Source organism: Vicia villosa, linkage group LG3 (assembly GCF_029867415.1).
Source record: "Vicia villosa cultivar HV-30 ecotype Madison, WI linkage group LG3, Vvil1.0, whole genome shotgun sequence".
In the NCBI taxonomy this organism is placed as follows: domain Eukaryota; kingdom Viridiplantae; phylum Streptophyta; class Magnoliopsida; order Fabales; family Fabaceae; genus Vicia; species Vicia villosa.
This window is the reverse complement of record NC_081182.1, coordinates 119,857,580-119,929,668: the sequence shown is the minus strand read 5'-3', so window position 1 is coordinate 119,929,668 and position 72,089 is coordinate 119,857,580. Positions and strand designations below refer to the sequence as shown.

At 34.2% G+C, this 72,089-nt stretch overlaps 3 protein-coding genes across 3 annotated transcripts; 1 reads left to right on the top strand and 2 right to left on the bottom strand.

The window, feature by feature from the left end:
* Positions 1-33,032: 33,032 nt before the first annotated feature.
* On the bottom strand, positions 33,033-41,450 carry LOC131662399 (uncharacterized). The gene is made up of 9 exons (XM_058932170.1): positions 41,222-41,450; positions 37,767-37,838; positions 37,007-37,096; positions 36,410-36,452; positions 35,124-35,230; positions 34,236-34,331; positions 33,666-33,856; positions 33,485-33,554; positions 33,033-33,342 (listed from the first exon to the last, which is right to left on the bottom strand). Exons 1-9 carry the CDS (start codon positions 41,417-41,419, stop codon positions 33,232-33,234), a joined length of 978 nt encoding a protein of 325 aa, XP_058788153.1. The 5' UTR covers positions 41,420-41,450; the 3' UTR covers positions 33,033-33,231.
* A 9,558-nt stretch (positions 41,451-51,008) lies between these two features.
* Positions 51,009-51,474, top strand: LOC131658880 (uncharacterized). Its single transcript, XM_058928130.1, has 2 exons — positions 51,009-51,158; positions 51,244-51,474. The coding sequence occupies exons 1-2, from the start codon at positions 51,009-51,011 to the stop codon at positions 51,472-51,474; spliced, it is 381 nt and encodes a 126-aa protein (XP_058784113.1).
* A 723-nt stretch (positions 51,475-52,197) lies between these two features.
* LOC131658879 (uncharacterized) lies at positions 52,198-54,456 on the bottom strand. Its single transcript, XM_058928129.1, has 4 exons — positions 53,725-54,456; positions 53,104-53,646; positions 52,976-52,983; positions 52,198-52,621 (listed from the first exon to the last, which is right to left on the bottom strand). The coding sequence occupies exons 1-4, from the start codon at positions 54,454-54,456 to the stop codon at positions 52,198-52,200; spliced, it is 1,707 nt and encodes a 568-aa protein (XP_058784112.1).
* Between the last annotated feature and the right edge of the window lie 17,633 nt (positions 54,457-72,089).

Genomic DNA, 72,089 nt, shown 5'->3' with positions numbered 1-72,089 from the left:
AACCATGGATGCAAAGGGTGATTTAAACCTTCCCTTTGTATAACCTAGCCCCCGAACTCAGAATCTTTTTAAGGTTTTTTCTGTTCTTTTAGCCTTTCTATAAATTGGATAAAATAAAAGTCGGTGGCGATTCTTGCTATCCGCAACATTTCAAAAAAGTCAGTTCTCCCACCGTATTACACTATTTTCCAACTATTTCTTCAATCTAACATGAGAAGATTCAACTCTCCTGGTGGTGTTCCAAGGTATCTAACCTAATCAGTCCAAGCACAAACTATTTTCCCCTTCATATTTTCTAATATTGTATTGTCAACATATTTCAAAAAATAATATGAATATTTTGCATGCATTTCTTAAATACTTGGAAGAATCAACATATGACTCCTCTATAAAATAATTGATTATAATATTCTTATTTTCTTTATGGATTCCAATATTTGTGTAAGTTTGAGCATTTTTCCATCTTCACTTTTGATTTGTTTGTTTTCCAAGATTGACTTAACTTTAAATCTTATGTTTTTGTTATGTGATACCGACACACTAAATTATATAATGTAGGAAATATTTTTTACAGCGGAATTCATCGTTGTAGTATTGCGATTAGTGCCAATCACATGTGGTGTATTTTTTTAGTCTTTCAACAAATTGCGACAAATTTTTAAAATTTGGAGTAACATTATCCTCATTTTCACATTCCAAAAAAATAAGTCATCTCTCTACAATTAACACTGTCGCGGGGAAAAATCGTTATCTTTTTGTGGGATGAGACACCTGATGCCTTCTTTGGGCTCGAGTGCTCAAAAAATGATTTTTCTTTTGTTTCGACCAAACTTTTTATTATTTCCAAAGTAGGAAAAGGAAAAAAGTTGCAATAACCTTAATAGTGGGGGAGAGATCTTGGGTAAGAGGGTTGGTTATACGAAGGGAAGGTATTAGCACCCAACGTATCTATAGTACTCTATAGGTTTCTTTGTTATGTTTTTCATTCCATGTTATTGAGAGGTTCTGTTGAAATAGGTGGGACCTAAGGTGTTTGTTTGATTATGCTCGCAAAGATCATCGCGATCCTCTGCATACATATCCCCTAGAGGGAATCAGAGCATTTGTAGCTCGGGGTCTACGGGTGCTAAGGTTTGAGTGGTTTGAGGGAGAAGTTTTGCTCGCCAAGGATACGACCTTGTGCCTACGTATTCTCAAAGGGATGTTGAGAAAGTCAGAGCAATCGTAGTTCCCACTTATGCTAGTGGAAGCAAAGGAAAAGAGACAAATGTCATCTAAATGTTCGATGTATCTAATCTATATCATCACATACATCTGTTTGATTTTGTTTGAAAATCTTTTCATTATAAGCCCTGGGCCAGAAGTTTTGATTAATAAGCCAGCCTTGTGACAAAAAGTTTTGATTAATAAGCCAGCCTTGTGGCAAAAGTTTCAATGAAGTCAGCCTTGTGACAAAAACTTTGATTAATTAGCCAGTATGGTGGCAAAAAGTTTGATTGATTAGCCAGCCTTGTGGCAAAAAAGGTTTGATTGATTGTTTGATTGATTGTGATGATATAGAAGAGATACTCCTATCATAGAGATGATAAATGTCTAATCTCCTAGGGTATTTGTTTTGGATATTGGGGATGCTTATAAGAAGCCCGTGGGTCCTTGTACGAAGCCCAAGAGGAGGCTATCCGAGGGTCCTTGCATTTTAAGCCCAAGAGGAGGCTATGGGAGGGACTATCGAGGGTCCTTGCATTGTAAGCCCAAGAGGAGGCTATGGGAGGGACAAGTCGTTTGTACGAAGCCCAAGGGGAGGCATGGTATAGTTGGTTTGAGCTCTTAGAGCGATTTCACCGGGAAACCATACTTTATGTCCTAACCTAAACTAGGGGAGATTCTTTGCACGAAGCCCAATAGGAGGCTATGGGGAACCTAGTGTTGTACTAAGTTGAACAGGTATTTACATGAACAAACACATGAACAAGTATGAACAAACATGGACAAACATGAACAAGTATGAACAATTACATATATATGACAAGGTGTGTGTATATAATGGAGTTTTTGAAGGAAATATACCTGTAAGCATGATCCATTTGCATACACGGGGCTCGGGACTTATACTCGGGGAGAGGCCCATTGAGTTTATTCAAAGCTATGTATACAGGTATTTACAAAGGGGCTTGGGACTTATACCTACATGGAGGCCCATGGTATTTTTGGGATGATTTAAAGAAAACCTTCATTTTTTTGATTTGTCGTTCAAAGTTAAAAATCAAACTGATCGAGATATGTACAAAAAAGGTGTGTGTACAATGAAATACCTAATTTCATGTACAGGAATGGGACTTATACCTATGTGGAGGCCCATGTTTTATTTTATAAAACATGGTTGATTGTTTTGTTGTTTAAAAAAACTGTTTGGAAGTTTTGGAAGAAGTTTTCTGTTTAAAGGAAAAAAACTGTACAAAGAAAGAGGAAAGGGACTTATACTCTCTAATATTCGAGAGGCCCATGTTTGAAAATCAATTGATCAATCCAAAAAGATTTAATCAATAGTTTCTTTTGAAAAGAAAACCAAAAAAGAAAAGGTTTATCGTTTTGAAAAACTGTGATCGTTTGTTTTGAAACGGTTTGAAATTTTGAAAGAAATCAAATTAATTAAGATAAACACAAAGATTATACTTAATTAACACCTAAATGATTAGGGTTTGATCACAAAATATTTACAAATGATTAAGTTTGAAAAATCAAATGAAAAACAATATTTAAAGTATTTAAAAACACTTAAAAATATGTCATTTTAAACTTAATTAAAAATGTATTAAATAAATATTTTTTTGTGATTTTTTTTAATATCCATAAAATACATATATAAAATAAGAAGTGTGTAAAAAATGAATAAAAAATGGGTTAATTTGATAGGTTAAAATAATTGATGAAGTTGTGAAGAAAAATAAGAAAAATAGTGTTAAAAAATTAGGTTTTGTCTTCCAAAGGGCTTGAACCCACGCCCTTGTGTTTACCATTCAAAAACATTGCCAACTGGACCACGCACGTGGTCTGTTTAACATTTGCAACGAATCAATTATATTTTTGAATCAATTTCTAATTTCAGTTTCAAAAATCTGGCGCCAAGAACACAACCCTAACTTGAATTTGAAAATTCTGAAAACTGAATTGTTTGGATCAAGTGAATAGCCTATCTTGCTCGATTTTTCACAAGGAACATGATGGTGATCTTTAATTTCATTTATTTTTGTTCTAAGATGGTTAATTTTCGCATGAACATGAAGAACCCTAATATGACAAATCATTGTGAAATCGTGTATGATCATGATATGATGCAATTGATTGAGGGTTATTATTCAGTGATGGTGCAGAAACAAGATGGTAACTCAATTTTTCATTTATGATGCATGTATGATAGAGTTTGAAGTTCATGAGCACTTACCTTAAAAACGGCACAACTGAGAATCGAATTCTGCAAATGAGGGGTTCCAGATGTTGTTTCTTGATCTGAACACCTTTAGTGGACCTTATGGAACATGTTTGGACGCTTGGAGTGGATTGAAAACCTCTTGATCAGTTTGTGGTACTCGATCTGCAGTAGGGCTCAAGTGAGGATCAAACTTGGTTATTTTGGAGTTACAGGTCAGGGATGATGATTGGGATAGTTCATATATGGTACATGGATGGTGTTTGGATGATTAACTTGGACTGAAATGAGCTAGAACGAAAATTAGCATGATAAGGCTCACTTTGTGCAAGTTTGGAGGTTGAAGAGTGATTCTGAGTTTTGGGTGTTTTTGGGGTATGTGGATGGGTCAAACACATCACATATGATGTTTAGAAGTTGTTAGAACCATCACTTTGGCCATAACTTCAAGGATTTGGAGGTTGAGTTTTCTACCTCTTTGAAAACTATGAAACTTGCAATTCAAGAAAGAAGAGAGAAAACCTATAATTGTGAGGTTTTGGTGTGATTTTGGAAGTGATTCGAACCTCTATTTATAGGCCAAGGATTCTGAACTCAAAGCCTTTGCAAGTTGATCCAAGAATGATGATTTGGCTTAAGAGATAAAATGGAATCTTTCACATTAAATGCAAATGGTTAAAAGTGACTAAACCATGGTTAAATCTCAAGCTTCTTATCCTCTTCCATTCTGATCTTCAAATCAGAAAATATCTTTCAATTATTGCTTCTATGCATCATTACTTGGATTATAGGTCATGTAGTGTAAGAACTTTGTGAAAATGGCTTGAAATTTCATGCATAATGACCTCTAATGACAAAATTCAAAACCATGGCTACACTCGATATTTTTTCATGCTCTTGGACATTTTGGAAAGCTCATATTAGACACTTCAAAACCCTAGTTGAAAGTTTCTTCAAGACCTTTAGGGAAATGGGTGAAAAAGATCCATGAACTTTGAAGAAAATGAGATTTTAAGTGAATTTTTCAAAAGATACCAACTTTGAAGCTCCATATCTCTTAAATGGTTGATCTTTTGGAAAATCATTTTATGTGACAAAGTTTTTTATTGGATCAAAATCTACAACTTTCATGTTGTAAGTTTTTTTCAGTTTGTAGGTGAAATTTTGAGTTATTCCCTTCCAAAGTTTGGAAAAAACCATTGAAAAACACTTAGAATTTTTCTAAGTATGGAAAGTCAAACTTTTGACTTTTTGATTCTTGATTGATTTTCTTGATTTTCCTTGATCAAATGACTTCATATATCATATATTGATGATTCAAAACTTCAAAAGTCATGGTTGACCAAAATTCCCCAAAAGTCAATGAGGATCTTGTACAGTTGACTTTTTCAGACGAATCGCGTTTCTGGAGATTTCAAATGAATCAAGCTATCCCCATCAAATGAGTGGTATGAATGGATCATATTGAGGTATTGGAGGACCTTGAGCCATTGTTTAAGTTGTGGCACCATGTTCTGATTAAAAAGTCAATGGTTCAAGTGAATTAGGTCAAAAACCCTAATTGTCGACCTGATGAAATTGATGACTGTGGATCTTGAATTAAGATGTAATTTCCATTGGATATTGCCATAGGGTTTATTTGAAGATGATTGAAACCTTTGATTGACTTCCTGGGGATTTTTAGGGTTTCCCAAATGTGATCCCTGATTTCAGTCCCTGAGAATTCAAAACCCTAATCTGATGATTTGAACTTGCACTGTTGATCAATCCTTGTGTAGGAGATGTTCTGAGCCAATGGATTAAGTCAAAATGATGCACTTGGGGTCTTGAGGTCATGCCCAAGTCATTAGGTCAAATCCTGAACAAAAGTCAGGAGTATGCTATCTTCAGTCAAAACCCTAATCTGGTTGATTCAAAGTCTCTGAGCTTGTTGAAATGGATTTTTGAGGACCAAATGTTGATTGTTAATGAAGATAGTTCCTTTGAGATGAAGTGAGAACAAAACTCTAATTGATTGTTACTTGTACTGATGAGTGATTTCTTGTTTAAATCCTGCTGAGTCACAAATAACAAACACAAGCTATGTAATTTGTTAGTGATGCAAATGATGTATATGCAATGATATGAGGTGGTATCTTAGGTCAAAAATTGGGGTATGACAAACACCAACAATTTTCAACAATTTTAACATGTATTAATTGGTTTTATACGTTGAATCAATTTTCAATATAGTGGAAAAAACTTGATGGATTCTAGATGCGTCTAAAAAACATCTTGAACGGGTTTTCCATTCTCACACCTTATACTTAGGAACATAACGATATTCATCTAATAATTTCAATAATTTTGACATTTCAGATCTTGAACCCCTTATTGGCTTGTTGTTTATGTGTCAAACATTATATACTTGTTTAATATATGAGACACTTGTTGGTGAAGGATAGAAAAACACTTAGAAAGGGGGGTTTGAATAAGTGTGACTTTAAAAACTTATAAGATAAAAATAATGAACACAATTATTTTTATCCTGGTTCGTTGTTAACAAAACTACTCCAGTTCACCCCCTTAGAGTGATTTACCTCAATTGAGGATTTAATCCACTAATCCAACTGATTACAATGGTTATCCACTTAGAAACTTCTAAGTCTTCTAGATTATACAGATCACAACTTGATCACTCTAGGAATTCACCACTTAGAAAACTTCTAAGTCTTCTAGAGTCTACTGATCACAACTTGATCACTTTAGGAACCTTTTACAAACAATGTAAAATTATGTTTACAAGAGTATAGATTTGCTTCTTATAAAGCTATAATCACAACTGTGATATTTCTCTTAAGTTCTAAGCTTAACACTCACTAAATATTACAAGAGTTTGTTATGTTGAAGATGAAGTTCGTGAGCTTTGATTTTGACAGCGTTTTGGTATATTGCGCAAATGTTCTCTATGCTGCTTCTGATCAGAACTTCTTTATATAGGCGTTGAGAGAAGATGACCATTGGGTTGCATTTAATGCTTTTCATGAATAGTACAATGATGCATATAATGTTTCACACTTTTGTCAACTACCTCGAGCCATGCTTTTGTTGCTTTTACTGACTTTGACTTTTGTAGCTTCTAACGTTCCTTTTGTCAGTCACAGATTAGACTTAATAGCCTGTCATCATGTACTTGCTTCTGAACTCAGAATTATAGATAACAACGTTTGAATATCAGAGTCAATCAGCTTGGTGCAGAGCATCTTCTTGTCTTCTGACTTTGAAGAGCTTGAGCGTGATACCATTCAGAACTTCAGTGCTTATGCTTCTGACTTCATGTTTTTCTGATGCTTCATAGTTCATGTTCTGATTCTGCTTGACCATCTTCTGATGTCTTGCCAGAGCATGTTCTGATGTAGCCATCCAGAACCTTCTGAGTCAGTGCTTCTGAGTGTTGAATTGTGCATACTTTTTATGTATTTCCTGAAATGGAAAATGCAAAGGATTAGAGTACCACATTGTCTTATACAAAATTCATATATAATGTTATCATCAAAACATAGAATATTGATCAGAACAAATCTTGTTCTAACAATCTCCCCCTTTTTGATGATGACAAAAACATCTATAATTGATATGAATTTGTAACCAGAATATCAGATGACAAAAGACAATTACACATATATAGCATAAGCATATAATCAGAGTGTGTGAATATGTCTCCCCCTGAGATTAATAATCTCCCCCTGAAATTAATACTAGAAGAATTTATAAATAAAAGACTTCCCTGTGTATTTTTCATTTCAGTCGAGACTTCAGAATATTCAGAGCTTTTGCTTCTTGCTTCCATAGGACAGCTTCAGAGATTTGAATTTATCCTTTGTAATCAATTGAATTTGAGCATGCTTGATTGTATCAGAACATTCTTGAATGTATCAGAGCATTCTTGCATTCTGAAATGTACCAGAGCATGTTTCATAGTATCAGAGCATTCTTAAAAAAATATCAGAGCATGAATGTGTCGGAGCATTCTTCTTGCTTCTGATCTTGAAGCTTCACAGCACTAAGCTTGCTTTAAATGTTTAAGAGCATGCTTCTTTATAGAATTGCTTTTCCCCATGTATTTGCTTCTCATGTTGAGCTTTTTCAGAATATCTTCAATCCTGCAAAAAATCTCAAAGACATAGAACTTGCAAATAATGTTAGGAAATGTTGAGACTTAATCCCAGCAACTGATATAATAAATCAATTCAATTATCATGTTTCTCCCCCTTTTTGTCATAACATCAAAAAGCAAAAAGATTCAGATGAAAAAGACACACAGAGTGAAGAAGATAACATTTTTCATTGATTAATTAGAAGATACAAAAGATAGAAACAGATGCAAGTCAAACAGATGCATAGAAACAAGGAAAACAAACTAAGGCCAAAGACAGACTACGACGGGCCAAGTCTAGAAGCTAAGACGGCCAGAAGGTTCTTAATCTCAGTAGTGTCTTCCTTCTGATTCTTCATGAATGATCTGAACTCATCATGAGTATCCTCGTGCTTGTCCAGACGGGTATCCAAATCAGCTTGATTCTGTTGAAGAGCCTTCATAGTGTTCAAAAGAACAGAGGCAGAAGGTCCAGCAGAAGAAGCATCAAAGCTATTGTCCATGACAGGAGGATTCTTAGCAGCTTCAACCATGAGAACATCTCCTTGATTTTCCTCAATAGGAATTTTCTCAGCAGGATGATTCTCAACATCAGCTTAAAGACAAAAACATCTTCAGAATAAACAGGAGCAGGGATCTCAGCATCTGGATTTTCAAGAGCCAGAAGTATCTCAGCCAGATTCTCTGGAGGTGTTGGAGCAATAGGTTCTGATGGGTATTCAACTTCTGGATATACCATATTTGGTGCTTTAACAGAGGGATTCTCCCTAAGCCAGTTGAATAAGGACTGAAAGTCTCCAGTCAGAACGTTGTATTGAGGCTTCCACACAATCATTTCCAAAGGATGCACTTCTTCAAGCTCATCAGCAGACTCCTTCTCTTCAAGAGATTTCCAGCTGGTGATGGGATAGAAGTAGCTTTCTTCAAAGTCCCTAAGAAATCCAGAAGGACCAGGAGCATAGGCCATACAAGCTTCTTGAAGCTTTAGAAGGTCAGATTGAATCTCTCTTCTGAAAGCTCTCCAGAGATTCCCAGAAGCAACATAATCCATGTTGGCATTATGTGCAACCTTCAGTGCATCTAAACCTGCCTGTACCTTTAGTTTTACAAATTCAAAACTAACACCAACAGAAAGTTCAGAAGGTTTGGTTTGGAATTTGGTGGTTGAAGAGTCTGGGTTCAGAATGAAGTAGGGTTCAGGTTCTCGTGAGAACAAGACAGAGGTAAAAGACGAGGATAAAGAGGATGAAGAATCTGCGGTGGAGGTGGTTAAGGGATCAATTAAGGGTGAGATTGCAGAACGAATGGATGTGGTTGAGAAAATATTTTCAGAAGGGATTCGAGGAAAAAAACATTTAAAGGTTGGGGGTCAAGAGTTGGTAGAGAATGAAGTCTTTTAGAAGAGGTGGAAGAGGATGGAATTTCAGAAGGAGGTGGCCTTTTCTGAGGGGGAAGGGCAGAAGTAGATTGTGAGCTAGAAGAGTCTGCTTTGAAAGCATCTTCTATGAGCTTCTGAAACTGTTTAGAAGTTCTAGGTACTTTGAGAGACTTTGTTGATACACGTTCAGAATTAGTAGCAGGTACAGAGTCAGAGATTACAATACCTGAAGGTTTCTTCTGCTTCTTTGCTGTCTTAGCATCAGGTCCTTCTTCTGTGACCTTTCTCTTCATCTTCTTCTCTTTCTTCTTCTTATCCTTCTTCCTTAACTCATCCAGGGATGGAAGAGTTCTTCCACGAATCCAAGTAGGATCAACAGTAGATTGTGCTTTAAACAAGATTTCAGATAGCGTTTAACAGATTTATCTAGCTCTCTCTTTGAACATATGAGAGAAACCAACAACAGGAGTTCTTCTGGTCAGAATATCTGGAAACACTTTTGGAGGAGTGGTCACCTTTTCAATCAAGTGCATCCTTTTGAGAGACTGAGCATTTAGAATACTTCCACGAATAGCAGTCAAGTTCTGAGAAGAGCCAACTGCTCTCAGAGTATCTATCAGACCACTCTCAGTCAGAATATCTGATATCATTCTTCCAAAAGGAATAGTATTCTTCTTAATCTTGGGAAACTTCAGACGTTCTTCCTCCCTTGATTCTTCAACATTAGTCTTCAGATGTTGAAACAGAATATGAGGTAGATTGGCTCTCATACCTTTTCCAATACAGAATAAAACATACTTCTGATCTTGATTGACGTAGGTAGCAGAGTTTATAGGTCTTCTGTGATAGAAAGATCCCAAAATGATCTTTGCCTATACTCTGTAGGAAGGCTTCAAGTCAGTAGTGTGGGGAAAGGCGACTCCAGAAGTAAACAACTCTAGGTCAACTTTTTCCCAATCAGTTCTACCTGGGAGAGCTCTAGTAATTCCACCTATACCATTAAGACTGTATATTTTCCTTATCAGCTTTTCAGTCACAACAACTTCATGACCTAACACGAAGGAAATGATAGCAGTTGAAGTAACAGTGGCATGTGTCCAGAATTCCTTAACCAACGTAGGGTAAACTGGTCCAATCAACCGTTCAAAGAAGTTTGTCCATCCTTGTACTAGAATTCCAGTTTTGATTTTAAAGTCATGAGCATTAAGATTTTCAAAATCCACCATAGTTTCACAGAGAACCTCCAGTTCGTCATAAGGAATCAAACAAGTCTTCAAAGGAATGTTTGCAAATTTCTTTTGTTGAACTTGTTTTGAGGTTGAGACCTTGTGTTGAGCATTTGTAGAAAAAGCTATGGATTCACACTGATATTTAGGGTTTCGTAACTAGGGTTTATGAAAAGAGAGGGATAGAGACGAAAATGCAGAGACAAGGAATAATGAAGATGAATGGAAAGAGATGAAATGATATAGAGATGTGTTTATATAGGCACGGATTTGAAATGAAATGCAATATGATTCTGAATGAAAGAGATTACAGACTATGAATCAAATAGCATTTAATGTTAGGTGACGTTAGGGTAAAACGTGATATTTGGAATGATTTGCACAGTTACCTAGGGCGGCGTTTCATCAACTGCACGCATGCTTGTCCCTTCAAAGTGAACACGTGCTCATCTTCTGGAATAGCTGGTGACAGCTGTTTTGCTTTAAAAGATTTATGAATCAACTTAGACATATGAAACGTTAGTAATAACAGAATCAGAATATCTAATTGATCAACAATTTCAGAACTTCTGATAAGAAAATAAATAATCATTTCAAATCTAATCCATATATCAGAACTTCTCATCCTTTCACTCTGGGCATAAATCCATACTGATATTCTTCAGAATGAACTTAAACCTATCTTCAGTAAGGGGTTTTGTAAAGATATCAGCCCATTGATGGTCTGTATCAACAAAGTTTAAAGATAGAATACCCTTCTGAACATAGTCCCTAATGAAATGATGTTTAATCTCAATATGTTTAGCTTTGGAATGAAGAATTGGATTCTTAGATAAACAAATAGCAGAAGTATTATCATAGAAGATAGGAATGTTACTCTCATATATCTGATAATCTTCTAGCTGACTCTTCATCCAGAGCATCTGTGTACTACATCCAGCAGCAGTAACATATTCTGCTTCTGTTGTAGAGAGGGCAATTGTAGCTTGCTTCTTGCTATACCAGGAGATCATATGACTTCCTAGAAACTGACAGCTTCCAGAAATACTTTTCCTTTCAACTCTATCTCCAGCGTAATCAGCATCACAATAACCTACTAAGTTGTATTCTTCATATCTTCTGTAGACTAAACCAACATTAGTAGTACCTTTCAGATACCTCAGAATTCTCTTAACAACAGTTAAGTGAGATTCTCTAGGATCTGATTGGAATCTTGCACACAGATAAACACTGAATAAAATATCAGGTCTAGAAGCAGTAAGATATAGAAGAGATCCAATCATACCTCTGTAGAGCTTCTGATCTACCTTCTTACTTACCTCATCCTTACCTAATACACACGTTGGATGCATAGGAGTCTTTGCTTCTTTGCTTTTTGAAAGATTAAACTTCTTCAGAAGTTCTTTCACATACTTGGTCTGATGAACATAAGTTCCTTCAGAAGTTTGATTGATCTGAATCCCAAGGAAATACTTGAGTTCTCCCATCATGCTCATTTCAAATTTTGCCTGCATAGACTTAGCAAACTCCTTTCCAAGTGTAGCATTAGATGTTCCAAAGATAATATCATCAACATATATTTGACAAATTAAAAAAATCCTTTTTAAAGGTTTTACAGAAGAGAGTTGTGTCCACTTTTCCTCTAGTGAAACCATTATTCAGAAGGAAAGAACTTAATCTTTGATACCAAGCTCTAGGAGCTTGCTTCAGTCCATATAATGACTTCTTTAGTTTGAAAACATGTTCTGGAGACTTAGAGTCTTCAAAACCAGGAGGTTGATGGACATAGACTTCTTCATCTATATAACCATTTAAAAAGGCACTCTTAACATCCATCTGATACAGAGTGATGTTGTTCTGAGTGGAAAAAGAAATTAACAAGCGAATAGATTCTAACCTGGCCACTAGTGCAAAGGTTTCTGTATAGTCAATACCTTCTTGCTGACTATAGTCCTGAGCAACCAGTCTGGCTTTGTTTCTTACAACTTCTCCTTTTTCGCTTAGCTTATTTCTGAAGACCCACTTAGTTCCAATGATGTTAAATCCTTTTGGTCTTGGAACCAGATCCCAAACATCATTCCTTGTAAACTGATTTAGTTCTTCTTGCATGGCAATTATCCAGTCAGCATCTTCCAGAGCTTGATCAACAGAAGTTGGCTCAATTAGACATACTAGACCAAATTGACATTCAACATTGTTCTTAAGGAATGCTCTTGTTCTGATGGGATCATCTTTGTTTCCAATGATAACATCTTCTGAGTGAGCAGAGTTGAGTCTAGAAGATCTTCTGATAGTTGGCTCTTCAAAAATTCTGAGATTCTCTAATAAAGCAGCAACTTGATCTTCTGAAACTTTGCTTTTTGGTTCTTCATGATCTGAGATAGAGATATCTATATCTGCAAAATTCTCAAACTGCTTTGGCTTTTCAAGACCAAGCTTATCATCAAATCTGATATTGATTGATTCTTCAACAACCAATGTTTCAGTATTGTATACTCTGTAGCCTTTAGAGCGTTCAGAATATCCAAGAAGGAAACACTTTTGTGCCTTAGAATCAAACTTATGCAGATGATCTTTAGTGTTCAGAATATAACATACACATCCAAATGGATGGAAATAAGAAATGTTGGGCTTTCTGTTCTTCCACAGTTCATAAGGAGTCTTATTAAGAATAGGCCTTATGGAGATTCTATTCTGAATATAACATGCAGTGTTAATTGCTTCTGCCCAGAAATGCTTAGCCATATTGGTTTCATTGATCATGGTTCTGGCCATTTCTTGTAGAGTCCTATTCTTTCGTTCTACAACTCCATTTTGCTGAGGAGTTCTAGGACAAGAGAAATCATGGGCAATACCATTTTCTTTGAAATAAATTTCAAAGAATCTGTTCTCAAATTCACCACCATGATCACTTCTAACCTTTATGATTTTACACTCTTTCTCAGATTGGATCTGAGTGCAGAAATCAAAGAACACTGTATGTGACTCATCTTTGTGTTTTAAGAACTTTACCCATGTCCATCTGCTATAGTCGTCTATGATGACTAATCCATATTTCTTCCCTCTGATTGATGCTATTTTGACTGGGCCAAAAAGATCAATGTGCAGAAGTTCTAGCGGCCTAGAGGAAGAGACAACATTCTTAGATTTGAATGCAGGTTTTGAAAACTTCCCTTTCTGACATGCTTCGCAAAGAGCATCTGATTTGTATTTCAGAGGGAGTCCTCTGACCAGATTAAGTTTGTTAATCTGAGAAATATTTCTCAAACTAGCATGACCTAATCTTCTGTGTCAGACCCACTGCTCCTCACTAACAGAAAGAAGGCAAGTAACCCTTTGATTCTTAAGATCTGTAAGATCAATCTTATTAATGTTGTTCTTTCTCTTGCCTGTAAATAGGATTGAGCCATCCTTCTGACTAATAGCTTTACAAGACTTTTGATTAAAGATTATGTCATAACCATTGTCACTTAATTGACTTATGGACAATAAGTTATGAGCTAATCCATCTACTAGCAGAACATTAGTTATAGAGGGAGAGTTACCAATACATATGATTCCAGAGCCAATGATCTTGCCCTTCTGGTTCCCTCCAAACTTAACTTCTCCAGCAGATTTAAGCATCAGGTCTTGGAACATAGACCATTTTCCCGTCATGTGCCGCGAGCACCCAGAGTCCAGGTACCATGAAATGTTTTCCTTTGTTTTCTTGGCTGCCGAGGATATCTGCAACATGAATTATATTTTCCTTAGGTACCCACATTTTCTTGGGTCCTTTTGGGTTAGTTCTCCTCAAGTTCTTATTGAACTTATGTTTAGCATGAAAATTAACAGGTGGTACAGCATGATATTCCCTATTCTGAGTAACATGATATTTCTAGAATGTGTAACATGCTTCTTGGTGTGTGTTATGTGGAAACTCTTAGCATGTGATGTGTGCCTAATATCATGAGAATGACCATACTTGAATTGATCATACAAAGGTTTGTATGTGATTTTCATCTCATCAACAGATTCAAGTTTATATGGGGTTTCACCCTCATAGCCTATGTCAACTCTTTTGTTTCCACTAACTGCATATATTATAGAGGCTAGCTGACTTCTGCCAATACGTCTAGATAAAAACTTCCTGAAACTCAAGTCATATTCCTTAAGAATATTGTTCATGCTTGGAATAGATTTTTCTGAACTAGAAGATGATTCAACATCTTTAGATAGTTTTAAAACTTTTTCCTTAAGTTCAGAATTTTCTAATTCAAGCTTCTTAGTTTCAGATGAAGGATAGAAAAACACTTAGAAAGGGGGGGTTTGAATAAGTGTAGTCTTAAAAACTTGAACGATAAAAACAAATTGCACAGTTATTTTTATCCTGGTTCGTTGTTAACTAAACTACTCCAGTCCACCCCCACGGAGTGATTTACCTCAACTGAGGATTTAATCCACTAATCGCAACAGATTACAATGGTTTTCCACTTAGACAACTTCTAAGTCTTCTAGAGTCTTCTGATCACAACTTGATCACTCTAGGAACAACTGCTTAGAGACCTTCTAAGACTTCTCTAGAGTATACTGATCACAACCCGATCACTCTAGTCCTTTACAAATTAATGTAAACAAATTCTAAGAGTATTACAATTGCTTCTTAAAAGCGATAATCACAAACTGTGATATTTCTCTTACAGATTTAAGCTTATACTCACTAAAGTATTACCACAGTAATGTAGTGAGGTTGAAGATGAAGTTTCTGAGCTTTGATTTGAACAACGTTTCAGCAAGTTAATATTCACAGAAAATGTTAAGAATTTTTTGTAACCTTGCTTCTCATCAGAACTTCATTTATATAGGCGTTTGAGAAGATGACCGTTGGGAGCATTTAATGCTTTGCGTATTCCGTACAGCATTGCATTTAATGTTTCACTGTTTTGTCAACTACCTCGAGCCTTGCTTTTGTTGTGACTACTGACATTGCCTTTAGTAGCTTCTAACGTTCCTTTTGTCAGTCAGCGTAGCCTGCCATCTAGTACTTGATTCTGATTTGTTCTTTGTAAATACAACGTTGAAAATCATCAGAGTACAAACAGCTTGGTGCAGAGCATCTTCTGATCTTCTGATCTTGATATGCTTCTGAGCGTGATTCCATGACTTCAGTGCTTCTGCTTCTGAACTCAAGTTCTTCTGATGCTTCTAATAGACCATGTTCTGATTCTGCTTGACCATCTTCTGATGTCTTGCCAGACCATGTGCTGAAGTTGCATACTGAACCTTCTGAGTCAAAGCTTCTTAGCGCTGATTTGTGCATACTCTTTATATATTTCCTGAAAAGGAAATTGCAAGGATTAGAGTACCACATTATCTTGAGCAAAATTCATATACATTGTTATCATCAAAACTAAGATTATTGATCAGAACAATTCTTGTTCTAACAATCTCCCCCTTTTTGATGATGACAAAAACATATATAAATGATATGAATTTGCAATCAGAATAACAGACGGCAAAAGACAATTACACAGTTATAGCATAAGCATATAAACATAATGTGAATGTGTCTCCCCCTGAGATTAACAATCTCCCCCTGAAATTAATACTAGAAGAATTTTATAAATAAAAGACTTCCCTGAGTATTTCAGTAGAGACGTTCACATATGCTTGAATTTCAGAACATTCACTGCTTCTGATTTCTGCTTCCATAGGATAGCTTCAGAACATTGAATTTCTTTAGATCCTCAGAACATTCACAGCTTCTGATTCCTGCTTCCATCGGACAGCTTCAGAACTTGAATTTCTTTGATCCTCAGAACATTCACAGCTTCTGATTCCTGCTTCCATCGGACAGCTTCAGAGCTTGAATTTCTTCTTACATCACTCAATGCTAGATTGTATCAGAACATTGTTGAATGTACCAGAGCATCATCAGAGCATCTCTACATCCTGAAATGTTACAGAACAAAACTAAACGACAAAAGTCAGCATGAATGAATTAGAACATAAAATATGTTTCAGAACACACAATATGTATTAGAGCCATATAAGCCAAATAGAATGTATCAGAACCATATTCTATCATCAGAATATCTGAACATTCTTCCTTCTTGCTTCTGATTCTGAAGCTTCATAGCACTCAGCTTGCTTCAAGAATCTAAGAACTTGATTCATCTTGTTGCTTATTTGATCTTGAATCTTCAATTCCTGCAACAACACAACTTAGAACCATATGAAGCTTGCAGCTTCTGTTAGTAATGTGGGGACTTTCTTCTCGGCAACTGCTAATATAAATCAAATCATTTATCACTATTTCTCCCCCTTTTTGTCATAACATCAAAAAGAATGTAAAAGATTCAGATGTAAGCACAGGACGAATGGAAAGAGAAACAAATAGTCATTGATAAAATAAGCAGAAGTACAAACGAAAAGGGGAACGTGGGGAAGGAAACGTTCTAGGGAAGGGAAACGTTTGACGGATATAAAAACGAAAAAGAAAATAAAGAAAATGATGAATGGCATTTAATGTTACGTGACAAGAGGAGAGAGAGACTATGACAAATGAAGTGATAGAACAGTTACCTAGGAAAGGCGCCTCCTCAACTGCACGCACGCTTGTCCAAATAGGGTAGACACGTGTTACCATCTGGAAAGCTAGATACAGCTGTATTTACTCTAAAAGATATTCTGAATCAACTTAGACAATGAAACGTTAGTAATAAACGAGTCACTACTTCTAATTGATTTAAGGATCAGAACTTCTTATAAAACATTAATCCAATCTCATTTCAGAAGATAGCCATACATAAGATTTTCTCATCTTCTCATTCTGGGCATAAATCCATACTGATATTCTTCAGAATGAACTTAAACCTATCTTCAGCAAGGGGTTTTGTAAAGATATCAGCCCATTGATGGTCTGTATCCACAAAGTATAAGGATAGAACACCCTTCTGAACATAGTCCCTTATGAAATGATGTTTAATCTCAATATGTTTAGCTTTTGAATGTAAGATAGGATTCTTAGATAAACATATAGCAGAAGTATTATCACAGAAAATAGGAATGTTACTCTCATATATCTGATAATCTTCTAGCTGACTTCTCATCCAGAGCATTTGTGTGCTACATCCAGCAGCAGCAACATATTATGCTTCTGTTGTTGAGAGGGCAATAGTAGCTTGCTTCTTGTTGTACCATGAGATCAGATGACTTCCAAGAAATTGACAACTTCCAGAAGTGCTCTTTCTTTCTATTCTATCTCCAGCATAGTCAGCATCACAGAATCCTACTAAGTTGTAATCTTTGGATCTTCTGTAAACTAAACCAACATTAGTAGTACCTTTCAGATACCTCAGAATTCTCTTAATCGCAGTTAAATGAGATTCTCTTGGATCTAATTGGAATCTAGCACACAAACAAACACTGAAGAGAATGTCAGGTCTAGAAGCAGTTAGGTATAGAAGAGATCCAATCATACCTCTGTACAACTTCTGATCTACCTTCTTACTTACCTCATCCTTACCTAGGACACTTGTTGGATGCATAGGAGTTTTGGCTTCTTTGCTTTCAGAAAGATTAAACTTCTTCAGAAGTTCTTTCACATACTTCGTTTGATGAACATAGGTTCCGTCGGAAGTTTGGTTGATTTGAATCCCAAGAAAATACTTGAGTTCTCCCATCATGCTCATTTCAAATTCAGCCTGCATAGACTCAGCAAACTCCTTTCCAAGTGTAGCATTAGATGTTCCAAAGATAATATCATCAACATATATTTGACAAATTAAAATATCCTTTTTAAATGTTTTACAGAAGAGAGTAGTGTCCACTTTTCCTCTAGTGAAACCATTTTCCAGAAGGAAGGAACTCAAACGTTCATACCAAGCTCTAGGAGCTTGTTTCAATCCGTATAATGATTTCTTTAATTTAAAAAACATGATTTGGAGACATGGAGTCTTCAAAACCAGGAGGTTGATGGACATAAACTTCTTCATCTATGTAACCATTTAAGAAGGCACTCTTAACATCCATCTGATAAAGAGTGATGTTGTGTTGAGTGGCAAAAGAAATTAATAGACGAATAGATTCTAACCTGGCCACTGGTGCAAAGGTTTCTGTATAGTCAATCCCTTCTTGCTGACTATAGCCCTGAGCCACCAGTCTGGCTTTGTTTCTTACCACTTCACCTTTCTCACTCAGCTTGTTTCTGAATACCCACTTAGTGCCAATGATGTTAAATCCTTTTGGTCTAGGAACCAAGTCCCATACATCATTCCTTGTAAACTGATTGAGTTCTTCTTGCATGGCAATTATCCAGTCTGGATCTCCTAGAGCTTGATCAACAGAAGTTGGCTCGATCAAAGAAACAAGACCTAATTGACATTCTGCATTGTTCTTAAGGAATGCCCTTGTTCTGATGGGATCATCTTTCTTTCCAAGGATGACATCTTCTGAGTGAGCTGAAGCAAGTCTAGGTGATCTTCTGATAGTTGGTTCTTCAGAAATTCTCAGATTTTCCAAGGATGCAGCAACTTGATCTTCTGATTCTTTGCTGCTTTGGTTTTCAGCTTCTGAAACTTTTCTTCTGGGTTCTTCAACTTCTGAGATATCAATATCAATATCTGCAAAATTCTCAAACTGCTTTGGCTTTTCAAGACCAAGCTTATCATCAAACCTGATATTGATTGATTCTTCTACAATCAATGTTTCAGTATTGTATACTCTGTAGCCTTTAGAGCGTTCAGAATATCAAAGAAGGAAACATTTTTGTGCCTCAGAATCAAACTTACCAAGATGATCTTTAGTGTTCAGAATAAAACAAACACATCCAAAAGGATGAAAATATGAAATGTTGGGCTTTCTGTTCTTCCACAATTCATAAGGAGTCTTATTTAGAATAGGTCTTATAGAGATTCTATTCTGAATATAACATGCAGTGTTTATTGCTTCTGCCCAGAAGTGCTTAACCATATTGGTTTCGTTGATCATGGTTCTGGCCATTTCTTGTAGAGTCCTATTCTTTCTTTCTACAACTCCATTTTGTTGTGGAGTTCTAGGACAAGAGAAATCATGGGCAATACCATTTTCTTTGAAGAACTCCTCAAAGAATTTGTTCTCAAATTCACCACCATGATCACTTCTGACCTTTATGATTTTACACTCCTTCTCAGTTTGGATCTGAGTGCAGAATTCAAAGAACACTGAATGAGACTCATCCTTGTGTTTCAAGAACTTTACCCATGTCCAGCGGCTATAATCATCAACGATGACTAATCCATATTTCTTCCCTTTGACAGATGCTATTTTGATTGGGCCAAACAGATCAATGTGCAAAAGTTCTAACGGCTTTGAGGAAGAGACAACATTCTTAGACTTGAATGCAGGTTTGGAGAACTTGCCCTTTTGACATGCTTCACAAAGAGCATCTGATTTATATTTCAGATTAGGGAGTCCTCTGACAAGATTTAGTTTGTTAATCTGAGAAATCTTTCTCAAACTAGCATGTCCTAATCTCCTGTGCCAGACCCATTGCTCTTCAGAAACAGACATAAGACAAGTCACCTTCTGATTCTTAAGATCCTGAAGATCTGTCTTATAAATGTTGTTCTTTCTCTTGCTTGTAAATAGGATTGAGCCATCCTTCTGACTTACAGCCTTGCAAGACTTTTGATTAAAGATTATGTCATAACCATTGTCACTTAATTGACTTATGGACAATAGGTTATGAGCTAATCCATCTACTAGAAGAACATTAGAAATAGAAGGAGAGTTACCAGACTTTATAGTTCCTGAGCCAATAATTTTGCTCTTCTGATCTCCTCCAAACTTCACTTCTCCAGCAGATTTAAGCACCAGGTCTTGGAACATAGACCTTCTTCCTATCATGTGTCGTGAGCATCCAGAGTCCAGGTACCATGACATGTTGTGCTTTTCCTTCTTTGCAGCCAAGGATATCTGCAATAGGAATAATCTTTTCCTTAGGTACCCACAATTTCTTGGGTCCTTTCTTGTTAGTTCTCCTCAAGTTCTGATTGAACTTGGGTTTAGCAGAATATTTAACAGGAGGAACAGCATGATATTCTTTAGGTTTGTCAGCATGATATTTCTTAGGATGTGTCACATGCTTCTTGGTGTGAACAGTGTTAAACTTCTGTGCATGTGAAGTGAGCCTAATATCATGTGCATGGCCATATTTGAACTGATCATACAATGGCTTGTATGTGATCTTCAGATCATCAATAGGTTCAAATTTATGTGAGGTATCACCCTCATAGCCAAAACCAAACCTTTTGTTTCCAGAAACACCATATATCATAGAAGCAAGATGACTTCTGCCAATACTTCTGGATAAGAACTTTCTGAAGCTCGAGTCATATTCTTTCAGAATATGATTCATGCTAGGAATGGATTTTTCTGTTTCAGAAGGAGATCCACTATCTTTGGATAGATTTAAAACTTTTTCCTTCAGTTCAGAATTTTCCACTTCCAGCTTCTTAGTTTCAAATTCAAACTGCTTCTTCAGCTTTTTGTATTTGATACTAAGATGAGCCTTGAGTTCCAGAAGTTTTGTTAAACTGGAAACTAACTCTTCTCTAGATAGTTCAGAAAATACCTCTTCAGAATCTGATTCTGATGTAGATTCTGATCCATCATCCACTGTGGCCATTAGTGCCAGATTTGCCTGCTCATCTTCAGAGTCTGATTCTGATTCTGAATCATCCCATGTTGCCATAAGACCTTTATTCTTATGAAATATCTTCTTGGGATTTTCCTTCTGAAGTTTTGGGCACTCACTTTTGAAGTGTCCTGGCTCATTGCACTCATAGCACACAACCTTTTTCTTGTCATATCTTCTGCCTCCAGAAGATTCTCCTCTTTCAGGCTTCTTTGAGCTTTTGAAGCTCCTGAACTTCCTTTGCTTACTTTTCCAGAGTTGATTGACTCTTCTGGAAATCATGGACAGTTCATCTTCTTCTTCTTCTGATTCTGATTCTTCAGAATCTTCTTCTTCAGCCTGAAAAGCGTTAGTGCATTTTTTAAAATTAGATTTTAATGCAACAGACTTACCTTTCTTCTGAGGTTCGTTTGCATCCAGCTCTATTTCATGGCTTCTCAAGGCACTGATAAGCTCTTCCAACGAAACTTCATTCAGATTCTTCGCGATCTTGAATGCAGTCACCATTGGGCCCCATCTTCTGGGCAAGCTTCTGATGATCTTCTTTACATAATCAGCCTTGGTGTAGCCTTTGTCCAGAACTCTTAATCCAGCAGTCAGAGTTTGAAATCTTGAAAACATCTTCTCAAAGTCTTCATCATCCTCCATCTTGAAGGCTTCGTACTTCTGGATTAGTGCAAGAGCTTTGGTCTCCTTGACTTGAGCATTTCCTTCATGAGTCATTTTCAAGGACTCATATATGTCATGAGCCGTTTCCCTGTTAGATATCTTCTCATACTCAGCATGAGAGATAGCATTCAGCAAAACAGTCCTGCATTTGTGATGATTTTTGAAATCTTTCTTTTGATCATCAGTCATTTCGCTTCTCGTGAGCCGTACACCAGTAGCTTTAATAGGATGTTTGTAACCATCCAACAGAAGATCCCATAGATCAGCATCTAGACCAAGAAAGTAACTTTCCAGTTTATCTTTCCAGTATTCAAAGTTTTCACCATCAAATACTGGTGGTCTAGTATAACCATTGTTACCGTTGTATTGCTCAGCAGAGCCAGATGTAGATGCAGTTGGATTTGTTTGAACTTCACCAGCCATCTTTTACTGAAGCGTTTTTCTCTTCCTGAATCTTTTCTAAACACGGTTAAGTGCTTGCACCTTAGAACCGGCGCTCTGATACCAATTGAAGGATAGAAAAACACTTAGAAAGGGGGGGTTTGAATAAGTGTAGTCTTAAAAACTTGAACGATAAAAACAAATTGCACAGTTATTTTTATCCTGGTTCGTTGTTAACTAAACTAATCCAGTCCACCCCCACGGAGTGATTTACCTCAACTGAGGATTTAATCCACTAATCGCAACAGATTACAATGGTTTTCCACTTAGACAACTTCTAAGTCTTCTAGAGTCTTATGATCACAACTTGATCACTCTATGAACAACTGCTTAGAGACCTTCTAAGACTTCTCTAGAGTATACTGATCACAACCCGATCACTCTAGTCCTTTACAAATTAATATAAACAAATTCTAAGAGTATTACAATTGCTTCTTAAAAGCGATAATCACAAACTGTGATATTTCTTTTACAGATTTAAGCTTATACTCACTAAAGTATTACAACAGTAATGTAGTGAGGTTGAAGATGAAGTTTCTGAGCTTTGATTTGAACAGCGTTTCAGCAAGTTAATATTCACAGAAAATGTTAAGAATTTTTTGTAACCTTGCTTCTCATCAGAACTTCATTTATATAGGCGTTTGAGAAGATGACCGTTGGGAGCATTTAATGCTTTGCGTATTCCGTACAGCATTGCATTTAATGTTTCACTGTTTTGTCAACTACCTCGAGCCTTGCTTTTGCTGTGACTACTGACATTGCCTTTAGTAGCTTCTAACGTTCCTTTTGTCAGTCAGCGTAGCCTGCCATCTAGTACTTGATTCTGATTTGTTCTTTGTAAATACAACGTTGAAAATCATCAGAGTACAAACAGCTTGGTGCAGAGCATCTTCTGATCTTCTGATCTTGATATGCTTCTGAGCGTGATTCCATGACTTCAGTGCTTCTGCTTCTGAACTCAAGTTCTTCTGATGCTTCTAATAGACCATGTTCTGATTCTGCTTGACCATCTTCTGATGTCTTTCCAGACCATGTGCTGAAGTTGCATACTGAACCTTCTGAGTCAAAGCTTCTTAGCGCTGATTTGTGCATACTCTTTATATATTTCCTGAAAAGGAAATTGCAAGGATTAGAGTACCACATTATCTTGAGCAAAATTCATATACATTGTTATCATCAAAACTAAGATTATTGATCAGAACAATTCTTGTTCTAACATCAGATTCGAAGAGCTTCTTCAGCTTTTTGTATTTGATACTAAGTTGAGCCTTGATTTCCTGAATTTCAGTTAGACTAGAAACTAACTCTTCTCTAGAAAGTTCAGAAAATACCTCTTCAGAATCTGAGTCTGATGTAGATTCTGATTCATCATCAACGGTGGCCATCAGTGCTATGTTTGCCTGCTCATCTACAGAGTCTGATTCTTGGTCAGAAGAATCTGAGTCATCCCAAGTAGCCATTAAGCGTTTCTTTTTTCAAACTTCTTCTTGGGCTTTTCCCTCTGAAGCTTTGAACACTCATTCTTGTAATGTCCTTGTTCCTTGCACTCATAGCACGTCACCTTCTTTTTGTCAGATCTTCTGTGTCCAGGATATTCTCCTTTTTAAGGCCTTGTGGAACTTCTGAAGTTCTTGAACTTTCTTTGCTTACTCTTCCAGAGTTGATTTACTCTTTTGGAGATCATGGAAAGTTCTTCTTCTTCTTCTTCTGATTCTGACTCTTCAGAATCTTCTTCTTCAGCCTGAAAAGCGTTAGTGCATTTTTTATTGTTAGATTTTAATGCAATTAACTTACCTTTCTTCTGAGGTTCATTTGCATCCAGCTCTATATCATGACTTCTTAAGGCACTGATCAACTCTTCAAGAGAAACTTCATTCAGATTCTTAGCAATCTTGAATGCAGCCACCATTGGGCCCCATCTTCTGGGGAAGCTTCTGATGATCTTCTTGACATGATCAGCCTTTGTATATCCCTTGTCAAGCACTCTTAATCCAGCAGTCAGAGTCTGGAATCTTGAGAACATTTCTTCAATGTTTTCATCTTCCTCCATCTTGAAAGCTTCATACTTCTGGATTAAAGCAAGAGCTTTTGTCTCCTTGACTTGGGCATTACCTTCATGAGTCATCTTCAAGGATTCAAAGATGTCATAGGCAGTTTCTCTGTTTGTTATTTTCTCATATTCAGCATGAGAAATAGCATTCAGCAGAATAGTCCTTGACTTGTGATGATTTTTGAATTGTTTCTTTTGATCATTACTCATTTCTTGTCTTGACATCTTTACTCTACGAGCATTTACAGGATGTCTGTAACCATTCAAGACTAGATCCCATAAGTCGCCATCTTGACAAAGAAAGTAACTTTCAAGTATATCTTTCCAATACTCAAAATTTTCACCATCAAAGACTGGTGGTCTATTGTAGCCATTGAAACTACTGCTTCCATTACCATTGTTGTTTTGTTCAGGCGTAGGAGTAGATGTAGCTGTTGTATCACCCATATTAACTTTGTGTTTTTCTCCCTGAATCATTTGTCTAACACGGTTAAGTGCTTTCACCTAGAATCGACGCTTTGATGCCAATTGAAGGATAGAAAAACACTTAGAAAGGGGGGGTTTGAATAAGTGTGACTTTAAAAACTTATATGATAAAAACAATGAACACAATTATTTTTATCCTGGTTTGTTGTTAACGAAACTACTCTAGTCCACCCCCTTAGAGTGATTTACCTCAACTGGGGATTTAATCCACTAATCCAACTGATTACAATGGTTATCCACTTAGAAACTTCTAAGTCTTCTAGAGTATACAGATCACAACTTGATCACTCTAGGAATTCACCACTTAGAAAACTTCTAAGTCTTCTAGAGTCTACTGATCACAACTTGATCACTTTAGGAACCTTTTACAAACAATGTAAAATTATGTTTACAAGAGTATAGATTTGCTTCTTATAAAGCTATAATCACAACTGTGATATTTCTCTTAAGTTCTAAGCTTAACACTCACTAAATATTACAAGAGTTTGTGAGGTTGAAGATGAAGTTCGTGAGCTTTGATTTTGACAGCGTTTTGGTATATTGCGCAAATGTTCTCTATGCTGCTTCTGATCAGAACTTCTATATATAGGCGTTGAGAGAAGATGACCGTTGGGTTGCATTTAATGCTTTGCGTGAATAGTATAATGCTGCATTTAATGTTTCACACTTTTGTCAACTACCTCGAGCCATGCTTTTGCTGCTTTTACTGACTTTGCCTTTTGTAGCTTCTAACGTTCCTTTTGTCAGTCACAGATTAGACTTAATAGCCTGTCATCTTGTACTTGCTTCTGAACTCAGATTTGTAGATAACAACGTTTGAATATCAAAGTCAATCAGCTTGGTGCAGAGCATCTTCTTGTCTTCTGACTTTGAAGAGCTTGAGCGTGATACCGTTCAGAACTTCAGTGCTTCTGCTTCTGACTTCATGTTCTTCTGATGCTTCATAGTTCATGTTCTGATTCTGCTTGACCATCTTCTGATGTCTTTCCAGAGCATGTTCTGATGTAGCCATCCAGAACCTTCTGAGTCAGTGCTTCTGAGCGCTGAATTGTGCATACTCTTTATGTATTTACTGAAATGGAAAATGCAAAGGATTAGAGTACCACATTGTCTTATACAAAATTCATATATAATGTTATCATCAAAACATAGAATATTGATCAGAACAAATCTTGTTCTAACAGTTGGGGAGTCCAGGGAAGGTGGAAGATCACCAATGGTATCAATGCTCCAGGACCACAAGAGAGGGAGACACCACATCTCAACCTAAAACCTTAAGGTAATGGGTAAATGAGTCATCTCTCTTATAAATCCAACATTCAACTCGTTCTTAGACGAAGTGGTACTTTAACTATTCACACTTACACTCAACATTCTCCCCCACAAGTTTGACTCCCCCACATCTTATAACAAGATCCAACACTGATCCAGTTCCTGCTCCCCAACCAAGGTAAACCACGGCTCTGATACCATAGTTGGGGAGTCCAGGAGAATTGGGAGCACCAATGAAAGCAATACTCTAGGACCACAAGAGAGGGAGACGCCACATATCAACCCAAAACCTTAAGGTAATAGGTAAATAAGTCTTCTCTCTTATAAATCCAACATCCAACCCATTCATAGGCAATATTTGTTCCTGTCTTGTGTTGTTATTTCGTTCCTCTTTTTTCTATGTTTTTCATATCTCATTTTTTATATGTTGATATAACTTAAAATATATAAATACATATTGTGCGGGTATGGATCGTGGTGAGTATTAAGGTACTCGTACCCGCATCCATACCCGCTTATTTTAATGAATAATTACTCGTGTCAGCGTCGTATCTATTTTGCGGGTTTTTACTCTACCTGTTGTAGGTATTGGAATAATTAAGTGTGGATACAGTTGTCATCCCTAGTTGTGTAGTGCCCACGCAACTTAAAAGTGTGTTTAAATTTCCTAGTTTTGGTGTCATCACATTTCAACTTTCAGAGAGATTATTTATACTCGCCATTTCTTTCACATCTTATCGTAAGAAATGTCAATCTCTGATAAAAACAAAAATTCAACCTCTCGATAATTATTCCAAAATCTAATTTTGCAGCTTAAGCATTGATACATTAGGCATATAATCATGTAACATGAACTTCTATTCAGTCATAAATTTATTTCCCAACATGAATGAATGCAACTCCGGATTAGAGAAATCCCGACACACTATTCCCAAGAAGAATAATCAGTTGAATATTTAAGATGTGGCCGAAAATAGAAAGGGAATTTTTAAATGTTTATAAGATTTGTGAGAAAATAATAGGGTATAATGAGCAATCTCGTATTTAATTTTATGAGGTATTGATCCAACAAATATATTTGGGAGTACATTTGTGAGATTATGCAGTTTGTCTATGCTTTGTTAAAATGTGACCTTCTATTGCGCCATGAACAAAATAATGATAACTCACTTGTCTCTCAAGTTAGTTTAGTCAGTTAGCAAGTAGTTACAGTTTATTTAGGTTAGTTATGATAGCACGCATGTATCCTATCATAACTACCATGCACCTTATGCTTTGTATATATACACTTTGTATCACCTTTAACCAAGTAATGAAGATCACATTTATACTCATAACATGGTATTTTGAGCTCTCTCTTGGAGAGAATCTCTGATCATCATTCACCTTCTTCCTCAAGCATCTTGAGCGCTTTCTTTTTTTTTCCTACTCAAGATCCTTTCATTTTGTTGCATTTTCATTGATTTCCAAAGTTTCTCTCTGAAACTTTGTGCTTTCTTCTTTATTTTCCAAAGTTTCTTACTGAAGCTTTGTACCTACTCAATCCTAACACCACCTTCCATTGTTTTTTTCTCCGCTCCGATCCTTCTTTCACCATGCCGCCTAAAGTTCAACCACCGGTGAAAACTCATTCTCCTCTTTACGTTCACCCGAGCGATGGCCCTAACTCTGTAACCATTGCATCAAAACTCGATGGTAACAATTATGCTATTTTGAGCCAATCAATGCACCGAGCACTTGGAGCCAAGAATAAGCTTTCCATCATTGATGGATCCATGGAGATTCCAGAGTTTGATGATTTGAATCGTGCAGCTTGGGAACGAAGCAACCATCTGGTACATTCTTGGTTAATCAATGATGTTTCTGATTCTATTGCTCAAACTATTGTTTTCCATGAAAATTCTATTGACGTGTGGAATGGTCTCAAAGAAATATTTTCCAAGATTGATTATGTTCGCATAGCTCATTTTCGTTTTCAGTTGAATAACATGAAACAAGGTTCCAAAACCGTGATTGAGTATTTCATTGAAATGAAAGCTCTTTGGGATGAAATAAATGCCTATCGTCCTATTCCTTCATGTAATTTCCCTCATCCGTGTAGATGTAAAGCCATGAGGTCTGCAAGACAATACATCCTTGAAGACCAAGTCATTCAGTTTCTCACTGGATTAAACGATCAATTTTTGGTGGTTAAAACTCAGGTTTTGCTCATGGAATGTTTACCATATATCAATAAAGTATACTCTTTAGTGGCACAAGAAGAAAGCAATTGCAATTCTACACTTTTTGTGGAGGATCCTATACTTGCCAATGCCTATGATTCAAAGAAAGCCTTTGGTCGAGGTAGAGGTACCAATCATGGTAGAGGTAATTCAAGGTATTGCACACATTGCCACAAGTATGGCCACACTGTGGAATTCTGCTATCAAAAGCATGGAGATCCAAATATAAACAAATCTCATTCTTCCAGCAGCAACAACATTGAGTCCTAATCCAGTGCTTCTGAGGTTAATCAACAAGAAGTTATTGATCTTGGTATCACTCAAGAGAGGTATGATCAGCTCATGACCTTACTCCAACAAGCAAACTTGATTCCTTCAGCAGATCCTGAAAATGGCTCAAGCACCAACCAAATCCATACTTCTATATCTGCTCATACTGATCATTCATCAATGAGATTCACCAGTCAGGTATCCCAAGTATCATTACTTATTATGTGAGTCATAGTAAGGTTGTTTGGCTTCTTGATTCTAGAGCAAATGATCAAATATGTTCCTCTAAATCTTACTTTACTATTTTTTATCGAATTAAACCTACCAAAGTACATTTACCAAATGGAAACTCTGTATTATTTAATCATGCTAGCAATGTTCAATTCTCACCTCAATTATATATCACAAATGTACTTTACTCACCTGAATTTCGATTAAACCTTATCTCTGTATCAAAATTGTGTCAATATCTAAATTGTAAAATTACACTTACTGCCTTTTCTTGCCATATACAGGATACGAAAACATCTCAGATGGTTGGTTTAGCTGATTCAGTGAATGGACTCTATCAATTGCAAGTACACCAAGATATCAACCAACAAACCAACCATTTACCTTGCAACCAGAACACTGTTAACACATTAGATGTTCTCTCTTGTAATGCCACCATCCTTCCTTCTTCCCTATGGCACTTTAGACTAGGTCACTTGTCTAGTGATAGATTGTCTAAGATGACACAATTGTACCTAAATATTTCCCATAATAAATCTAACATTTGTGATATATGCCATTTTGCCAAGCAAAAGAAATCGCCCTTTCAAATTAGCACATCTCATGCTTTATCAAAATATGAATTACTGCATTTTGATATTTTGGGGACTATGTCCATTCAATCTGTTCATGGTCACAGATACTTTCTCACCATTCTAGATGACCACATCAGATTCATATGGATTATTTGTCTCAAAACCAAAGCTGATGTTGCCCCTTGTGTCAAAGAGTTCATCATCATGATTGAAACTCAATACCATATCACACCTTTAGACTTCTCTTAGTGTACGTTGATGATATCATTGTTGCTAGGAATTCCTTGACTGAAATTGATCATATCAAATCAGTACTGCAGCACACATTTCAAATCAAAAATCTTGGACAGCTTAAATACTTCCTTGGTCTCGAAGGGCTCACTCTTCTCAAGGAATCACAGTTTTCCAACGCAAATATTGTCTTGATCTTATATTTGACACAAGATATCTTGTCTCTAAGCCTGTGTCCACACTTGTTGATCCAACCATCAAGCTACACCATGATAATGGCCCATCTTATCATTATATATATGCAAATAGGTGCTTGGTTGGCAGGCTGCTTTATCTCACAGCTACAAGACCCGACATTACCTTTATTACACAACAACTGAGTCAATACCTCACCAATCCCATCATCACTCATCACAAGGCAGCTACACGAGTCATTCAATATCTCAAAGGATGTCCCGCTCGTGGTTTATTCTTTCCAAGACAATCTCATACTCAGTTAATTGGTTTTCCAGATGCAGACTGGGCCGATTGTGCAGATACGCGGTGTTCCATATCAGGACAGTGTTTCATCATTGGCAAGTCTCTTGTCTCATGGTGTACAAAGAAGCAACTTACAGTGTCTCTCTCCTCGTCTGAGGCTGAATACCATGCCCTAGAAGCAGTCACTTATGAAATGCAATGGCTGATTTATCTTCTTCGTGATCTCCATCTCCACACCTCTAAGCCACTGGTTTTGTATTGTGACAACTTGAGTGCCATACAAATTGCTGCTAACCCTGTCTTTCACGAACGCACCAAGCATTTAGAGATTAATTGTCACATCGTTCGTGAAAAACTCTAAGCTTGAGTGTTCAAACTTTTACCTGTTACTTCCAAAGATCAGCTGGCTGACTTTTTCAATAAAATACTCTTGCCTCACCCTTTTCATGATCTACTATCCAAGTTGGGGATGATCAATATCTATCCTCCAACTTGTTTGGAATATTAAACCATGAAAAAATAATGATAACTAACTTGTCTCTCTAGTTAGTTTAGTTAGTTAGCAAGTAGTTACAGTTTGTTTAAGTTAGTTATGATAGCACGCATGTATCCTATCATAACTACCATGCACCTTATACTTTGTATATATACACTTTGTATCACCTTTAACCAAGTAATGAAGATCACATTTATACCCATAACTCCTTCAAAGTCAAAGCTAATACCAAAAAATCCACATGTAGTATTGAGGAACGGTTAAGTATCTTGATGAATTTCCACCGATAGTATTAATCTTGTATTAAGGAACAGATAAGTAACTGCCATGGGAATTTTCAGAGATAATATTTCTAGGCAAGAAAAGTTGCTGAAAAGATGTTGAAGAAATAGAGTTTCAAGACTAATTTAATATTAAGGAGATATATTGATCCAAAAAAGTTGTAGTCTAAGTTTTACAAAAAAAATAAAATGGATAAGATAATATATAGAAAGAAAAACGGAGCACAAAATAGAGAGGGAGACTATACCAAGACCCTATCAAGATTAAAAAAACCTAAGGAATGGCAATCCAAGCTTATTGAATCAAACTATTACTCTTTCAGTCCTTATAGGTGCGACCTATACCCTAAAAAGTTCAAAAATGTCTTCTTCTTCTTTTTCTATCCTGAGATACCTCTCCAAACGTACTTAAAATCACACCAACAAAGAAGTTGCAAGTGAAACATTTCTATTTTGTCCAAAAAAAAAAAACTGTCCGAAGAAACATCTTTAAAATAACCGAGAAACATATCTCCATAAAATGTTAAAACATAATGGATTTCATTCATTCTTCTCAATTTTAAGAATCAAATTCAATTTTATCATACCATTCAATTACTCTGAGTTGGCATCTTTTTCAAAATTTCTATCCGATCTAAATTATGTATTCATTGAAATACATGCTCTTAATTTATGTGTTTTTTTTTTCTGGAAATTGATTTGGCTACTAGAGAAATAGTTTTGGATTATTAAAATATATGATTTTTTTTGTGTCCGATGAAAATTTTATGATTCTATTTGTTTTTTCAAAGGATGATGGTTTGATGGTAACATACAGGAGCATATAGTATGGAATATATTTAATAGAATAAAGAAAATCAAGGATGTGTATTAACACTACATTTCCGAATTCAGTAAATACATCCAGACACATTTTTTGAAAAAAAATAGAAATGTTTCACTTACGAAATGTTATAACATGTGTATAGATATGCCTCTAGAGATACATCTCCATTGACTTGAGACAATTGTGAATTTTAACAGGGGTGGAGAAGCATCCATAAGGGTGCTAAGAGCAACCCCAACTGTTATGCTTAGTTTGAAACTTTAAAATTTAGTTTATTTCTACCATTATAGTGAAAATAGACTGAGCCGAGTTAGGCTTTGTCAAACCTGAGTCTGTCAAAAAAACTGAAATTTAAGTCTGACCTATAATCTATTGTAGCCTTATTTTTAGGCCTTTTCGAAGGTCTTCTTAGCCGGTTAGCCTACATAAAAGCTCATTTGTTTTAGACATATATAAACAAGCAATTAAAATGATATTTAAATAGACTAACTAACTAAAAAAGCAAGAGACTAAAAATTTATTTGTGTTGACTTATTTTAACTTACCTATTAGCATATGTTCTTGAGACTATTTGTTTAAGAGAACTTATTAAAATAATATTCATCACGTGTTTTCATCTTATTTTCACAAGGTCTTCAAGATAATCATATTTTATTTATGTATCTTAATTCAAAGTATAAAACATAACATAATGATAATAAAAAATTATTCATATTTATTTAAATATGCCGGTCTAATGGACTTAAAAGACTTTTTTAAGATCCGGGGCCTAGTCTTTTTAACTATATAGGCTTATGAAAAAACTTAGGTCTTTTTTATTTTAAAAAAAAAAATATGTGTGATTTGACCTGAGTCTGTATAGGCTAGTCTGTATTCTGTAAGTAGGGATGGAAATAGGCTGGGCCGAGTTAGGCTTTGTCAAGCCTAAGCCTGTTAAAAAAACTGAAGCCTAAGCTTGTAGCCTGCCGTAGGCTTATTTTTTAGGCCTGAGTCTGATCTTTTCGAAAGTCTGGTTTGCCTATTAGCCTACATAAAAGTCTGTCTATTTATTTTAGACATAAGTAGATAAACAATTAAAATAATGTTTAAATAAACTAACTTATTTTAACTTACCTATTAGCATAAGTTCTAGGAGACTATTTGTTTAAGAAAACTTATGAAAACAATGTTTATCTGGGGTTTTCATCTTTTTAACTAAATAGGTTTATAAAGAAGCCTAGATCTTTTATATTTAAAAATAATATATATCCTGCCCTGAGCCTATATAGATTAGCCTGTAGGTCTCTGTTATCGACTTGGCCTATTTCCACCCTTACATGTAAGGCCACTGTTATCGACATAGCCTATTTCCTATTTCCACCCCTACTGTTCATCACACTTACCACGTCAGCAAAATTCTTTAACAATGATGGTTTAACCTTAACAAGTCACGTGTGCTTCACAAATGTCACAGTCCATCTTAGGGACTTTTGTCGCCATTAGCAAATCACACAATTTGCCGCACACCATGGAAATGTGGCAAAAACTAACTTACGGAAGAGTTCTATCATGAGAATATAAAATTACTACTGAAATTGACCAACTAAATAAACAATGACAAACAACCCTCGGAATGGTTTTATTATCGCAAAATGAAAATGGTGTTTGCATAATCCTTAAACATAAAAGGCATTTCCCAATTATGTATCTTAAACTTGAATTATTTTATATGAAACTGTACATACTCCCCCCAAAAAGTGGAGTGTACTTGTTCATGGAGGTGAAAAGAATCACCTACTTGGGTAATAAACTTATTTTACAAACACAAATCTTCCAGTGCATCAATAAGTTCACCAAACTCCAACAATATTACGATAAAAGAACTATAACAGCTTATACTCAATTCACCATTAGATGATCAAAACCTCCTCCACCTTGAAGTGCGGGAACCCGATTCCCTCCAACATTGTGCAGCAATTGTTGCAGCCACTTCCTAGTTGTGGGGTCCTCCTGAATACATAAAACCAAGACCAAGCAGTGTAACCAAATTAGAAGCTTGAAAAATCTTTCCATATGATGATAAATAGAAAATCTCTAGCTCTAACATTACAGATTTGAGTAACGGAATGAACTAATCGCAACAAGGACTTACACGTAAGCAGCTGCTGAAAGTAGCGTCTCTTAACATGTCTGGAAGACAGCTTCTTAGTGCGTCACAAGCCCTGTTTTAATAAGACCAGGAGTTTGATTGAAGATGGCATTTGAGACTTGAAAGGAAAGGAAAGGGCATGGAACTAGTATGAGCCTATGAGGTTGAAATCCTACTAACAAACCTTGGGTTATCTGACAGGCGAAGATAGCATCGAATGATATGCTTCAACAGACGAGATGATGGTTGCTCAGCAAGAGCTGCCACCATATTTCCAAGAACTCGACCTACTGCAAAGAAACGCTCAGCAGTAGTACAGATGTAGTCCAAGCCCACGTCATCTAACAGAATCTTTTGAACAATAAATGTTGCAACCTGTTGCAGCAGAGCCTTCATTAGACTATCATGCTCAATTTTATCATATTATATGACAGTAATAAGGGAAACCAGACCAGATGGCTTAAAATGTATACAACAAAAGATCAAGAGTTTATCCTAATTACCAAAAATCCTAATGACCAATCCATGAATGCATAAGCAGATTCATTATATGTATATCCAATACAGCAATTCTATAAAAAGTAAAAAATAAAACACAACCTCATATGCAAACATACATGTGAATCAAACATAGACAGGAAAATTGTGGCTAAAACATTTGGAAGGAAATTGTAAACAAGTCTGATTTGCCAGAAAAATACTGTGTTTACATGAATTAGATCAAAACTGACAATCAAGAATCAGTAAACTCAACTGTTTTGGAGAGCTCGCTCCCCATTTCCATAGTGCGCAGGCATAGTGGAATTATTTCAGTAGAAAGCAGAAAACTAATAACCTCGGTATCATCGACCTGGTAAACAAAAAATTCAGACTAAGTTATTACAATTGAAAAACACAAGCATAGATGATACATTGACGACCAAAATTAATAATAATAATAATAATAATTATTATTATTATTATTATTATTATTATTATTATTATTATTATTAAAAAATGGCCTCGGGTGTTTTTAAAGACCGCAAAGGTGTATGAAACATAATGATGGGCTGTAAAAAACCAACACAAAAATAAACTAAGTATAGCAAAGATGAGAATGTTGTGTTGGATGTGCGGTAAGACTAGACGAGATAAGATTAGAAATGACAATATTAGAGTGTTGGGGTAGCATCTATAGTAGAAAAATGGTGGAAAAGAGACTTTGGTGGTTTGGACATGTAGAGAGAAGACTTGTAGATTTTGTAGTAAGGAGAGTAGATCAAATGGAGGAGAGTCAAACAACTAGAAGTAGAGGAAGACATAAAAAAACTATAAGAAAACTATTAAGAAAGATCTTGGAATTAACGAGTTGGATAAAAACATATATTTTATAGAACATTAAGGTGTAGTTTGGTCCATGTAGCCAACCCTACTTAGCGGCTTCTTTGTTTTTGCAGTGGAATATAAATAGTTGGAGACTTATAATTTGTTCTCTGGCCATAGTTCTAAACTCATCATACAAGTTGGACTTTCATTCCATTGAAAAAATCTGTGCCAAGGATTTTATGAACTGGTTAAAAAAACTGAAGTAAAAAGTTGTATGAAATGTAGTCCATCATGAAGTTATTTGCACCTAACATCAGAATGAGTAAGGAAGAAGTACCTTCACTAATGCACCAATGACACCAAGACTAGTCAGCCTCAAGTACTCAAAAGGTCTTGACTTACTTGTGGTGTTCAGGAAGGGGTACAGATACAATGGAATATGAGCTGAAGAAAAGAAAAAGCAAGTGAAAAAGTTCATTATATGAATACAACACACACTTATGAACTATCTTTAACTAATAAAAACAATGGATCATGTGGAGTCAAAGCATTCTCCTTATATTCAATATAAAACGGAAAAGTATTGTACCATCCAATTTCCAAATGCTTCTGGTTTTGCCGGTTTAAAATTGTAGACATCGGAGGTAAGAAAATTTCAAAAACAACAAAGAAAAGATATGAGTATGTCCGAAAAAAGAGAATCAAATGTGGCAACCTTTAAATAATAGGGGACAGTTCGAGCAAAATGGCAAGTCCTAAGGTTAGAAAGGCAATAGCCAAGGGCATGTGAGTTGCATTTAAAGTTTATTAGCACACTCATTTTTACTCATGGAAGCTACTTGTTAGATGTATGACCTTAAGCAGAGAATCCCATCAAATCCTTCATCCATATGCACTCTTTTTACTTGAGTTATATTACTCAGAGTAATTCCCGGATAGTGGCATGGAGCGACTGACCCCAAAAGTGGGATAGCGTATAGCGGATGACAACCCTATTTGTTCATTTTTTGGATAAATTACGAATAATAATTATAAACAAATATTTAATGTAAAACTAAACAAACAACTCAACTCATAAAATAGTCATAAATCAAAGCACACATGACTCTTGTAGTGCATAATCGACTACAAGTCTACAAAGGAAGGTTAAGGTTGAGCCTCAACTCAAATTTGATTCAAAAACACAAAATTACCCTTAAAACATTGTAGATTTAATGGGTAATTTCAATTTTTTAAAGGGGAAAAGGATAGTGGGCCAGAAACCGCTCCAGGCGGGGAACCACTCTGCTCCGCTATCCCGCTATTTACCCTATAGCGGTCGCTATAGTGTTCTGCACCACTAAGGCTCTTCCCATAGAGGTTGGCCTCCGCTCCACTAGAGCGGGATAGCGCCGCTATTAGCTGCTATTGACTATGGTATTACTTATACAGAAATGGCATCAACAAAATCAACCAAATCTAGAGAAGCCAACACCATTTCCCAAAGCATTTCAGCAATAAAAAATGCCACAAAATTTTCATGGACGTGTTGGTCCAACTATTATCAGAACATTTGATGCATATAGATGATAAAAAAATTCAGAAATTCCAAGTCCATTAGATGAATGAGGAAAGTAATATTACCGTTGAGGAATAGCATCCTTGTATCCGGGTGAGATGCTACGCACTGTAAGAAAATAAGAGAAGAAAAAAAACCTTAGTGGCGTCATTGTTATCATTTTCTTTATAATATGTCTCAAATAAAGATAAGATAACGAAACAAAAAAAAGCCACAAAAAGTATAATATTTATGGCTGGTACGTTTCCTAATCAATTGATTATTTGAACTTAAGATTTAAGTAACTGAAATAACACTGCACACATTACTGTCTTCTTTTCTTTTCTCCTATCTTGAGAAGCAAACAGGTGGAGTGGTCGGATACAAATAAGCTACTGTGCACAATATATTGTGTAATATTCCATAACACACACATACACCATTCTAACAAGTGTTAGGCTTTTCATGTGTTATGCCTTCTTGAAATTTTACTAACAAGTAACAACTTTGGTGTGTATGCTTTTTATGTGCAATGCCTCCTTGACATTCAACTAAAATGTATTTACTAAAAGCATGAAATAAAAGTCCAAATTTCATAGTCCGGTGACTTAAGATACGAGTAATAATATAATCAAGCTATTCACAAACAAATACAACAAATGAGGTAAACAAACTTTTCTAACCTGAAGAAGAGCAAGGGCATTGCACACTCGATTTGATTGTGCAGGAGTGAGATTGGGTGGTGATAGCACTGGGTATATCGACACTATTTCCTGAAATAAAACAACATCAAATCCTAGTAAGTGGAAGACATCTGAGTTTGGAAAACAAAACTAAGAGAATCCAATGCTTCAAAAATGAAATGAGATATAAGTTTTTTCAAGGATATTAATGTAAAGAAAATGAAAAATACAAAGAGTGGGGAGGAGAAACTGAATGGCCATATACAGGGCAGGCAGAGGTACCAAAATATAAAACTAAAATAAATGTGGAGAAACTGAGTGCAGTATGCAGAGAATACGGAGACTATAACGTTTTAATATAAACTTATTTTAAGATGCATTACGGGATCAGGTATGATGGCCAATTTTCATATTTAGAGTTTTAAAATGGTTGAAACCAAGTATAACAACAGGTTAGCAAAATATATAACGGACCAAAACAAAGAAAAAGGGGAGAGAATAGAGAAATATGTATGCCAAAATATATTAAAAACCAAAGAAGTAAATATTTATGTAGTCAATGGTAAATAGAAGAGCAACCAACCTTCAAAATGCTAATGCTATAACTAATTTGGCCGCTACTCAAAAACTCAAAGCAACAGGGCAGGGTTTTGCTTAGAGACTAGGGGCTTCTATTGATTACAGATTCATACGAAAGGTTATAGAAAAATAAGCCAAACACTAGAGACAAGGAATATATAGTGCAAGTAACATAGCATACCTGCAAAAGTGCTGCAATAGTGCCAAATGAATTCCATAGCAAGGGAGCAAGATCTTGAAATTGCTCTCTCTTCTGCAATACATAAAACAAAAATGAGATACCCTTGAGTGCAGTAGCAATATTAAAGACAGAAAACATCAAATCATTATGTTATAATTCGATAAGTGTCTTTTATCACGAATTTTAAAATTAAATTGTGAAAGAGCATCAATTCATTAACAAACAATGTTACATCTTGGAGATAACCCCAAATTCAACAAAAGGAAGAAATAATGCACAAACCAACGCCATTGAAACAGATTCTCACTCAAAAGGGAAAACTCGTGCAGAATTGATCATACTTTACTCAAACAAAATTATAACAAACCGGGGAAACAGAGCTTCAAAAAATACACAAAACAGAAAAACATAAAAGTCAAATTGGTCCAACACAGAAGCAAACATCATAACAAGAAACACGTAAACATGATATCAATGCCATATCTTCACAATAACAAACATTTGAAGGCTAGAACAAAGTTTCAATCCATATCTGCAACAATAAATTAATTAATAACAACCTAACGGCACATTAACAAAAAAATTTAAAACAATCCCGTAAATGCAGTTGAGATGGTAAGTAAGAGGTCGTGGGAACATCTAATGAGTTAAATGTGGGTTTGAACCTGAAAAAACCCTCTTCACAACATTGTGTTTGTGAGAGTCTTGCCGCTAACTCTTTGAAACCAAAAACAGATAAAAGCAAATGAAGAGTTTCAATTTTGTTCTCAACCCATATCATCTGAACTCTAATATGGGATTCTAAAATAAAAAGAAAAACAGTAACCTTGCAGAGCTCAAGAAGTGAATTTTCAAGGTGGTTTGGGTTGCGAAGTTTAAGGACGAGTTGTATGGCAGTAGAGGGCATTGTTCCATTCTCCGCAGTGGTTGAACCCTGGGCAATGGTACCCTGAATAGGGGTAACACTGCCACTAGAAGCACCATTCACAGCCAGGGACCAGAAAAGCTCGGCATGTCACTTTTGTGGACAGTTGATATCTTCTGTTTAGGTTTCTTACCTTACCCACTCGCGTTATCTAATCCTTGAAAACACAACACGGCAATTTAATGTGACGTCACTATACTGTCATGTTTTCTTGCTGGCTATCCATGTGTCTTACATGGAAGAAGAAAAATAAAGTATCGAATACCAGTTTTTGCAACAACTGTTTATTTTTTTTCCATTTCCATCTATTTTCTTTGAGATGTAGGTCTTCCAACTTTGGCAATCCAAATCCAGCATAATATCACAAAAGTGTGGATAATAAAGGGCGTAAAGTAAACGTGCATGGAACTCCATGCATTTTAACAAGATACGATACAGATAAAGAGAGTCAAAATATCGTATCAAAACAATTAACTAACCTATACAAAAACCAGAACAGTTCCAATCCATAACAAACAAAAAACCCTAATCACATATTGAAACAAGAAATGAGCAACGAAACGGAGATTTTCAGGAAAAATTATTTGTGATGATGATACTGTAGAGAGTTCGAGAAGAGTTTCAAATTTGTTCTCAATCCATATCATCTGAACTCTAATCTGGGATTCTAAAATAAATAAATAAAAACAGTAACCTTGCAGAGCTCAAGAAGTGAACTTTCAAGGTGGTTTAGGTTGTGAAGTTTAAGGACGGGTCGTACGGCAGCAGAGGGCATTGTTCCATTCCCCACAGCGGTTGAACCCTGGGCAATGGTACCCTGATTAGGGGTAACACTCCCACCAGAAGCACCATTCATAGCCAGGGACCAGAAAAGCTCGGCATGTGACTTTTGTGGACAGTTGATATCTTCTGTTTAGGTTTCTTACCTTACCCGCTCGCTTTATCTCATCCATGAAAACACAACACAGCATATTAATGTAACGTCACTATACTATCGTGTTTTGTTGCTGGTTATCCACATGTCTTACATGGAAGAAGAAAAAAGGTATTGAATACCAGTTTTTGCAACAACTTTTATTTTTTTTCTATTTCTATCTATTTTTCTTTAAGATATAGGTTTTCCGACTTTGGCAATCCAGATCCAGCTCAAGATCACAAAAGTATGGACAATAAAGAATGCAAAAAATAGCAGATTGGTAAATGTGCATGGAACCCCATGCATTTTAACACGCTTCCAACGCGCAGGCTGAACTTTGAACACACCACGTCTAAAGTTTTTTACACACCCTTTCTGTGCCTAAGACTGGATAATTTTTGTATTTTGAAAAATTCTAGGTTGCCTTTGAAAATCTGCAGGTAGGTTATCCCACAGAAAATTAAAATCAACCACGCGTACTCACTAACTTTGTTTAAAGTTCTATGTCAATTGGCAATGTTTGACATAGTTAGTGAAGTAAACTGGCTGATTTTGATTGTGATAAGTAACTTGCCCATAGTTTTTCAAAGGCGACCTAAGCCTCACCTTGTATTTTTAAAACACACACCTTTCTAGAAACATACCACATTTTGAAAATCTGTAGTTTTGAACACACACCTTTCAAGAAAAATAACACACTTTGAAAATCTGTAGTTTTTAACACACATACCTTTCTAGAAACATAACACATTTTGAAAATCTGTAGTTTTTAACACACACACCTTTCTAGAAACATAACACATTTCGAAAATCTGTAGTTTTGAACACACACCTTTCAAGAAAAATAACACACTTTGAAAATCTGTAGTTTTTAACACACACACCTTTCTAGAAACATAACACATTTTGAAAATCTGTAGTTTTTAACACACACACCTTTCTAGAAACATAACACATTTTGAAAATCTGTAGTTTTTAACACACGCTCAGCCTCGCGGCTGGACATCTCTAGTATATCCTTCGAGATATCAAGAATGCCAAATCAGAATTCAGAATAAAGTAGGTTTAACTAAACAACAAAAAAGCCTAGTTCAAAAACTGAATCATAATAGATTAGGTTTAACTAAACCACAGACACACTCCCCGCATCTAATATGAGTCAGACGAGTGAATCAGAACAAACATTGATTACATCTCCCACGCAACCTTAACTTCAACAAAGGAACAATCAATAATCCACAAATCAAAGCCATCACAACCAATTCTCATCCCCCAAATTGATCTAATTATAAATTCATAGCAAAAACTAAATCAATAATCATTAACTAAAAAAAAATAAGTATAATTCAAAACTTATAACAAGAACAACTAAATAAAAAATTAAAACATTATGCTCTTCTCCGACTCGAGAGATTTGTGTATGCAGTTACCAGCATAAAATACATAGAATACAGATAAAGAGTGTCACAATATCATATCACAACAATTAACTAACATATAATGAAAGCCAAAACAGTTCCAATCCATAACAAACAACAAACCCTAATCTCACATTGAAACGAGAAATCAACAACGAAAATGAAATGAAAGGGAAAAAGGCTTTGATGATTATACCTTAGAGAGTTCGAGAAGAGCATTTTCACGAAGCTCTGGGGTACTGAGTTCGAGAACGAGTTGTTCAGAAGAAGCCATGCTCCGATCCCGGTTACCGGCGGGAGATTGAGAGTTAGCAACGGAAGAATGAGAAAGAGCAGTAGCACCACCAACACCGAATGCAGAGTTCATAGACAGATAATGGGGCAAACTCGACATCTGGCAAATGATTTTCACGTTTTCGCACTATTCTTATACAGTACTATTATTTATTTCTTTATCATAAATATTTATATTTATATATATACTCCTACAGTTTATTTTTTTTAATTATTATTTTTGACTTTTTACATTTATGAAGAAAAATAATAATTTTTATTATTTTTAAATATTTCATTTTTACTATTTCATTTTTATATTTATAATATTTTAATTATTTATTATTTTATTTAATCTTTTTTCTTTAATTTACAATAAATTATTAGGAAAAAATCTGACAAAATTAAAATTAGTGCTATTTTAAATTTTATAAATGAAAATAAAAAAGAATTTAAAAAAAAAATACATTAAAAAGGAATAGTGTGATTTTAGTCAAAAAGAATGCATATTATTAGTCAAAAAGAATGCATATTATTATATTGGGTAAATATTCATTTATCTGTATCTACTAAAATAACAATATTTATATGTTGATTTTATTATTAAAATAAATTTAATTTATTGAATTTAATAGAATATATGAATGTTTGAAATACTATAAATATTGATGTTGGTTTATAGTAACTAGGGATAGTAATTTGACACATCTCTGATAGTTGTCTGCAAAAATTATTCATAATAGATATGATAAAAATCCGCAAAATGGGTATGAGTGTAAATATGAACAATTACCACTAAAATTAGCATGTATGAGAGCAGATACGAGTATCTTAATACTCATTCTACCTCATAGTCACGTAATGTATATTTATATAGTTTTATTTTTAATTATATTATCAATTTTATTAAATACTTCGCTATTAAACTTGTACGCATTTGAATATATATATATATATATATATATATATATATATATATATATATATATATATATATATATATATATATATATATATATATATATATATATATATATATATATATATATATTTGTTAATTTCTTAACTCAAAAATTACATTTTTAAGTCTTTTTTAAAATGTTATTAAAAACCTCAAATAACATCATAATTTCAAATTTTGTTTGAAATTCATATAAACAAATATGAGTATTAAGGTACCTATAGGATACGGATACAAGCATCGGTGTCCACACGAAAATGGATTTGAATTCGAGTATATTTTTTTCTAATAGTAAGTATGGGGAATGTACTATATGACATAATAGTAACCACCTCAAATCGTCTATATGACATAATCATTTTTTGGTTTAATTATAATTTAATTTTTCTATTTCAACTTGTTTATAAAATTAATCTTTATATTTTAAATTTAAACAATTTTGATTAGTTTTTCTTTCACTCTTTTGTACTAAAAAAATGACGTGAATTATTATAAGTGACACGTCATTTAAAATTGACGCGTCCATAATTTCAAGTGTAAAATTATAAGAAGAAATTAAAATTGTTTGAATTTAAAATAAGATGATTAATTTCGTAAATCAAATAAAATAAAAAAATCGAATAAAATAAAAAAATCAAAATATAATTAAATTTTTGTTTAAATATAATTAATTTAAGGGATTAATGGTTATGCACGATAAATGTAAAAAGTTTTACACTATCAGCTCATCTCAACCATTCATAATTATTATTTTATATATAAATAAAATAAAAGTTAAACATAATTTAAAATCTGATGGTTATAATTTACTGGCGGTGTAAAATTACTTTACACCGTCGATGTATTTCCATTAAATTCTTAGTTTAAAATTTAAAAAAAATTTAACATGAGTTATTTTTAATAAGATTGAGAAGACTCGGAAGAGAATTGTTATAATGTGTGGGCATTATTGATTAATAATTTAATATAATACTTAAATGTATTGAAATTATAAATATTTTTTAAATAATTTTATAAACTAAAAAACAAAATGAATTTAAAAAATAAATTAACTAAAGACACGTTTGAATTAAAGAATCAAAATAGTTAAATCTAGCTCTAATTTTTAGTTTTGATTGATTTTAATTTAACTTTGAAACTTCAATAGATAGAATTCACAAATAAGATACTTCCTTCGTCTCATAAGAATACTATAATTAATGTATTTAAAATTATAAAAAATAAAATTTACTTACAATATAGAATAAAAGGAGTAGTTATTAATTTTCATTAGTGTACACTTTTATTGACAATAATATTTATATTATATTTGTCAATTTGGATGGTCAGGTAGATAAGCTTTTTTTACTTATAATATAGGCCAGTTTGTTTTGGCTTTTTTTTAAAATGTTTTTTATAGTGTCACATAACTTTGTGAAAAAAAAAAAGTTTACAAATAAATTTTTTATAAAAGTTTCAAATGAAAATTTTGTTTGAATAGTTATTCTTAAAATGTGATTTTAGGTATTTCATCTTTTTATGAAAAAAAAATTGGATATCAAAATTTCAAAAAATCACTTTTGAAGCTATTTCAAATAGATTTTCATAAAAATTATTTTTGAAATATAACTTTTTGAAAAAATTAAAATTTTGATTAAATTTTAATCTTCAATAATATAAGTTTATACTCTAGGATGAATACAACTTTTTGAAAAAACTTATCTTTTGAGTGAAAGATGACTACAATGAAAAACAGTTTTCTCACAAAATATTTATTATTATTGCTTTTCATAGCTTGGTATGGATTAGAAAATCCGATTAAACTAATAACTAAGAAAAATCACATGCCTATTATTATGTTATTAAAAAACTAAGAAATATTAAAAAAATTAATACCCAATCAAATCAAATAAGATGAACTTATAACATTCTTTTATTTTAAATATATGTATTACCTTTCATATCAATATAAAAGTAAATAATATTTAATTAAAAATAGTGTTTTTTTAAAATCAGAGTTGGTGTTGATCGATGGTGTAGGACTTTTGAAATGGTGATGCTCATCTCTGGTACGACAACACGGGGTGGACCTGCAAAGTTGGGCACTCCAACGTCCAAATGAATTTCAGAGTTCATAATGAGTGAAGTAAAAGATGGATATCAAAAAAGTGTCTTTTGGATCTTCATGTGTGTCCATTATGTATGTTGGACTATTTGATTTGGGATTTGCATTGTTGGGATGGATATGTGAATCTCACTCGCATTGGTCCTTTGACAGGCATAGAATAATTGCCTCCAAGGCTCGTTGGATATTTACCAGTCGGGAAGTTTTTTAAAATTGGGGCTGACATTTTGTTGTTGTATCATACCACAAGGAGAATTGGAAAGGTCATAGAGCAGTTACAAAAATAGCGGGATAACAAGTGCATTAAATGTTTTTCTCATCATTGATATATTTTGTCACTCTCCCGGGCGCACGACTCTAGGCATGCAAGTTAGGGTGTAATTTTCCTCTATAGTGTACTAGAGTGCATCTGAATTACTTGTATTCCTAAGTAATAATTGATCTGTCACCCTTGGACTCCCCTTTACTTCAAATTTGGGTCGTTTATTTGTTACTTATTTCATTATAAATGGTTAGACCTTTATTCAAACATCCTTTTTGTTTTGTTTTCCATTTGAAATATGCTTAATTCCTCTGTCTTCATTATACTATTCGTGAATTTTGACAATTCTAGCCATTTGACGTCTCTTTACCGCGGATTATATTTTTCTTGTGTCCTATTTTACCAAGGTACATCCCTATCTTCCTTTTGTGGGTCTTGGAGAGCTTAGACAATTTTTATAGGTACATTCCTAAAAAATTGTATTGGAGGAGGGTCTCGGAGGGCTTAGACAAATTATTCAAATAAAATTTATGTTGTTATCGTATTCCAAAAATTAAAAATATGTTAATGATAAGCATTTTTTTATCATTCTATACAACATCTTTTTTTCGAAAAATGCTAAAGATCTCTCTATATTTAAAAAAAAATCATTTTCAAAACCCTATCTTCCTCTCCCCTTCAAACTCCCAATCAAAGTCTTAGGGTAATGAGGATGATTCGTCAATAGGGGAAATCGTTGTTCGTGTCGCCTCTCTTGCCCATGCCAAATTTAATCTGGGTATTGTTTTATCTAAGATGATTGAGCATGAGAATGTTGTTTAATTTAATCTCTCATGAAAGATTCTTCTTGTAGGCATTCTAGGGTTTGTGCTTCCTTTCAAAATCATTTTATTGTTGCTTATCAGATTGACCTATTTTACGATGCAGAAACAAGTATGGTTCGGGTAACACCCCATATTTTTCCTTAATTAATTTAAATTGAAATTAAATTATTTATTGGGATTATTTGGGCATTTTATTGGATTTATTGGATAATTATGGAAAATGAGGTTATTGGGCTTAATGTCGTGTTTAGTAAAAGGGGGTGCTAAGGGTTAGGCCCTTACTAAAGTGAATTTTTATTTTTCATAAAATAAGGTAAACAAGAAAAATTGTGAATTAGAAGTAAAAAGAGAAGGAAGCAGAGAACGTGAAAGCTGAAGAGGTGCGAAACAAAGGAAGAACCAAGAAACAACCTTTGAACGCTTGGGCTTATGGAACGAAGGGGTCATCATTAACCCCTAAACCCCAGCCACTAGGCTAGCAGCTATCATGACGCATTAAATGCCACACAAAGCTCAAGGCTGCCACTCACACGCTACCTTTTTTCCACCAGACACTTGTTCCTCTCCCCGTCTGACGATCGGTCTCATTGGAAATCGTTGCCCTGGTCGACAAATAGCCATAACTCTCCTCGGTTGGTCCTCTAGGACCGTTTGCAGAAACTTCAAGTCGACGCTCCCATGCCCGGAAGCAACGACTTGGGGGGCTCCTGTTCTGGACTGGCTCAAATGTTTCAATTGGCCCAATCCACTCTTTGGCATAGACCGGCCCAATAAGCATTGACCCAACCCACAAAAGCCAAGAGGGTATAACATTTACCCAACATTCCAAGCACGTCTGGGGGTTAGCCGAGCATGTTGGGATTCCATCCCCGGACACGACTAGTCAAGACCTAGTCAAAGGTCTCATATATTCTAGGTCGGAAAACACGCCCAAGCCCAAAAGATAGGAGATCCATTCTGCTCCATGAGAACACTTATAAATAGCCCTCTATCCCTAGAGGGCAAGTAATCAAAACTTCACCCAAAATCTCATACTTTCAGTTGTACCTTGTTGTTCTCTTACTTACTTTGGCATCAGAGTGTCTTGCAGGTACAACTCAGTTTTCTCTCAACCGTCACCGAATACCAAGCCTACAGTTGGTGGCCACCTGTTCTGCCCGTAACGAACAATTGTTTTTATTTTTTTTAATAATAAAACTAGTTCCATATGTCAAATTTTTACTGGTCCGTAGTTTTAATTTGAAAAAGCCAAAAAGAGTGATTGAAATTATTTCATATGATTCAGATAAAAGGGTGGTGCGCTACCCATGTATGCAATTTATTTTTATTTTTTATTTAAATAATTATTTCTTAAATTTAATTAATTTTAATATTAATCAGGCCTTGAGCCCATCATGTGTAGTCTGACCTAATAACACCTATTAACCCACATAGTTTAATTAATTTATTTTAGCTTTTCTTCATTTAGTTTTGGTTTAGATAGATAAATAAAAAGAAAAAAATAATTTTAATTAGTTTAATTAATTTATTTAGATCTTTTATATTAATTTAGATCTCGTTTTCTTATTTAATTAGAAAAATAAAGTACAATTTTTTAATTAAGTTGATTTGAAAGGTCAAAAAATACCAAAAACACGTCTTTAGTCTTTTTTATTCAATATGAAAGTATTTGTAATTTTTCAATTAAATGCAAGTGTAAATAAAATATGTCACCCTCATTAACAATTTGTAATTCATCACCATCTGTGCATAAAATTACTAACTAAAGATCAACCAACCTAACACTTGCAAACTATGATGACTCTGATTTTTGATACGTAGGCATAAGGTGTGACGCCTTAGCGAGTCCACTAACACTTAATTGAATATATACCATTTGTAAATGAATAATTGAAGAAAGTAGAAATTAAGCAAGCATAAACACATTTACCCTAATCTTAGAAAAGGTTACCCTTGATTACAAGGGAAATGAGGGGTTCCTAACACCTCCCCTGCTTAATCGACTCCCGAATCTAGAATCTTTCTTTTTTAGGTTTTCCTTATTGTTTCCTTGTACTTAGGTTAGGACAAATAAATGATGGTGGCGACTCTTTGAATTTTGTCGGCCGCGCGACATAAGCCATGTTATGATCCTTGTTACCAACGGGAGATTAAGAGTTAGCAACAGAACAACGAGAAATAGCAGTAGCACCAGTACCGAATGCAGAGTTCATAGACTAATAATGGGGCAAACTCGACATCTGGCAAATGATTTCCAAGTTTCACACTATTCTTATACAACTTTTAAAAAAAAAAATTTGTAATTATTTATATTTGAGTATAGCTATTTAGTACGAAACAATTTGAAGAAGAAAGGTAAGAATACACACGTGTCACTATTTTAGAGGTGAATTTTAAAGTAATTTTAAATTTATTTTCCTATTTAATAGGGATCATGGAGTTGTAGTAATAATTAATGGTTGAGATTTATTCATGCATTTCTTGTTTTCTATATTCTTACTAATAAGCATTTTCTTTTATATTTATATTATATTCTCTCATTTCATTTTAAAATATTATTTTTTGACTTTTTAAATTTATCAAGAAAAATAATAGACTTTTTAAACTAAAAGAACATAATAAAAATAACAAATAAAACTATAATATAAATTAATAAAAATTCACATATTTTTAATCAATATTTTATATTTATTATAAATTATACATAATTATATTTATTAAAATATATTATTTATTTGAAATAACATTTAAGGTAAAGATTCAAATTAATCTGGTGCAACGCACGGGTCATATATCTAGTATATATAAATTCAAAGGTATCATGATGACAACCTTAACCACGTGTCATCATGATAGCAACTCTTGGCAAAACCCTAATTCTAATATGACTTAAATAGTCTTCTGGTTTCTGTAAGTTAGCGAGTTTTTGCGTTTAGTCCCTTAATCTTTTTTTGTAGTTCTGAATCCTTATATCTCACTTTCTTGTTGCTTTTGGTCCCTTCTCTATCCACTTGGTCAAGCTATCATCTTGTTTAAATAACTATAATAGGAATATATATTATATAAGGCTGTAATATTATCAAAATAATTTATTAATTAATTTAATTTTTTATATCACTAAATAGTTTATTAATTAATAAAATAATTTATTGATTAGTTTATTTATAATTAATATTTTAATTAATAATGTTAATATTTTATTACTATTTAATAAAATAGTGAAAATATAAAATATTTTGTAAACTATTAATATTTAATAAATTATTTAATATTTAAATTATTAATATTAAATAAATTAATGAATCGTTAATTAATAATTGATATCTTCATCCCTAACCTTCATCCCCATAATTATGAACTAAAACCAAATAAATGTGTTCATATCTTCATCCCAACCTTCATACACTAAGAATTTTTGTCTTATATAGTCTTTTCACCCCTATAAGTTGGCGTGCTTTTGGTTTTAGTCCCTAAATCTCTTTTTTTTTCTTACGATTTTAGTCCCTAATTCTGGGTTTCCGTTGCTGCATTTTTTGGCTTTAATCCCTAATTCTGGGTTTCTCTTACTTCATTTTATTCTCAGTTTAATTTTTGACTGAATAACTTATAGGAACCAGAAGACTATTTAAGCCTTATAATATTTATTAATTTTACCAAACAATAAAAATAATAATAATAATAGTAAATATAATAATTTTAATTTTAATTTTAATCTACTTAATATAAATTCAAAGAAGTCGTGATGGCAACCCTAGCCACGTGTCATCTTGGTAATAATCTTAGCCGCATAGTAACAATTCTAAGTACAAATCCTAATTATACAAACTATATATTAAAATAAATAATAATAATTTAAAATAATAAATAATAAAATAATAGTAATTTAAATTATTAACTAAAATCTATATTAATATAATAAATGAGTGAATGAATAAAATTAAAGAATAGTGGTTACTAAATAGAAAAAAAAGTAATTTAAAGGTTTATGATATTTTGTAACTACTTTTCTTTTAAGTAATTCAAAGGTTTATGAGTTACAAAATCACATATTGTGTAACTCCTTTTAATTATAAGTAGTAAAAGGTTTATCATATTTTGTAACTCCTTTTCTTTAATTATATTCATAATCATATTTTGTAACTCTTTTTCTTAAATTATATTCATAATCATATATTTTGTTCTTTAAAAGGTTTATGTGATATTGAGTTATGATCATTGTCTACAAACAACTTTTTAATGGTATAATTCGATTATGTATAAATTTTTTTATTTCTATTCATGCATTTATATTGATTTTTGTGAAAGAATACAAACTCAAACTATTTTATTTAAATATTTAAACTTTTTTTTTATTGATTTAACTTTTGTTAATTTAATATTATAACTTTCTTTCTAATTTTATTTTATTCCTTCATATGAATATGGTTTTTTTATGTGAATTAGGTGAAGAGGATAGATTTATGTTACATCATTTTTGTTTGAGAAGTCTATGAAATGGTTTTTAGTGTAAGTATATATTTTTATATGTAATAGTAATTGTATAAATCAATTATTTTTCTATTGATACATTTTTTTGTTAGTTTGTTTTTCTATCTTCCTTTCTCATTTTCTTTTATTTATTAATGTGTGGTTATTTTTCACGTGAACAGGAAAAAAATAAATCTAAACAATTATAAAATGAATATGCTGCCAAACTGACTAACCAATGACATATATTACAAAATTTTATCTGATGGAAAACACACGCATATTTTTTTCAAAAAGATTTTTCAAGAATCATTTGACCTCCCTAATTTAGTTTTTTTAATTTATAATTTGACCTTCATGATACTAATTTTAAAATAAATACTTGAGCTCTTTAAATTTTTTTATTTTATTAAATAAAATATGTAAGATATGTTTTTGAAGATATTGACTAAGTATTATATTATTTAAAAATATTATTATCTAAAAATCTCATCATTTTTTTTATTATTGACTAGCAATTATTTATTACCATACTTATGATTTCTTTTATTTTTGGCTAAATTACAGTTTTGGTCCCCCTATTTTAGTGTTTTCACGATTTTAGTCCCCCTGTTTTGTTTTTAAACAATTTTGGTCCCCCATCCCCACTTTGGCTACCAAAAACGCCTATGTGGCACTTTTTAAATTACGTGGCATTATTATTTCGTTCATTTTTTCCATATCATTATAATTAAATATTAAAATTGGGTTATTTAAGAAAGCAACCTTCTTCTTAGTCTTTGAGTATGCTAGGGTTTCCCATCTAAAAAGCTGCCTCTTTTTCTTATTCGTGTTTTCAGATTTAAGGGTGGCACACACTTACTGATCTACTTTCTTCTGTGTTTCATTTCAATCCCTCCTTCCTATGGAATCTGAAGCATTTAGCATTTCAAGTAACCTCTCTCATTCTAGGAGAAGAAGGCTGCAGTGTTATTGTGGGTTGGACGCCCCCCTTGTTACTTCCTGGACATCTCAGATTTAAGGGTGGCACACACTTACTGATCTACTTTCTTCTTCTTCTTCTTCTGTGTTTCATTTCAATCCCTCCTTCCTATGGCATCTGAAGCATTTAGCATTTCAAGTAACCTCTCTCATTCTAGGAGAAGAAGGCTGCAGTGTTATTGTGGGTTGGACGCCCCCCTTGTTACTTCCTGGACATCTCAGAATCCAGGTCGAAGGTTCTATGGTTGTGGGTTATACAAGGTAATTCAAAATCCCTTATTTTTTACGTCCTTGTATAAAAGTTTTAATTTTCTCAATCACTGAGCAATGGTCGTGTGTTATACAGTTACAAGGAAGGAAAGGATGTGCATATTTTGAGTGGTATGATGAGCAACTGGAAGAACGTTCAAATGAGGTCATCAACTCATTATTGAAGAAAGTTAACAAATTGAAGAAGGAATTATTGATAAAGAAGACTGATGACAAGTTGAAAAAGAAAGTCAAGTTTTTAGTTACATTTTTGGTTTTGTCTTGGGTTGTGATATTAGTGTTGCTTCTAAAAATTGTGGTTGGATAATGTATTGTTGGTTGTATAATGTATTGTTAGTGTAATGATAATGTAATATAGGTGTAATGTATTTTGACAATGAAAATTATCAGTACATGGTTTAATTTGAAAATTATCAATACATGGTGCTATTTCAAAATTATCAGTATGTTTAGATTCCTTATGGTTAAATTATCAGTACATGGTTCATTTATCAGTATATGGTTCTATTTCACAAGTATTATCAGTCTGTTTAGATTTCTTATGGTTCAAGTACATGATTCAATTATCAGTACATGGTTCAAAATAATGGTAAGCTGCAAATGTTAATGAAAGATCCAAAACATCATTCAATTTCAATTTAGTTGGTAAGCTGCAAATGTTAATACAACAATGACAGTAACTTTGAAAATAGTTAATACATTTGTTAACTTTCAAAACAACAATGACAGTAAGTTTGCAAATAGTTAATACATTTGTTAACTTTCAAAACAACAATGACAGTAACTTTGCAAATAGTTAATACATTTGTTAACTTTCAAAACAACAATGACAGTAATTTGTTTCATAGGTAATACATTTGTTAACTTTCAAAACAACAATGACAGTAACTTTGCAAATAGTTAATACATTTGTTAACTTTCAAAACAACAATGACAGTAATTTGTTTCATAGGTAACATCAAGCACTAAAGGCGCCCAAAAGGTTAGTACATCTGCCCAAAAGGTTGATACATTTTCCCAAAAGGATTTCCTATCTAGTTGTTTCTTGTGTTAGAGGCGCCTGCGATCCTTGTGTCAAAACAGTAGGCGCTTCATCGGTTGATGACTTCTTTTGCTTCTTTCTTTTGGTATTTCCTGAGGTTGATGCTTTCTTCTGCTTATTTGTCTTATTACATCCTTTGGGCAACTGTCGATCCGCTGCTGTCTTTCCCTTGCACGTCCTTGAATTGTGCCCAAAATTCCCACAGCTTTTACACTTGACAGTTGTCAAGATTCTAGGTAACACATTGCTTGAAATGGGCTCATCATTAGACTTGTTTCTTTTCTTTTTGGGTCGTCCTGGAGCTCTCCTCATGACTGGTGGATTAATTGGTTTACCTTCCGTTGTTGGCCAAAGTCTTGGACCATTCGAAGGTAGAACAATATAAGAGTATGTGGCCTTGAAACTTGTTTTCCTGTGCAGCAAGAATTTTAGTATTTCAGTTCAGCAAGAACTCAGAATTTCAGTATCAACTCAATAAGAACTCAGTATTTCAATATTTAAATATCAGAATTTCAGAATTAAGTATTAAGTATATCAATATAAGAACTCAGAATTTCAGTATTAAGTATATCAGTATATCAGTAACTCAAAATTAAGAATTTCACTATAAGAACTCAGAATTTCAGAATTTCAGAATTTCAGTATTTCAGTATATCAGTAACTCAGAATTAAGAATTTCACTATAAGGAACTCAGAATTTCAGAATTTTAGTATATGAGTAACTCAGCATTGTATATCAGTATATAAGTAAAATACAAATACATACCTATAATACTGTGACACAAAAGGAAATGTGTCAGCCTTTTTGTGTAAAATACAACCAATGGCGTGAACACATGGAATGCCGCTTAGAGCCCATTTACGGCAAGCGCAGTGATGTAGTTATAAGTTCACCTCGTAAGTGTCCGTACCATTGGTCACACTAAAGATATTGAAAGCATCATCTCCGTGCCATGTTGGTGTCCAACCACCAGCTTCCCTCTTCAATCTTTTAATAGTTCGTTCCACCCTAGGACAAATATTGCCTCTGAATCGAGTAATGAGATTTTTCTGCTTCACTATCCTTGTTGTAATGTAATGCTTTATACCTTCGAGTAAAATGATGATGGGCTTGTCTATATACTCCAATATAGCCATGTTGAACGCCTCACACATGTTATTTACCTGCAAATCACAATGACTGTAAGTGCGGAATGCAGACCTACTCCACATGGCAGCCGGAATGTCCTTCATGTCTTTACAAGCAGCTGGATCGATAAGTTCAATTTTTTTCATGGCTCTTTCCCAATCTGGAACTACAGTTGCCCTAGATGCTTGCCATAGTAACTCTTTCATACGTGCGCCAGGGTACCTCTTCTTCCAGTTTCCATACAAGTGCTTAACACACAACCTGTGTTCTACATTCGGCCCCAACTCAGCAATAGCAGGTACCAAGCCCTATCATAATACAACAATGTTAATATTGTATAACATAATCAGAAAGGAAATAAATAATGAAAAAAGTAAGATAACAACCTTTTGTTGGTCTGAAATAAAACCATAAGACCTTGGAAAAATGTTGTTCAGATCTGCTAATAAAAGATCCAGAAACCACTTCCATGAGTCTCTTGTCTCGGCTTCCACCACAGCATAAGCAATTGGATAAATCTGATTGTTCCCGTCCATTCCCACTGCCGCCATTAGCTGACCACCGTACTCACCCTTCAAAAAACACGCATCAAGACCAATCAAAGGCCTGCAGGTATATGCGAATGCTGCTTTACAGGCCTCTAGACATATGTATATCCTCTCAAAAACAGGTCCAGCATCAGACATACCACACTTGATTATGACAGTGGTATTATGATTAGACCTTCTGAGCTCCTCGGCATAATTTCTCAAATATGCGTATTGCTCAGTCTCAGCACCATGTATTAGTTCCAATGCTCTTGTTTTGGCCCTATATGCTTGTGCCAACGACAACTTCGCACCCCACTTTTCAAGTGACTCTGCAACCAACCCCTTTGGCCTTATTTCAGGTGTATGTCTCAAGAGTGGTATAAATTTCTTAGCCAACCATTCTGTTGTAGCTTGCCTATTCTTAGCAGTCCTATGACAAGTGTGATCATCAGTCACGCTCACCAACTGCCAGTATTCGTTCGCTACCCTTTTACTAAATCTCATGTAAAAGGGACAGTCCTTATCACACCTAACAACAACTCGTTTCCTATCGTTTTTCGTGATATGTAGGTTTTTTATCTTTTCCATTGCAAATGACTTCACTGCCCCTCTAATAAGACTTTTTTAGGCAAATGACATTCCAAGCTCAAATCTCACATGATCCCCAATTTCGGGCATTTTAAACTTCGGAAAAGTAGGTTCATCACCTTCGTCCTCACTTCCTCAGGGAGTATCAAGTTCATCTGATTCAACATCATAGGCTTCTTGAAAATCAGATGCTTTGGTTGGTTCTTGGGTTGAGGAGACTTGGGTTGCATCGTTGTTTTCTTGTGTAAATGTGTGGCTTGGTACCTCGTGTGTCCAATCCCAATCATCCTCAACTAAGTCATCATTTACAAAATCTTCACTATCACCCAAATCATCTTTCTCATCTTGCACAAAATCTTCGTCGTCCTCACTTTCATCCTCATTTACTCCTTCTTCCCTCTCTTCCACATTTATTTCTTCCCTCTCTTCCTCGTTTATTTCTTCCCTCCCTTCCATATTTACTTCTTCCCTATCTTCCATATGTATTTATTCTCTCTCTTCCATATGTATTTCTTCTCTCTCTTCCATATGTACTTCTTCCATCCCTTCCATATTTACTTCTTCCCTCTCTTCCACATTTACCTTTTCCCTCTCTTCCACATTTACTTCTTCCATATGTACTTCAACATACTCTCTTGCTTCTTCTTCTGTTAAAACTTCGGGTTCATCTACTACATGCTCAACATAGATATTACCAATATCGTAGCCCTTCATGTCTTCCCCAAATTTCAACACATCTGCATCACTGTCAAGAGGTCTTAGCCCACGCTCAAACGATAATTTTGGGTGATGATACCACATGCCCTTGATTTTTACATAACCCAACTCATTTATAACCTTCATAAAGTCCATATAACACATATAATCCACATCAAATTCCCAATTCAGCTCTTCTACCTTTCCATTAACATAAATCTTACAAGGATACAGAACAAAGTACCCCCCATGATTAATCCTTAACCTAACTACACTTTTTTCAGCTGGCCTATAACAAAAAAACAAACAATTAACAACATACCTAAAACAAACTTCCAAATATTATAAACATGAATGAGCAGCAGAATTTCAGTTCAGCAAAATCTCAGCCACAAAGCACCCCTAAGTTAACGACAACAAACTCTCAGTTCAGCAAAATCTCAGCAAATAATCAAAATACTATAAACATGAATTAATAGCAAAATTTCCAGTTAACAACATACCTAAAACAAAACTTCTCCTCTGGCTTAGACTTAGAAGAAGACATTTCTGCATATGAAATCAATTGAAGGTCTGCGGTGAAATTAGGGTTTTCAAAAGAAGATTAGGGGTGAAACTACGAATTCGAAATTACCTGGAGGATGCTTTTTTGTTGGATGCGATTTGGACGTGATTTGGAAATGGTTCAGACCTCAAGTGTTCCTTTCCCTTTCGTCATGCTTCTTCACTGAAACGTTCGTTCTTTCCCTTCTTCGTTTGGCTAATGGTTCAAACCTGTGTGTTTTGTTTTTAACTAAAACAATAAAATAAATAAACATAAATTACTTACTTTTTATTATTTGTTGGTGAAATGACCTGGCATTTGACATTAGCGAAATAATAATGCCACGTAATTTAAAAAGTGCCACATAGGCGTTTTTGGTAGCCAAAGTGGGGATTGGGGACCAAAATTGTTTAAAAACAAAACAGGGGGACTAAAATCGTGAAAACACTAAAATAGGGGGACCAAAACTGTAATTTAGCCTTTATTTTTTATAAGTTATATTTTTTATTATTCATATTCTAAACTAATAATTAAATGTGAAACAGTATAATTTTATGTAATTTCGACAAATTTTTTATTTTCCATTCAATAGTAATTAATAAATAAGTTCTTTGATGGTAATTATATAATGTTTAAAAGGGAGCAAATTATATATAAATTCAATGATTGTTATTACATTCTTTTATAACTTACTCATTCTCATATGATATATTATATATATATATATATATATATATATATATATATATATATATATATATATATATATATATATATATATATATATATGAGGAGAGATCAAATTATACCCGAAGAGTTACACTCATTTAATAACTTCACATCGGAGAATTATTTTTTTAAAATCAACCGTTGGATTGAAACATATTGTCATATAGATCATACCTATAAAATTTGAGATTAATCTATAATGATTTACTATGTCGTCAAGATACAGAAAGATTAACGTCAAAATGGACTTTCATATAACGTTAATTTTGATGTAATTCGATGACATAGTAAATAATTATAGATAAATCTCAAATTTTATACGTATGATTTATATGATGATATCTTTCAATCCAACGCTTGATTTCAAAAAATAATTATTCGATGTGAAATTATTGAACGGTGTAACAATAATTTCACATCGAATAATTATTTTTTGAAATATATATATATATATATATATATATATATATATATATATATATATATATATATATATATATATATATATATATATATATATATATGTTGTGAATTCAATGCCAAGAACAAAGTATAAAACAAGGAAAGAATAAAGAACAAGGAAGAAGAAGAACATAAGAATTGGTTATAACTGCTATTCTTTTACTTTCTCTTAGAAAACAAGATTACAAGTTTACAAGAATAACAAATAACCCATCTCACCCTAAATTAAGATTTGCAGCATGCAATGATGATAGACTAGTATGCTACTTGTAATAAAACCTAACATACTAACTAATGGGCTTTTTCTACAAGGTCCATTACACAAGCTAACTTAACAAACTAGGGTTTAAACACTAAAACCTAATTTAACATGCTAATGACCCTAGCATCTTCAACACCTGCATGCTAGACCTATCTTCTGTAACACCCCTTTTCTAATACCCCAAATATTTAAACATATAATCAGAGTAAATAAGCATACATATAAATAAAGGGCGTCACATCAACGTTTTCAAAAACTAAAAACTTTCAAAAACCAATATCATTCATCAATCAAATATACAATTACACCTGGTCATCAAGGTAACACTATTCACTTGTCATAATTCATCAAGAATATGCTTCACAGCGGAAATAATAAATACTCATACATTTCATAAATGCTCATGTCCCATACCATAATCATATATCAATAATAATCCAAAAGATAATATAACGTCACATCCAAGATATTCGACACCATGGTCTCTCAACAACAAATAACAAAACATACATGTTCACAAGATAATATCATAATACATATCCAAAACAAAACATGAGTTCAATACTACTAATTCCAACCCAGTGTTACATGACCAGAGCATTGACTCACTACCTAATCACCCAACAAACGCGGACGCTCTCCGGCTAAACCCTGCACGAATGTTGAAAGTATTTGTGGGTAAATATTTTCGGTAATATATCGTATCCACAGGGATTGGTTTAATATCACTGCCGTTCTATAGTTAATTATTTTGAGTGAGAAAAAGTAATTGGATTTGTTTTATGATTATAATGCTATCAAATCTAAACAATAGTTTAAATGCAAATACTGAAAGTTTGTTAACGATTAAGGAAACATGTTGAGCTTCAGGGTTCATCAACCTATTCCTATACAATGTATTGATCAAATCACAAGTGAACAATCATTTGAAATATTATCTTCACTTATCCCCAAATATGATTCCATGTCTGCAAATCAAATTAGATAAACTTTTACCGGTACGAGATTCGATCTCTCCAAATATCAATATCGATAATAGTAATAAGGAACGATAATTATGAAAACTCAATCACAATTCCATCTCTGCGAACTGAGATTGAATCAATATAGTAACCTAGGGCAAAAGTTAGAATCTTTTCTTTCGATCAAAGACTCCACAATGATTTAAAATAAAAACAAGGTTTCTTATTGATAATAAATTCAAACAATTGTTCATAGGAAAAAATCAATGGTATTGTATATTCATAGGTTAACTACTACCTTAAACTCAACAAGAGGAATTTAGCTCTCCATAGACATGAAGAACACACAAGAATTAATAGAGGGATTCATCTTCATCAACGGAATGTCTTCAATTGGTAAAGATTTGGCCTTCGATTGTTGTTCTCGGCTTCAAACTCAGAATGCTCTCCTAATTTCGCTCACAAAAGATCTGACCTTTACTTGGAAGCTAGGGTTTTTATTTATAAGTTTTGGGCTTTTAATATCGAGGCCGCGGCGCGGCAACGGATGAACGCGGCGCGACACAAAACAGAGACTTTTTCGCGGCGCCAGCTAGAACTCCCGCGGCGCGCCCTTGTCAAACTTTGTCTTCTTGTTTTGCCTTTGAGACTTCTAGCTATCTCTCCTCCTCATGTTCTTGTAAAGCTCATTTTCAGCTCCAAACCTGCATCAATAGTACCCACAAGTGATTCGATTTGCTTTACACATGAACTAAACTTGTTCAGCTCAATTCTTACTAAAAACCTATGGATCTATCACAATTTGCATTAGTTTAGACGAGAAATTACTTATATTAACACATGAATTTACCATTAATTCACTCCTAACAACGAACTACTAAGCTTCGGAACCTGCACGTTACCAACAAAGGGTAACATTCAAACAGAAGGGTGATAATTCAAATTATTATGAAGAAAGTATAATAAAGTACAATGATTTAATTAATAATCATAGGAATTCATCACACTTCGCATAATCATGTAAATAGCATTATCTAATATATTTCACATGTTCAAGTATGCCACAAACTCAAAGCTTTGATATTCAAAAGAATCCAATACTATTATTCCAAATATACACATAAACTATAATTATCACATATTCATATTTATCACAATTTCATGTATCAAACATCACCAAATTCAATTATCACATCTCATACACACATAACAATCACATAAATGCATATATTCAAACATCACATAACACTAAATGTGACTCAATGCAAGACATGTGACTCTATGCATGTGGTACCGAATGAGAACCCCACGTTTCACCGCTTTCCGATTCAATATCTAGAATCCAAGCCACGCTTTCGATCCGGACAAGATCAAAGCTAACACGCCTATAACCATTTCATCAATCTTAACTTACCGTATACTACAATAATCCAACTTTATGAATTATCCACCAATTGTATACGATATTCATAACACATAGATATCATTCACATATAAAGGCCAAAAAATAATTACGATTCACAAAATCCAATTAACAATAGTAACCACACTATCTCATGTTAATTCACATTCACCAATTATATATCACAATCAATCAACTAATCACTAGGATTCATGTCAAACGGCTACCCACATAAAACAATTCACAATTCACAATTTATCATTTCCATCACAAAACCAACATTTATTATAAAGATATTCAAATCAAACACAATTACGATCGATTCGTAAAATATCAAAATTTCAACAAAATAACACCACCATATTAATCTACTAATTAAACTTAGCTACCATGTAAATTTTCATTAAATTCTGGGCAACTAATTATACCGTTTAATTCGGCTATTTCGATCAAACGGGACTGTTTTGCATTTTATAATTACAGTCCTCATTTTCAATTTGTATCATACCAATAAATACTTCCTAAGTAACAATGCACATGGAACGAAACAGGACACAAATATTGGAACTACAACATGAAATAGTAACGAGAACCAAGACGCATAAGGCATAAAACGAAATGAACATTTGAGGCTTAATGGGGTTTCATTTTCCATTTCATACCATTATATATATATAGTAGCTGCATATGTATGAAGTAGAAACGAGACAACATAACAGCAGACACTGTAGCATGAAAAACACAAATACCATGGCTAATTGGGTGTGCCGACCGTCGTAGCTACAAGTCCCGAACAGCAAGGTGTATTTGTTTCCAATTCAATTTTCTATTCCACACAGCACTTCAATATCATTTCCAAATTCAATTCTAATTTCAACACAATAACCTAATCATGTTAATCTACCCATTGACCCAATCATATTAACCCATAATAATAAGGATTCTTCCCCTTACCTTGAATCAATCTCCTTCTATCTTCTAGTTTCTCCCCAAATCCTCTTCTCTTCTCCTTTTTCTCCTCTAGCCTCTTTTTTCTTTTTTTCCCTCTGTAACTCGGTGGGAGAACTAACTTTTTAGAAATATGCGGATAGCAAGAGTCGCCACCGACTTTTATTTTATCCAATATATAGAAAGGATAAAAGAACAGAAAAGACCTTTGAAATTATTTGAGTTCGGGGGTAGGTTATACAAAGGGAATGTGTAAGCACCCTTTGTATCCATGGTTATCCATGGGCTCTTAATTGCTTAGTTCACTTTTTGTTTTCAAAATGTTGAAGTGAATAGAAAAAGAATTTGAATAAGGACTTTAGCTTGTAAAATAAGCGTAGCCTTTTTAAAGGTTTTTTGAAAGAGGAAAGTTGAATTTAAACCAGAGCAAGCAATTAAGAGGTAGGTACCCTTAAATTATAAAAATTCGTTCTTTTAGCTTTTCAGGGCTATATATACCATAGGAGGGTAGGAAGCCATTTTATTGGATGTAAAGGGTCATCGGAATAATCGTTCGCCATAAGACTGACCCTGCCATAAAGAGGGCAAGTAGTCTAAGGGAAGGATATAATAGTCATTTAATATTTTAGGCAACAGGCGAGGATACCTTAGCAATGGGGACAAATCATCATTTACCGAGGCAACATCGAGGGACAAAATTGATGATGAATGAACTGAGGGAAACATTTGCTTTAGGTATCCTCGGAATCGAGGGACTTGACTATTTTAAAGGCATAATTAGTAAGGCAACAAGGCAACAGGCAACGAGAGAGGTCACCCTAAAGGTGTGTGTGTGGCACAATCATGTGGTTCAGTTCAGTGATGTTTATCTTATAAGTTAGTTATTCTAATTCAATTCAAGGTTGCACTCCCTAGGATTACTAACCACGCAGTTAATATTATGGCGAAATAAAAAGGCAGAAAAATAAAATCTTACGCTATTACAATAAACACCTTGGGCAAAAATAAAAGGGCAAAATAAAAAGAGAATAATTATTTTAGGGTAATCGAATGGCTTGAGCCTTCATCGATCCTTGATCTACCCTGGAAAATAAGAATGAAGAAGAGAAAGGTTAGTGCATTATGGATCTATTGATTATTTACACAAACCCTAATGTAAACCAAAATAGGCAAAACAATTAATTTAATATTTTTAGTAACTATTAAGAGTTAAGAAAATCGAAAGTTCGATTAAATTTAATAATTAGACAATTATTGGATTAGACCCTAATTAATTAATTAAAAGCAGATGTGAAAAAAACAATAACTTTTATTGTAAAAAAATGATTATTAATGTTATGAGAAAAATCGAGTTTTCGATTAAATAAATTAGAGAGTCATGAAAATATTTATTTAATAATTAGAATGTTTAAATAAAATAATTTTAATAATTAAAAAAATAAGATAGAGGAAAGGAAATAAATAAAAGGGGTTTATGTAATTAAAAATAATAAAAAATTATAGAAACTTAGCTCTATGATTAGGTGTGGCAAGCCTGTGAGGGACTATGGTACGCCTGCTGCTTCTGGCGCGTCAAATTCGTCAATACGCACATCTGATGATAGATGGAAAGGTTGCATCATGGTCATAGATGGACTATACACACCGGATCTGTAACAAAAGTCTTTTATAAAAAAATAAAGGGAAAGCGCAGGAGATGGGGATCGATCCAAGGTACTCTTGTTTACCAATGCGCCCTTTGCCATCCATACTACATTCATTACTTGATATTAATATGCAACATATATAATATAAAAAAAACAATTTAAGAAAATTTGAACAAAAGAAATCTTCGCGCCCAGACCACTCGTCTTCTCCATTTGAATTTCTTTTTACCAGGGGTTTTACCTACAAACAAAAACCGTGGGTAAAGCCTATAGCCACGGATTTCAAGTGTCACTACACGCCTGCAAACATCAAAATCTGTTATACGATTCAAATAAATTCCAATTAACCATCCAGATACACAAAATTCTATCCCCTGAACGCGATGAAACTATCAATTTCGATCAATTTGTCCTCTATTCACGATTCCCAAATTTGAAGCTTTGGAACCCTAACCATGGCACAATCTTTAACCTGCAACTAAACTCCAATCAAAGTATCCAGAAAGTATGCAAGCATGATTCTAAACCTAAATATATGATCAAAACGCATTCATATTACGTGGATAGTCGTAATAAAAAAAAATCAAAAGTGGCAAACCGTGATGCTCTTCTGGATCGATGCAAGGAGTTATGGACGATGAGGATGATTGGATTAGCTTCAAGAAACGTCCAGGGATTGATTGGGATACTTAAAACGCTTTGAATCCTCCCCAAACCATGAGAACGGTTTTGACCTTTTCTTGAATTTTAAGGAACTCGGTTAGGGCTTCCAAGGCTGCCAATCCTTATGAACTCTGTCCCCTAATGCTAAGCCTCTATTATGTATATATATGTGATGAATTTAGGCCACAAATTGGATCACATCTTGGTGAATTAAGGAGATTGAAATTTGATTGATTTTTGAATGCAAACTTTCTAAATTGGCTCCAATCTTATCCCTATCCTTCCAATCTCCTTTGCAACGAAAATTGATTAAATATTTGACATTTAGGTGATTGCAATTGATTGGGAATCAAAGGAAAATCAAATTTTTTGAATTTCTTTCCCTTATTTGATTTAAACGGTATTTTAAATGAAACAAAAATTCAAATAAAATATAATAAAAATCAAATAACCATGGGATTGAGTTTGGAGGCACTTATTGACTTGGGGAACAAGTTTGGATCTTAAAAGATTGGGCCTCTTTGCAAAAAAAATCATTTTAGACCATATTTACTTCACACTTTTCATCCAAATTGTCCAACTTTGACAAGGAATATCTCTCTCTCAATTTTTAAGATATAGAGGAGTTCTACGACATTTTGGAAACTTCAAGATGTCCTATACAAGCCACTTTGGAAGCTTTTTTCCATTTGAGGATTTTATCTTGATGATATGGGCTTTGACAAAACACTGCTTTTAGTTGACTTTCAAGAAGGACCTATAATCTTTTGATCCATATCTCTCAAATGAAGCATTTGTAGACTTGGCATGTGAGAGACAAAGTTGTAGAGAATTCAATTTCCTTCATAATGAGCTTTAGATGGAAAATTTCTGATGTTCCATGTGAAAGTTATGGCTGGTCAAAGTTCAGTTGACTTTTAGGTCAAAAACCCTAATTTAGAAACTGAGTTTTGTTGATTTCTGAACTTTTCTTGATGAATCATGATCAATCCTTGATCAAATGATGAATGATACTTCAAAATAAGGATGTTGACAAAAAATCAGGAATTTTGACTGTACTTTCACCATAGTTGACTTTTAGGTCAAACTAGTCGATTGTTGACTTTCTGAACAATTGATTGAGCAATCCTTGGAATTGAAGTTTGTATTTTGTCATAGAGATAGTTTGAAACATCATAAGCCATATGAAATCCATTGGGGATCTTGATCCATCAATTTCCTTTAAAGAATTCAAAACCCTAGTTTAGCAAGCCCTTGTTTAGGAGAGTGTGTCTTAGGTTAATCCTTGAATCTTGAACCTTTGTCTGAGATTGAAAAGTGAAATGAGATGGGCAAATTTTGGGGTGTGACACCCTCAAATGAGTTATAACCTCTAAAACCCTATTTTCCTTACTATCTCTATTTTTAATGGGCTTAATGTAACACCCTATAATTTTAATTTTTAATTTATTTGGTATTTAAATCAATAATTAGAATTATTTGGCTTTTTGGAAACTATTTGGAAAGTTTGGTGTAAGCCATTGGGCCATGTGTGGCATTAGTAAGGAAGGGGGGGTGTTATACTAGTAAAGCCTTTTTACTAATTAGAATCTTTTTTCACAAAAGTAAGGAAATTGGGAGAAAGGAAAAAGGAACGTGAAAAGCAGAACAGAAGAGACGAAAGATTTGGAAGCTGATACGTGAAGAGGAACTGTAGAGGAAGAGACCTATCAAGAATTTTGACTAAGGTAAGGGGGGACTCTTCGGTTAGCATCTATTATCGCATTCTTAGATGATAATATTGATTAGGGATGTCGTTTGAGTCAATTGGATTGTATGTTAGGTTAGGAATGTTATAATTGATGAAATTGCATGAATTGTTGGATTAATAATGTTTTGTTTTGATGTATATGATGTAATTTGTGATTGTATGATTGTAACTGGTGTTTAGAGTCGATTTTGGGGAGGACCTAACCTAGCTAGTTTCTATGCAGGGTCGCTAGTGGTCCGCTGAGCGGAGGTCTGAAGGAAGTTCGCTTCTGCCTCACGTCGCTAGTGGTCCGCTGAGCGGACCTTGCTGTGTAGAAAATTGTCCAAACTTGAAAATGATGTATCTTTTTAACCGTTGGCCTGTCTTGAGTGCCGTTTTGAGTATGATGGACCTCATAACATAACCTATGCGTTTAAATGAAGAAATGATGGGTAACCTTCGATTATTAATGAATCATGATTTATTGCTGGGTGAATGATGTATTGTGCATATATGTGATGAAATGTGATAATACATGCTATGTTGAAGCAATAATCATGTGATGATTTATTGGTTGTTTGACGATGAAGATTAGATAATATTTGAATGACGTTAACATATATAAACATGCTTTGATGATGATGATGATTTGAGTATTGAATGATGCTACTCATTAGCTTGACGATGATATAAGTATGTTCATATATGTTTGCATTCATTCATAATCATTTGTTGAGGCTGTATCCATGATGATGTGTTAGATCAGTGAAGGGCATGATTCCCATTGTGTGGAATCTGTGCTGGCAGGACCGTATCTTGAAGATGTTGGATCGGCCGGTGGGTTATTCTCATTGATGATGTTTGGTACCACATGCATAGTGTCAGTAATTACATATGCATGATTTTCATAACATGATTGAATGTGTTTCAGTGTTATGAATTGATGATGTACTAGTTGTGTAGTTGTTGAATTGTATGAATATAATACAATTGGGTGAATTATATAACTATGATGTTTTATTATTTATGATGCAATAATATTTGTTAATTGCGATGAGACTCACCCTTACATGTTGTTATTTTCAGATTGAGGTAGCGGCTTTCCGACTTGGTGAGGATTAGCTCATGAGTCAGTGTGTTTTAGTTAGCGTCAGGTGTCATGCTCTGATATAGTGTAACACTGGGGGACGTGATGTTTTGAGTTTATGTTTTATAACTCTAATTGTTTGTTTTGAATTTGAAGGATAAGTTTTAAAAGATGTTGAACTTATCTGCATGATTTAAATTTCGATGTGTTGACATGAATTATTATGTATTATGATGAATTCCTCAGTGAACGCATGACAATGACATTTGATATTTATTTTAAATATGAATTGTGGCACTCTTGTTTTCATGTTTACTCTGAATATTTATTTAATTGCCGCGAGGTTTAGAAGGGTGTTACACTTAACCCACAAATCAATTTCATATTTTATTTCTACTACTTAGGCCCAATTAGTTATATCTCTCTAATAACTTAATTAACCCATTAAACCCAATAAACTCAATTATACACAAAATCAATTAATTCAATTAATTATTATATCACATAATAAATAAATAAATAATTAACACACCAAATAAAATAAAATAATATAATAAAATAAATACGGATAAAATCCTCCAATAACTCAATGTCTCATATTTCTAGTCTAATCTTAATTACTCGAAAAATTCCCAAAAGGATAAATATTAACTCATTAATATTTTTAATACTAAAAATATTAAAATTTTAGATTAAACATCGATTCACTATCCCGAACTAATACCGACTAAATCGTCCCAAAACGCGAAAATTTCAATAAACATCACAAATGACTAAATAAGCAAATAATTATTTTTCAGGGCGTTACAACTCTCCCCCACTTAAAAGATTTTCGGCCTAAAAAATTTACCTCAAAAGAACAACTCCGGATATGAATCCTTCATCTGACTCTCAAGCTCCCAAGTCACATTACCACTAGCCGGTCCACCCCAAACGACTTTGACCAAAACGATCACGAAGCTTCTTCACCTCTCGATCTTCAATCCGCATAGGTGATGTATCAACCGTCAAATTATCTCTTACTTGAACATCATCTAATTGAACAACATGTCATACCCTAATTTTGACCCCCCTGAGATGTCACACCTCCAGACTTTTCATCAAATTCAAAACAACTACTCAAAGCAGTCACTTAGTCATCTGGCACTTAATCAAGGATATTCAGGAACAAAAGAGCTCAGGAAAAGGATCAATCAATAGGAGAATAACATCTAATACAATCACATAACTCAAATGATTCATTCATTTACCTATGATTGATTAGACACCAGACACCTAGACCCAGGTTTGCTCAGCTAGGGTTTTGAACCCATCAAGGACTAAAATCAGGGACCACATTTGGGAAACCCTAAAAAGACCCATGGCATCACTCAAAGGCTTAAATCATCTTCAAATGATCCATATGACAATATCCACTGGGCATTGTACTTTAATTCAAGATCTACAGTCATCAATTTCATCTGGTCGACAATTAGGGTTTTTGACCTGATTCACCAAGATAGTTGACTTTTAATCAGAACATGGATCCAAAACTCAAAACATGACTCAAGAAATTCTATTACCTCAATATAATCCATTCACATCGTTCATTTAAGGAGGAGAGTTTGATTCATCACAAAAGTCCAAGATTTCACTTCATTTGGAAAAAGTCAACTATGCAAGATCACCTTTGACTTTTAGGATTTTTGGTCAAACCATGACTTTTAAAGATCAATATCATCAATATATGATTATTTAAGTCATTTGGCAAAAGAAATTCAAGAAAATTCATCATGGATCAAAAAGTCAGGAATTAGGGTTTTTAAGGGTACTTTGGGAACTCAAAATTTTGCTTACACACTCAAAAAACTCCCAAAATGAAAGTTGTAGATCTTGAAAAATAAAACAACATCTTACAATGCAACTTTTTTCAAGAAATCAATCATTTAAGAGATTTGGGATTTGGAAGTTATAGGTTATAAAAAACTTAGAAAAAATTCTAAGTGTTTTTAACCTAGTTTTCTTCCAACTTTAGGCCTGTTTTTCAAAAATTTCCCAAATGATTTTGGAAAAACCCTAAACTAATGAATTGAAGTACATGTTAAGGGCTTTCCAAATTGTGCTCAACATTCTCCAAATTCATTTTGAGCTAAGAGTTATGCTTGTTCAAAGTTGGCCTCATGAAGTAAAATTATAGGTCATGTACCATTTTGAAACTTTGCAATTTTGTGCAAATGACTTCACCAATGGATTCTATACGACCCATAACACATAAGAAAATATGTCATACATTCATTTTCACCATGGCATAAGAATTGAAGAATATTCCCAAAACAAGAACATGTGATTATGTAATCATTACTTTTGAGAATTTATGGTAAGTGATGATTCATCAATTGGAATCTTCTCCTAAACCAATAGAAAGCTTCTACACATCATAAATGTTCCTTAAGATATGCAAGGATCAATGGCTAGGGAGAATGCTCAAAAATGCCATCATTGCATTTGCAAGATTCCTTGAATTTCTTCATGGCCAAGAAACCAAAACTACCTCACTAAGCAAGCTCACTCTCTTCAATCTATACAGAGATCTTTGCCTATAAATAGAAGTGTCATCCTTCATATTAAACACACCAAAGCAACCCTACTTCTTGCTTTCTCTTTCTCTCCCTCATGCTTATGGTTTTCAAAAGTTCTTTGGCAAGAAGAATCGATTTCTTCAAACCAGAGCTTTTCTTTTGAAAGTAAGCATTCTAACATCTCAAGGGGGTTCATTAGAAGTGATCCAAGCACCTGGATCATTTCTATAAGTGGAGGAGCACCATAGTCACTTCCATTTTGAAGCTCGAGCCTTTGGAGGTCTGTAGCACAATTCAGGAGGTGTCAAGCAAGTCCAAGCATCTAAACAGGTTTCTTAGGGTGTGGTGAAGCTATCCAGATGGTCGCAGCTCATCTGTAAGTTCAGAATCCTCAACCTCCATTTTCATTTGAAGCTCAAATCGAAGGAGTCGAACAGGACAATTTCGAAGCATTCAAGTTACAATAAGCATTTAGTTAGCATCAGTGAGTCCCCAGGAAGCTTTTAGGATCATTCAGCCATAGCCAGAAGTTCTCCACCATAGCCATCGACCTCCATTTTTAGAGGTATTTTTTCAAACTCTAACACTCATATTTAAGTACTCTTCTTGATATATCTCGACACCAGTTTGTGCAGCATCATTAGAGGATTAAAAACCCTCTATCATCATTCATTTATTCATCTTGTTCATCATTTAATTTTAAAATTAGGGTTTATGTGTTCTTCGTGTTCATACTGAAATTCGTTAGTTACACTTAGAATAAATGAATTCTGAATCCATGATCATGTTCCTCGTCTAAAAACGAGCAAAATTGATGTTTACATCATACCATTTGGTTGAGAAACCAGAGAGTTAGAAATTCAAATTCTCACGAGCTCATGGAAGAAGATGATTATGGTGGCGCGCAAATTTGAATCTCCTGGGTGTTTTTAAAATAAAACTAATTCATGGTGGTGATATTACAAACTGAGCACGTAGCTTAGTTGGTCAGGTTTTGTGAAGTAGTTGTCAAGGGCGTGGGTTCAAGCCTTGCTAGGGCCAAAACCAATTTTTTACCACTTTTCTTCTCTAATTTCTTCATAACTTAAACCATTTAATTCACTTATCAAATTAATTCATTTTAACTTCATTTTTCACACACTTGTCAATTAATATATCTATTTTATGAACAATAAAAAAATCACAAAAAATATTATTTATTTCATGTATTTTTTATTAGGTTTAAAATGGTGTATTTTAAGTATTTTCTTAATACTTCAAATTTATGTTTTCCTTTGTTTTTTAACCTAATTATTGTATGAATAATTTTGTGATAAAACCCTAAGCCATTTAGGTCTTAATTAGGTTTAGATTTCATCTTTACTTTAATTAAGTTGACTTTTTGTCAATTTTCAAAACTATTTTCAATCTCCGATCAAACGGACAATCCAGGTTTTCAGACAACAAAACCTTGTATCTCCTCAACTGTTTCTCATAAACAGTAATTCATTTTCAACGGGCCTCTAATAGAGTGTAAGTCCCAACACCTTTTTATTTTCTTAGTTTGTTTTCAAAAACTGTATTTACAAAATCTTCTTTCTGTTTTCAAAACATTCTTCTAGTATTTGAAGGGCATTATTCCCGGTGAAACTCTTCAGATACCTATGTGACCTATGTCCATCTTCACTTCTTCTGTTTTCAAAAACCTTTAACTGTTTATCATAAATATTCAACCGTTATCAATAAAAAAACAAAATTGCTGGTGAGGCTTTGTATATACATCTTCAAAGGCCTCCACTCCATCCAGGTTAGGCTTTACAGGCTTTCAATTTACAGTCTTTATCTAAATTACTGTCAAGTATAAACTGTATATATATTGTTTAGAACTACGTCTGAGTATAAACCTTAGGACAGTTGAACTATATATATATATATATATATATATATATATATATATATATATATATATATATATATATTATAGGACTATGGCCTAGGATTGAGAATGTCTTCCCGGTGAAGGCTCTTTCCTAATTAGAGATCTTTTAGTTCAAACCCTCAAGATGAATTATTCCCGGTGAAACATCTTGAAAAAGCCTTAGAACCCAAAATAGGATACATCCACCCAAGAGGAATTATTCCCGGTGAAACCTCTTACCCATTTGCTTAGAGCCAAAATAAGTTCAAAACCACATAGCTTTCTCTTGTGTTATAACAAGGACCCTCGACGAGCCTCGATTAGCCTCCTATTGGGCTTTGTACAAGGACCCACACGCTTCTTAAAAGCATTCCCAGCTTCCTCTTGAGCTTGTATACAAGGACCCATCAGGTTTCTTATAAACATAGGAACAGGTCTTTAGTTACCTTTTAGCCTACCTTGGTGAGTTTCTTCCATTCTTTAAACCAGACTTTAAACAAGCTAAGAATGTCTCAATCTCACATTGAGTCCACCTTTTGCAATGAGAGACATGGACAGTCTCTGTCACCCTTATCTTCATTAATCTTCCTTAGCAGAGTCTAGGATCCATAGTTGTATATCCTTAGTCAGTGTCAGCCTTAATCTTGGGCTTTAAACAAGAAGTCTCAACTAGATAATCTTTCTGCCAATAAATACCCCTAGAAAGGGTCAGCCTCCAAAATCACCCCTTAAATCCAAATTCCCTGGAAAGGGTTAGCTTCCAAAAGTTAAACTTTCAAAAGATTAAACTCTCCAGTAGAGTAAAACCCCTGGAAAGGGTCAGCCTCCAAAATCAGTTCTTCTAAAGTCATAATTCCCTGGAAAGGGTTAGCTTCCAAAAATTCAACTTTTAAAAGATAAATCTCACTTAAAGTCAATCTCAGTCAAAGTCAAGTCCTCAGTAGAGTCTAATTTAGGTCAATCATCCAAATAAATTCCCCAGTAGAGTCAATCTCCCAACCTGGGTCTTTCATTCAACAAAAGCACAATCCTCAGTAGGGTCAACCTTTAGGGTAATCCTCAACAGAATAATCCCCTCTGAGTCAAAAGTACCCACACTCGTAGATCTTTCTTCATTAAAAAGTCATCCTCAACCTTGGGCTTTGTACAAGGCACATACTCCTCTTAGAGTCAAAACCATACTCATAGGTATTCCCTTAGAGAGTCAGCCACAACCTTGGGCTTTGTACAAGGCAGATAATAGAGTCTCCCCAGTGAGTCCTTCATCATCAAGTAGCCACAACCTTGGGCTTTGTACAAGGCAGATAAACCACATTTCCTGTGTCAAAGATTCCTACCCTATAGGATCTTTTCCCCATAGAGTCATCCATACTCAGTTTCCTCAAACAGTCAACCACAACCTTGGGCTTTGTACAAGGCAGAAAACAATGTTTTCCCTAGCCAGAGAAGCCATAACCTTGGGCTTCATACAAGGCAGAAAATAACATATTCCCCGATTAAGAGTCAGCCACAATTTTGGGCTTTGTACAGTACATCAAAAATAAAATCCATCAAATAAACACTCTCCAACTAGAGTCAGCCTCAAATCTGGGCTTTGTACATAACACATATTTCCTTTAGTTAATCCCCAGTGGAGTCATCTCCCAGAGTCAATAAAATCAATCAATCAAAAAGCCTCAAGCTTGGGCCTCATACAAGCCAGCTAAAGTCAAATCTTTTATACAGTAGATAGATATAGCTTATCTCTATAGAGAGATCTTTCTCCTATCTCACCACATTCAAACAAACAAACATTACATTACATTTTAATTTTAATCAGTCTCCCATTTCGGATTTTGAAAGGCATGCTCTGTCAGTAAACCCAGGCATGTGGTAACTTTCCCTAATTTGGTTGAGCACCTTTTCTTTCATTCAAGACGCAGTTGACTGGTATACTTGCACATACGCAAGTAAGGTCCCCCTCTTGAATGAAATGAATTCAGTTATTCTGTCACTCTTTTAATGTTTGTGGTGGAATCGTAGAAATACCTCTCTGTAAAGATGATTTC

What these genes read in the sequence shown, in the direction of transcription:
- LOC131662399 (XM_058932170.1), bottom strand. Translation starts at nt 41,419, where the DNA reads ATGTCGAGTTTGCCCCATTATCTGTCTATGAACTCTGCATTCGGTGTT. An exon ending in TCATTGGTGCATTAGTGAAG is followed by an intron (nt 34,332 to 35,123) that starts GTACTTCTTCCT and finishes TTTGTTTACCAG; the next exon opens with GTCGATGATACCGAGGTTAT. An exon ending in CGCCTGTCAGATAACCCAAG is followed by an intron (nt 33,555 to 33,665) that starts GTTTGTTAGTAG and finishes TTATTAAAACAG; the next exon opens with GGCTTGTGACGCACTAAGAA.
- LOC131658880 (XM_058928130.1), top strand. Translation starts at nt 51,009, where the DNA reads ATGGCATCTGAAGCATTTAGCATTTCAAGTAACCTCTCTCATTCTAGG. An exon ending in ATGGTTGTGGGTTATACAAG is followed by an intron (nt 51,159 to 51,243) that starts GTAATTCAAAAT and finishes TGTGTTATACAG; the next exon opens with TTACAAGGAAGGAAAGGATG.
- LOC131658879 (XM_058928129.1), bottom strand. Translation starts at nt 54,456, where the DNA reads ATGGAAAAGATAAAAAACCTACATATCACGAAAAACGATAGGAAACGA. An exon ending in TTATTTCAGACCAACAAAAG is followed by an intron (nt 53,647 to 53,724) that starts GTTGTTATCTTA and finishes GTATTATGATAG; the next exon opens with GGCTTGGTACCTGCTATTGC.